Consider the following 72089-nt stretch of genomic DNA (forward strand, 5'->3'; position numbering starts at 1 on the left):
TAAATCAGCATGGAATGGGAAGGGACACTCCAAGGTGGACGACAAGAGTGTTACAACCATTCAAAACCTCCATTCAATTACATTTTATCTCATAATCAAGTAAGACAAGGCAGCTCAAGAGTCCTTCACTCCTTAGACAAAATTAAGTTTATGTTCAACTTAAATTAAGTCCAAATTCATCCTAAAGCTCTAGAATTTTTGTCCACTTAAAGAGAGAAGAGAAAACAATGCATTCATGAGCATTCATGACCATAAAGATGAGCATTTATTCTCTTTGTGTAAGACTCTTCATATGGTGCCTATGAACACTATAAATAGGCACATTCTCTTCATTTGTAACACACAACTTAATTTAAGAAACACTTTTGAGAGTTTCCTTTCATTCTAGTTCTTTTGAAGAACTTTATCGACTTCAAGATAGTCTTGTAGTCTTCATCCATCCCATTTGCTTATAGCGTTGGTTCCTAGCTCATCTATAACTAGTGGGTCACGTTCCACCTACTTCCACTTCGATTCCATCACTTTATATTGTTGATTCCTAACTCTATATAGTTAAAGGGTCATAATCCATCTTCTTTACAAATCTCCTTAGTCCACGCCAACACCCTTATTCTACACCTCATATCTTTCACTTTTATTTTACCACATCCACAACACTCTTCTACCAACTTCCAACCACTATATCAAATGTTCCTTCTTTCATTATCGTTCTTACATCTTTCAATTTACTTCATATTACGTTGCCTGTGCTATTTCAGAACTCAAGCAAAGCACTACCGAAATTCTTGCTAGAATAACGATCGAACTCACAACTGAGATTATATCACTTTGGCTAATTAAAAGTTTAGCTAGACATGATTGAAATCATACTTAGTATTTTTTAAAGAAAGTAAAAAAAAAAAAAATAAAAAGAAAGGAAAAAACTTTTAAAAAACCCAAGAGAATTTTATAAAAACCAAAAGAAAGAAGTGCATGTTCAAACTTTACCCTAAGGGTGCGTTTGGTTCACGGAATATAAGATTACCAGTGGGAATAAAAGATTACCTGTGGGAATAAAAGATTACCATGGAATATGATTACTGGGAATGTTGTATTTTGTTTTTGGTTGGTTTAACAGGAATGTAAGATTACCACGTTTGGTTAAAGGAATAAAAGATTATTGGAATATATATTTGACCAAATTGTCCTTATTATATATATTTTTTTTTAACAAGTTGGAAAATATTTATATATTTTCTTTAAAAATTTTAAATTCATAAAATTTATATAATTTGTTTTACAAAATTGAAAATATAAAAAGGTTTAATAAAAGGGTAAAATTTTATTTTAACCCCTGAACTTCATATAAAATTTTAATTATAGATTTTATTTTGTAAATCTAAAATAGTTTAAGGATAAATTTGTAATTTAACATTCGTAGAATTTTTATTATTAAATGACAGAATAAAGATATTTTTGAAGAAAAAAAATTTAAGGGCATTTTAGACCACAACGTCGGTAATCCAACAATACCTAAGGAAAGGGAGGTAATGATATTCCCGATAATATACCCCAAAAAATCCACTATTGGTAATGTAAGATTACCGGGAATAACATTTCTGACCAACCAAACGGGGGAATGTAGATTTCATTCCCATGGGAATCTCACATTCCCCCAACCAAACACTCCCTAAGGGGTATTTATAGCCTTGGAATTTCCTAAAAGTAACATGAAAATTCAAAATAAAAATATCCTAAAGATAATCAGAAGATAAATCTTAAAATGTTTTCAAATTCAAACTTAATTTCCTAAAACTTCTAAACTCTATCAGTCCACCTTCCAGAGAGTACAGACTGAACTTTCTAGAAACTGCTACTACTGCTGACGGGACATTCTAGAAATTGGCACGTGGGATCGCGTCGTGCCTTGGGTCATGCCCATATTCCAACCATGATTCCAAAAAATAAAAAAGTAACTAGCTCCTTTTAATGTTGTTTCTGAAGAATAAGCTCATGCACAAAAATGAATCAAAACAACTTAAATCAATAACATAAAATAAACAATAAATAATTATCAACAAAATATATACAAATTAAAACACTCATCAATTAGATAGATAAAACAAAAGTTTTCAAAGACGAACCCCAAAGATAAAATCATCTTCTCAGCAAATGACATTGGACCTGTTCGGTGTTCACACCAAATATAAACCGAATTCGTTATAAAATTAGCCTTATATAGCAGACTTTGGGCTGGAAACGTATTCTATCCCCATAGGATTTGCTTACTTCATTTTCATTTTATGAGTAAACTATGTTATCGATCATTAAACTACAAGATTAATTATCATTTGTAATTCTTAAAAGTTTAATGAATAAAATAATCATTTGAATATAAGTTAATGACTTTTGGTAATTTACCCATTAATTTTCTCTATTTATTTCATAAATTATATTTTTAATAGTTTGAGGTGCTTAGTAGGGGTGTGCAAATCCGGGTACCCGGATTTTCGGGTACCCGGAACTTCCGGGTCGACGATTTCTCGGCCCGTGTCCCGATTCGGATGTTACGGGTACCCGGTAATCGGGTACCCGGGAATCGGGTACCCGATACCCGGTTTTTAATTTTTTATTTTTAAATTATTAATTTAAAAAATATATACACAAATTTAAATATTCGAAACTTCGAATTACATACTCTAATATCCGAACATAAAATTTAAAAGTTCGAAATACAAAATATAATAATCCATAATATTAATAATTCATTATATTTTATATAATTATATATAAAAAATAAAAAAAAATAAAAACTAACCGGGTACCCGGTCCCGGGTACCCGGAAAAACTAGATTTTGTGACCCGGGCCCGACCCGGGAAATGTCGGGCCGGGTACCCGACCCAGCCGGGTAATTTTTTTAGAGAATTACCCGGTTTTTTTAGGTCGGCGGGTCGGGTCAACCGGATCGGGTAATTTTGCACACCCCTAGTGCTTAGTAGTATATGTTCAAAATTTTGTTAACTTATTAACAAAAAACATATCATGTAAATTAACTGCTCGAATTCATGACATGTTAGACACTAATAAGAACGCGACATATTATTTGATACTGAATAAGAGCGTGTCACGTCATTGAAATCTAATAATTATTAGGGTAAAATAAAACGAAATAATAGTTTAAGTGATAAAATAAGGGGGAAATGAGGTAAATTGAAAAAAAATTAAGGTGCAACATGAAAAATCAAATATACTTCCAAGGCTAAGTTAATAATACCGCATATATATATATAATTAAGCAAATAACACCCTATATCCCACTTCTTCTAGCTTTTGCAGCTAATCAACTCCTTTTGTCCCAAAAACATAAGCACCTGCCAATTAAAAAACAATCAGAAATTTTTGTATCTAATCAAATTACGTCAAAATAAAATATAGGAACTAAATTTCAAATTTGAATAAAATATAGGGACCAAAACCATAATTCCCCCATTCATAATCAACACGTCCATGACAAGGAAAAATATACTAGTTTACCTAGAGTAGGCATTAGCAAGCATAAAATTGCAGTCCCTGAAATCTTAAGCAACAATCCGGTCTTCATCATGTCAAAGATATCAATATGCCCTGTGTTGAATCCAACTATATTTGGTGGTGTCCCAGTCGGAAGCATAAAGGCCAATTGCGACCCAATAGCACCCGGAACCATAAGCATCAGCGGGTGCATATTCATGGTCCTTGCCATTTGACCCAATAACGGAACCATAAGAGTCGCCGCCGCATCATTCGACGTTATGAACTCGGTAATCACCGCACATATCAGACACACGGCGGGTGCGATAATGAGATACGGGACGTGTTCAAGGAAATACAGGGTTTTGGATAACATGTCGGCGAGTCCGCTAGATTGCACGCCATCGGCTAGAGCAAAACCGGCGCCTAGTAACAATATTATGTTCCATGGTAGTTTCTTGCATTCGTTCCAATCCATCAGTTTCTCTCCTTTTTGTTTCCCGTTTGGGATTATGAACAAAAGGGTAGCCACCATTACCTGCATGCATGGTTTGAAAAAAAATCATTCTCGTAGATATTCAAGTACCTAATTTATCTAATAATTAAACTTAAAAGGACCTAAATTACTAATAGACAAAAAAAATTAAGATTAAGCTTCTTTAAGTAAAACACTGAATTTCATTGGAAGAACTTTACCCTTGTTTAGGGGTTAATCTAACTCGAATTTGAACATAATCGACTTCCAAACATCGTAGTCTGGAACCAGAAGAAAGATTATTGGATCAAAATTGATTTCTAAAGTTATTACTTACACTGACAGTTCCATCGCCTGCACGGCCATGGAAGAGAGCTCCCCATCCTGGAATGTCCGCTGTTATGCTTCTGGTCATCCACAAAGCTATCATCAACTGCATTTTTCCTTTGTTTAATAATGATTTTAAAGACATCATCAACAGAGAAAACAAAAGTTTTCAAGGACCAACCCCAAAGACAGATAAAACCATCTTCTCGGCAAATGCCATTGGACCTGTTCAGTGTTCACACCAAATACAAAACTTGATCAAGATCAGCCTGAAAAAGTTATGGGTTAATTCCCACCAGATATCCTCTAACTACGGTTCAAATTCTAAATTGATCCCCAGCAGTAATTTATGTCATTTTTAGGGACGTCTGATGCAATTAAACAGAGGATGTGATAAAAAAGGAAAGCAGCTGAGCTTACCCAACATCTCCAATTCTGTGTTGAGGTGGGATTTGTCCATGCTGCCAGCAAGGGCCTTGGTAGACCCCTTAGACAAATACAGGAAACAAAGAATGGCCCACAAGGCAAAGAAAATCAACAGGGCCAAGGGGAAACCGAAAAGGAACCACGTATTGAAACCGATAGGTTGAGCTTCCGGGAACTCACTCTTCCATATGGCCACCAGTATCAGGTTAACACCTGTACCCGTGAGGGTGCTCATTCCTCCTATGGGGGCGGCATACGTGACGCCGAGAACCACGGCCTTGCAGAACTTGCCGGCGGCAAGGTCAGGGGTGGAGCTGGTGGCGGGGAGGCGCTGTAGGATCCCGGTGGCCACGGGCATCATCATGACCGCGCACGCCACGTTGTGCATCCACATGCTTACAAAGGCCGTTGTCGCGCAGATGCCGAGCAAGAGGAGTGGTGGGTTCACTGGCTCCCCACAGAACCGCAAAGTTATCTGCAAATGCCACCAAACATGGTTAAAAGTTAAAAGGATTACCATACTATAGGTATTGGAATCTGAAACTTTAACTTGGTAAAGTTTAAATTTTGGTCCTCGTACTATGCTTAAAATTAGAATTCAATCCTTTTATTTTTTATCTGTAATACATACACGCACACTCGTGTGTATACATATATAGTTGATGTGATGGATTTCGAAAGGGTGACATACATTCAAGGCCAATCTTCTATGAACGTTGTATCGTTCAACAGAAAGAGCAAGCATGAAGCTCCCGAGGAGCAGAGTGATGACATCGTCCATATAAGACCGCGCAATCCTATCGGCCGAAGCAATACCGAAGAGAGGAAACAGAAAGAGAGGTGCTATGGAGGTGATGGGCATCGGCACGGCCTCGGTTAGCCACCAAGAGAATACCCACGCCGTGACCGCCAACATGTTCCGGCTACTGACGGGGCCATCGAAGGTGACGCAGAGGCAGATGACAACACTCAGAAGGGGACCCAAAAGCACATAGAAAGTGTGGAGCGTGAGCATGGATTTGAGGGAAAAGTGTGATTGATGGATTCGGTCACTGATGGGTAAAAACGGGGTTTTGGGGTCATCGTATGCCATTTTTGCTTCAATGGAGAAGATTGCCAAGATGGGGTTAGCTCAACAGGTGGAAGGAAAAGGGAGGGAGGTTACGAGAAAGCTCGTTTTTATAATGAAACCCAAGGGATATGGGAAGTTTGAGGACGAGTTAGATTTTTAAACTCTTGGGAGATTAACTAATCAAGCTCAATTAGCTAGCTATGACATGAAATGAGGGTAAAATATACAAATGGTCATTGAATTATGCTCAAATAATTGTTTTGGTCATTCATTTTTCAAAAATTATAAAATGATTTATAAATATATTGAATATTTACAAATAGTCATTAAATTTTACTGAACAGTTATAAAATGATCATTAAATTTATTCAAATTTTATAATTATTATAATATCACAACGATCATTTTGTAATAGTTCGATAAATTTAATTATTATTGTTTTGTAACTATAGTGAAATATAAGCTTTAATCATTTTTATTTTCTATATAATGTTATTGGTAAGTATAAATCGATAATACTTTAAGCAGCTGTTATTAAAAATATTGTATTGATCTTTTAAAAGAAATTATTGGATTGCAATATTAAAATTTTATTGATTAGATATACCTAATTAGATTTTATGTGTCATTCTGTTAGTCATACGGTTGAATAACAATACAAAATTTTATATCATCACTTCAACGTCAACAATTAAGGATGTTGTCAAATTTTAAACAACTAATCACCGTCAAATTATGGTATGTCAAACTAAAGTATGAAATTGAGTATAGTAGAAGGATTAAAATACGAATTGGACCAAAAGATATATGATACATTATAGGGATTAGTGCCAGCTGGATAGGCCATTAGAAATAGAAGGCAACGTGTATATCATAAACTCTAGAAGTTACTTTAGGGTAATCACATTAAGGATTGTCATTTTGTTAGAATATAATATATTCTAATTTGATTTGATATATAATAATTATTTATATTTATGTTGAATTAGACAAAATTAAGTATGAATTTTTATTATAAAATTTAAATTATATAAAAAAAATTAAATTCAAGTTAAACCAGATAAAAATAGAGTTATAACACCCAAATCGAATTTAAATCCATCAAAAAAAAATAAAATCCAAACTTACTCATAATCATCTTAAACCATAATTTAGTTGGGATTGTAGATTAACTAATCTCCGGGCTTTCAATGAATGATCAATTATAATAATGTAGAATAGTTGAAATATGTCAAAAAAGTATATCATCAATGATAAAACATTTTGAGAGGTGTGCATGATGCATGCGCTGTGCTGTGAGTTTTTTCCATAAGCAAGAGGGATAAAACAAGTGGAAGTGCCGCCACTCAAGACAGATGTTAACACTTGTTGTCGTTTTGGTTTATTTAATATATACACATACATACATAATGGATTCCGTAAATATACTTCAACTTTATACACATTTTTAGAACTCTTTGTACGTTTAGTGTTATAACACTATCGTTATGATTTTAGATACATATGTGGTTGCAAATGATTTTATGGGTATCTTTGTTTTACGAAAAATAAATTTTGGAAAATAAATTCAGTAAAGTGAATTACATTTTTTAGAAAACATTTTCGGAAAATCATTCGACGGTGTTTGGATAATATTGTGTAATTCATTTTTTCATTGGTGAGTGGATTTTTTAAAATGTCTTTATTATAAACATCAAATACATATTATTTAATAACAAAATAATAATATTATTTTAAAATATTAAAATAATTTATTTAATATTATTTATGTCAATATTATTATTAAAATATTATATCTACAATTTTATAAATAAAATATTACTATTTTTATATTTTATTAAAATAAATTGTTATAAATTATATTATTATTTATTAAATTGAGAATATTATATTATTAATTATATTGATTATTTATTAAAATAATATTATTAAAATATGAAAATTATTATATTAAAATAATAATATTATATTTTAAAGAGTATACATTAAATATTCAACAATTTAATAATTTTATTTTTATAAAATTAATAAATAATATTAATTTTATTAATAATTTATCATTTATTATTAAAATAAAAGTATAATATTATATATTATAATAAAATAATTATAACAATAAAATGTTATATTATATTATTAAAATTATCAATAAATTATTAATTTAATAATTAATATTTTTATTAAAATGATATTAAAATAATATATTAATATTACATCTATAAAATAATAATGTTATGAGCGTTTATACTTTGAAGTGAAAAATTCATAAAATAATTTATAAAAAATTAGATGATAAGTTATTTTTTAAAAAATATAAAAAAAATTACTAGAAAAATTAATTACACTAATAGTCTGTTTTCCGCCGGCTAACAAACGGATCCTATATTACCATGAACAAATGCAATGCCATTCCATTCCATTGGACCGCCATAAATGTAAACCAATGGGAAACTTCCAAAAACCTTGGGGGAAGCATCCAATTCGTACCCGGTACAGGCTCTGCTGTGAAATACAACGAGCCCATGAAACTTCCTATGACAAGGGGATAAAGACGTGAGTGATGGTGATGGATCGAAGTCGGCCCCGCCTACTTCCTTGTAATTCAGCAGGCAGACAGCCAGACACTCATCAACCCACGGATGGATTTGGGAGTGAAATTGGTCTCCTTTAACCCTCAATGTCTAGTTTATTTATATTTTGAAAAAAGGCATAATTAAATAATAAACCCTTGAATTATTATCTTTATTGACTTGGTATTTAAACTATTTTTTATCAAACCAACCACCTAAATTATTATCCTAAGCCAACCCAACCCCAACACGTGAAAATGTCTAGCCCAATGCTGTGTGAATCCAGGCTCGCAGTTAATGACACTGAAATTGGACTCTTTATGTAAAGCACAAGTTACATTGCTTTATTTCACATTCGTTGAAGTAAAATAGGCTCGGAATTCCACCTATAACTTATAGATTGTTGAAAATTTAATATTAGCTTAAATAAGTTCACACCTAAATTAATTTGATGTCATTGCTTACATCAATTTAGTTAGGTGAAAATTAAATATTTTTCTCATGTTTTAATTTCTATGGTTTAGATTATTTAGTGCTTATTTTAATGAGTGGTTTAGATTGTTTCTTGTAACCTATAAATATCCTACTTATATTTGAGTTTTATCATCCAACAATCAAAGCTTTATTATAAGCATTTGAAAGATTTCTTAAGAGTTCTTCCCTTTTGTAATTTTGTGAGATTATTCTAAAGAGAGTTTTTTCTTCTTCTCAATCAATTAGAGTTTTTGCTCTTTTTGATTTAACAATTGGTATCCGAGCCACGTTTTAAGGTCTCTTAAAATTCCAAGTATGCTCTGTGGCTGCAGTTTTTAACTGATCTTCCACATTAGAAAAGATTTTTTTAGATTATTGTCGGGGTTATTACAAACCTTGTGAAGCTTCTTTGTATCTAGAGTAATTTAGTACTCTGCACGTTTGTTACTCAAACTTGTTCGGTATAGTCAAAGTCTTGCCGTTAAGATTGGTGATCTTCAAGTAGTTGGAGGAATCAAGAAACTCAACAACAAAAACTACAACACGTGGGCAACATGTATGGAGTCATACTTACAAGGTCAAGACCTTTGGGAGGTTGTCGGTGGTGAAGAAGTTACACAACCGGCGGAAAAAGATGCCAATGGCATCTTGCGAAAGTGGAAAATTAAAGCAGACAAAGCAATGTTTGCTTTAAAGACCACAATTGAAGAAGAAATGTTGGAGCACATCTGGGATGCGAAAACACCAAAGGAAGCATGGGACACTTTTGTTACACTCTTTTCGAAGAGGAACGATACAAAATTGCAACTTCTCAAGAATGAACTTCTATCAATGGCGCAACGCGACATGGCGGTTGCCCAATACTTTCACAAGGTGAAGTCGATATATCGTGAAATTTCAGAATTAGATATGACAGCTGCTATTGGGGAAGCCAGGATAAAAAGAATAATTGTTCATGGTTTGAGACCCGAATATCGAGGGTTTGTTGTCGCTATACATGGATGGCCGACACAACCATCGCTTGTTGAGTTTGAAAATTTGCTTGCAGGTTAAGAAGCCATGGCCAAGCAAATGGGAGGAGTCTCGCTGAAGGGTGAAGATGAAGCGCTCTACACCAGCAAAAGTAGAGGCACTTTTCAGCGGTATACTGGCATTGGATTTAAAAAGGATGGTGATAAGGTGAAAAATTACCAAGGAAAGGGAGGCCATCATTCAGGGGGAGCTTCAAAGAATTGCGGTAATAGTAGAAAGTTCGATGGAAAATGTTACAACTGCGGGAAGACGGGCCACATGGCAAAAGACTGTTGGACCAAGAAAAAGCCTGTTGAAAGTAATACTGCTACTTCCAGTTCGAAGGAGAATAGTGAAGATGGTTGGGATGCTAAAGTATTATTTGCTACGAAGGAAGAAGAACTAGCTCTCATGGTAACAACACTAGAACATATTGACTACAAGAATGATTGGATCGTAGATTCGGGCTGCTCAAATCATATGACGGGTGACAAACAGAAGTTACAAAACCTGTCTAAATACAATGGAGGTCGTGTGGTGGTGACAGCTGACAATTGAAGGTTAGGTCACGTTAGCTATTCCAAGCTAAGTGTGATGGTGAAGAAGTCGATGCTTAAGGGGCTTCCTCAACTAGACGTGAGAATAGACACGGTCTGTGCGGGATGCCAGTATGGTAAAGCACACCAATTACCATATGACGAGTCGAAGTTTAAAGCAAAACAACCGTTGGAGTTGGTTCACTCTGATGTGTTCGGACCAGTTAAGCAACAATAAATTAGCGGTATGCGGTACATGGTAACATTCATTGATGATTTCTCCATGAATGTGTGGGTTTTCTTTATGAAAGAAAAACCTGACACATTCTCAAAGTTTAAAGAGTTCAGAGACTCAGCTGAAGGAGAAGTGGGAGAGAAGATATGTTGCTTGCGCACAGACAACAGAGGAGAATATAGATCAAACGAGTTCTCTCATACCTAATGGAATGTCTAATACGCCATCAGTACACTTGTGCCAACACGCCACAACAGAATGGTGTAGCAGAAAGAAAAAACCGACATCTTGCAGAAATTTGTCGAAGTATGCTACATGCAAAGAACATACCTGGAAGGTTTTGGGCTGAAGCAATGAGGACTGCAGCCTTTGTGATCAACAAACTTCCTCAACCAAGGTTAGGATTTGTTTCACCCTTTGAGAAATTATGGAACATAAAACCTACAGTTAGTTACTTTCGAGTATTTGGCTGTGTATGTTATGTGTTTGTTCCTGATCATTTACAGAGCAAATTTGACAAGAAAGCTGTTAGATGTATCTTTGTGGGATATGACAGTCAGAGAAAGGGGTGGAAATGTTGTGATTCAATTAGTGGAAGATGTTACACGTCACGAAATGTGGTATTTGATGAGCATCTTCTTGGTGGTCCTCAGAGAATGAGGTGTTGCCAGATTCGATAGAATTTGGAGACAAGCTACAACAAAAGATGGGGGAGCATACTGTTCAACTCCAAACAAGTTCAGATGAATCAGAAGATCCAAATGGCGATGATGTTGAACAAAGAGTGACTCAGAATCCTTGGCAAACTGGAGTGTATCAACAACCAAACGAAGAAGGTGGGCCTAGTGAAACAGAAGAATCAATTCCACAATCTCAACTCTGAAGGTCCACAAGAATACGAAGGCCAAATCCCAAATATGACAATGCAGCCATAATTGAAGAAGTAACAGAGCCTGAGACGCTCGAAGAAGCATCGCAGAGTTCTGAGTGGATGACAGCTATGAAAGAAGAGATCGATGCACTTCAGAAAAACCAAACTTGGGATATTGTGCCAAAGATAAAAGATGTGAAACCCATATCTTGCAAATGGGTTAAAGCGTCGTCCAGATGGGTCAATCGAGAGGTACAAAGCGAGATTGGTAGCTCGTGGTTTCTCTCAACAGTATGGACTAGACTATGATGAAACATTTAGTCCAATGGCAAAACTTACAACCGTACGAGTCCTACTTGCACTTGCAGCCAACAAAGACTGGAACTTGTGGCAGATGGATGTGCAGAATGCTTTTCTACATGGAGACCTAGATCGAGAGATCTACATGACCCAACCAATGGGTTTTCAAAGTCAAGATCATCCTGAATATGTGTGTAAGCTGCGAAAAGCACTCTACGGATTGAAACAAACACCTAGGGTGTGGTATGGTAAGATTGCTGAATTTCTAACGAAAAGTGGTTATTCAGTAACACCTGCAAATTCTAGCTTGTTTATTAAAGCCAATGAAGGTAAGCTAGCTATCGTGCTAGTTTACGTGGATGACTTAATCATAACCGGTAATGATGAGGCAGAAATTCGTCAGACGAAGGAGAATTTATCAGTTCGTTTCCAAATGAAGGAACTTAGACAGCTTAAGCACTTCCTTGGTCTAGAGGTTGATCGCACACACGAAGGAATATTTCTGTGTCAACAGAAATATGCTAAAGATTTGTTGAAGAGGTTTAGAATGCTCGAATGCAAGTCAACTTCAACGCCAATGGAACTAAATGTCAAAATGTGTGCACATGAAGGAAAAGATTTGGAAGATGCAACAATGTATCGACAATTGGTAGGTAGTCTGATCTACTTAACCTTGACCCGACCTGACATTTCTTATGCAGTTGGTGTGATGAGTCGGTATATGCAAAATCCAAAGAAGCCTCATTTGGACGCAGTTCGACGAATACTGAGATATGTGAAGAGTACAATTGACTATGGTCTTTTGTACAATAAAGGTGAAGACTACAAGTTAGTTGGTTATTGTGATGCTGATTATGCAGGAGATCATGACACCAGGAGATCAACAACTGGGTATGTATTTAAGTTTGGATCCGGAACAATTTCTTGGTGTAGCAAGAGACAACCAACGGTATCATTGTCAACCACTGAAGCTGAGTATCGAGCAGCAGCAATGGCAGCTCAAGAAAGTACATGGTTGATACAGTTGATGAATAATCTACATCAACCAGTAGATTATGCAATTCCTTTGTACTGTGACAACCAATCGGCAATTCGGCTGGCAGAGAATCCTGTTTTTCATGCAAGAACTAAACATGTGGAAGTACATAACCAATTTGTTAGGGAAAAAGTTTTGCAAGAAGAGATTGAGATAAGGCAAATCAAGACAAATGAGCAAATTGTTGACTTGTTTACAAAAAGCTTGAGTGTTAGAAAGTTTGAACATTTCCGTCGTCAACATGGCGTGATTCAAAGAATAGAGGCTAACATTGAGGGGGAGTGTTGAAAATTCAATATTAACCTAAATAAGTTCACACCTAAATTAATTTGATATCATTGCTTACATCAATTTAGTTAGGTGAAAATTAAATATTTTTCTCATGTTTTAATTTCAATGGTTTAGATTATTTAGTGCTTATTTTAATGAATGGTTTAGATTGTTTCTTGTAACCTATAAATACCCTACTTGTATTTGAGTTTTATCATCCAACAATCAAAACTTAATTATAAGAATTTGAAAGCTTTCTTAAGAGTTCTTCCCTTTTGCAATTTTGTGAGATTATTCTAAAGAGAGTTTTTTCATCTTCTTAATCAATTAGAGTTTTTACTCTTTTTGATTCAACAAATGTAACAATTAGAATGTAAATAAGAGTTATTCAATTTTAAAACCAACTTGTGATGAGGCGAAAGAAATTAGAACCGATCGGGATAGCCAGCAGGCCGGCCAAAGATCCAACATAAAGTTACTAAGAGCAAAAAATTAGTAAAGTCACAAGTTTCTTCTTGCTTCTCGTAGAATTGGAACATAAACTAAAGCCTACCCTTGTTTCTATGTGTTTCCTCTTTTACACTTCGGTGAGCTCGTATGATGAAAACTTCGATCAAACCAGCCCCTTTGGAGAGTTGTTGATTATGCTCCTAATGTTTAGTCTTTTCAACACTGATTCAGCACGATGCTCGAATTTAGGGAGTGCCCATTCATGTTGGATTACGTCAAGGCCAACTTTCTCAGCACCCAGGCTCTGCCAAGAATGAAGAAAATCAAAGGATTAGGAGGCAATCTATGTTAAGAAATGCAAATATCCAACTCACAGATGAATCTTCGCTTGCAAAAGCTGAGAAACAAGCAAAGTTTGTTTCACTGGAAACTCCTCAAGATGCTTTACAAATTTAAATGATATATATCAACTAGCTAAAACAACAATGCCTTCTAAAAACAATAGTTGAGTTGATCTTTCATCAGACTAAAAGTTCCATGCAATTCTTATCATTTTGTAATTGATTTTGACCTGATAGCAAAGCAAAAAGGGAAAGGGAACACGACAAGTTGATGGTGAGGAAAAGCATCAACTGAAATCTACCCCAATTATTTTCAACGGGTAAATATCATGAAGCCAAAAGCACGGGAGGATTCTAAGTTATGAAGAAAAACTAGGCCCTTGGTGATAAAATGCCACAAAAAGAAAAAAAGACACAAATTTACAAAGAAATAATAAACTTAGATGCAAATATGATGAAGATCTATGAGTCTGGCAGCCCAAGTTGCATGGACATTGCAAGAACAAAAAGACTGTGGCAGCACAATAGCAATGGTGGTGCTGCAGGGGCAGTATTGGTCTATTTTTGTGGAAAATGAAAATCCATTTTCCCATTCTAAAACTTTTCTAATTGCCAAGCTATCGTTGCTGCCAACATAAAATCATAAACAAACAACCATTGACACATGCTGCTCAATGATCTCTGTTAAAGGGACAAAGAGCGAGTTGAGGAATATAAGACCAAGTGAAATTAAATTAAGCTTGCAAGACTTCTTCAGCCTGCAACACTCAATGGAGATCAAATACCTTCGATGGATCAAAGCCAAACCCACTCATCTGCATCATTCGCTGTGTATCATCCATTGCTGCTACTGACATAGCTAACATCTACTGTGCTAAGGTCAATTCCATTCTGCAACATTAAGAGTTAATGGGAAGGGTATTTTGGCTGCAAGATATGAACACGGAAAAATAGAAGAGGAAATTCAAAGTTATTAAAGGCTCAAGGCGCATCGAGGCGCAAAGTGTCCTGGAGACTTGAGGTGCGAGGCGTATGAAAGGCGCGGGATTCACGAAGGCGAGACGCATGATATCCAAAAAATTGTAATACATGTATATATTAATGCAATCAAACTAAAATATTATAGATACCCAATATTAAGCTTCAATAGAGTTCATTCTCAAACTCAAAATATCACCCTAACATCATAAAAGCTATCAACAAGCATAATCAAGTACTAAGTTTAACAAAAACATTCAACATGCATAAACAATCAAATAAAATCACTGATAATCATCATCAAACATCAAACTCATCCTCATCATCATTGTCAAGTGGTATGTCATCATCTTCCTCCTCATTCGTCTCACAATCCCCAATGTCTTCTTCTTCAATGTCACTCTCCTCTAGCATAACAACTTCATCATCTTCATCTACAAGGTGTAGTCTAGCTTTTTCCTTTCCTTTCAAGCTTCAACTCAAGATGATGACAATATTGTATTGCCTTTCCAAGGTTTGTTTGAAATTATTTCAATTTACATATTAATTCGCGATCAATATGTTAAATAATTATAAGTTAAAAAATTTTAAATTAATAAAAAATTATCATATTATTAATATATTAATAAAACAAAAAGATTGCATTTACATGTTAATAATATTTTGGTAACGTGAAAAATTAAGAAATCACAATAAAACAAATTATGCTGAGTAAAATAATAGTTATGGATTTTATCTTTTGTCAAACTTTGTGTAAATTTTTGATAGATATACACGTGTTTATAAATATCATTATTAATATAATTGTCTTCTTTCACTTTCACTTTCACTTCGCTTCCTCAGTATTTTTCTTTGTCTCTCTGTTTCCATCTCTTCCACCACCAAAATCCAATTGCAACATTCTCTCTCTCTCTTAGTCTCTGACTGGAGATTCTTTCGTTAAACCAAGTAAGCTTTCACTCTTCTGTTTCTCACTTTCCCACTGAATTTCATGCTCAGTGCAACTGGAGACCCGAAAAACGGTGTCGTTTTGACTGATCCTTTCTCGAGTTCCGATCTCCTGATCCCTTTCAAAGAAGGCAATACAATGCTACCATTTCATCATCTTCAGTCGATTGAGGGTTTTAGGGGGTCGGCCCATAGGAGAGAAGCCCTGCAATAATAATTACAAGGTTTTCAGCTCATCGCGCCTCAATTGTGCCTCGACTGAGCCTCACGCCTCAGCGCCTCGCTGCACTTAGGTGCGCCTAAGCTACGTGCCTCGCTTCAGTGTTGAAAAAGCCCCGTTCAGTGAGCCTCTGCGCTTTTGCGCCTCAGGCGCGCTTTTTACAACTATGAGAGGAATCGCATTACACTACAGTTTACTAATAGTGAAATAACATCAGCAAATAACAGTAACAAGATCAGTTAAAAGAATTTTGATTTCAATAAAACGAAAGATTGTGCCCATGATAAAGAGTGAAAAATAAAACAGATCCAATATAATAGAAAAGGGTATATTTTAGCAAATTCAGAACATCAGATGCATGATATCAATTTCATAAACACAAATGTAAATTCAATCATGATCGTCGAATTAAAGGAAAATACTCAGAAATTTTGGAAGTAAGACAGAAATAAGGATTCAGACCTGCAACAAAACCAGAGAAGAAAAAGTTGACCCAGGAGAAAGTGAGAGTCTGGCAGTAACAACAGTTTACACAAAAAAGTCAATTCCAGGACATAAGCAATCAAACCAAAGCATATGAACACAAAAGTTCTAAGAACCATAAAAATACCTGAGGTATAATCATACAGAGATTTTTCTTCATCATGTCCATAGCCATGCTAGGGTCAGAGAACATTTGTGCTTGTGCATTTTGAGTCTGGCCCTTGGGGTCAAACAGCAGTCCATTTTCATACAAAGTCAAATATGAATTTCATTAATTTTCTTCTTTTCTGTGACAAATATAAATGGATCATTTTAATAAATTTAACCCGACTTTTTTGTTGGAAATATGGCAGTGGGTGCAATTAGGGAGCTGGTGTTTTGTTGGATGTTCTTCTAGCTCCGTTTTGGTTGCTGCTGCTGGTTGAGTTCAGGTCGTGGGTTGTGTGAAACGGTCTGTTGCTTGTGTATGATCCTTTCGATTTTCTTTTTTCATTCCTGTCGTTAGTTTATGTTGGAACGGTTCTGAACTGGCCTGCGGTTCGTTGTTTGGCTAGAGTTCGGATTGTTTGTTGTTAAAGTATTGTTTGTTTTTAGATCCTTTCCACCTCAAGGTATTCTCTTTTTCCTCCATTTAGGATTAGGGAGGTTTTTTAATGAGGTCCTTGAGGTGGTGTACTTTGTACCCCTTTTATACAAAGTACCCTCTTTCAAAAAAAAATTGCAGTATTCTCTTTTTCCTCCATTTAGGATTAGGGAGGTTTTTTAATGAGGTCCTTGAGGTGGTGTATTTTGTACCCCTTTTATACAAAGTACCAGGTTTCAAAAAAAAATTGCAGTTTTCTTCTAAACAGAATCTAAACTGACCAAAGCTAGATTACAACATGTGATACTTTAATCTTCTCCCTTTCTGAGACAAACATATACATAAATGCACTATTTTCATCAATTTATCCTTAATATTAGCTCCAATTCGCAGCTTCTTGATTAATAGTAAATTTCTTCCTAAACGGAAACTAAACTGACATAAGCCTGATTACAACGTGCGATACTTCAATTTTCTCCTTTTCTGGGACAAATATATATATATATAACCAGACTTTTAACACTCAATTAAGCTTAAAATTAGCTGGAATTCACAACTTCTAGACTAATTGCAATTTGCTTATAAAAAGAAACTAAACTCACGGAAGCCTGATTACAATATCTGATTAATCACATAATCAGCTAACAGTTCAACAAAGCTTTAGAAAAGAAGAAATAAGCACAATTTGGGGGGGGGGAGAATTATAGAATAAATTATGATAACAGAAATTCCAAAGGAAGATGAAAAACAAACCTCGTTGCTGAAATAGACCCTACGGGAGCGAAAAGACTTCGGAGGGATGAAATTTGCAGCAGCTCGTAAATTCCGAGCCCTAACAAAGTAACAATTACTTGTCTGCAAAATAGAAACTCGAGAATAAGTGAATCCGAGACCTATTATTAAGCTTGTCGAAATAAAAATTAAAAACGTACAAGAAAAATAGAGGTAATCTGAGAGACTTGCCCTTCTTTGACGATCTTATGATCGGGGACTTGAAAAGAGCGCATGAGCTTGGAGACGAAATACCGGAGGATGCCGATGAGGACCATTACCACTGAAAGAGGTATCAGCACCCAATCTCTGATCGCCGTGTCGAGAACCAGATCTTCCGCCATCGTTGATCGAAAACAAAGATTTTGGCTTCTGTTTTATTTTTTCTATCTTTAATTTTGTTACCTGCGTAGTATTGCTTCTTCTTTGTCGTTTTGATTCCCTCGATGCCGCTGAACTTCTATTTACCGGCAGCAATCAGCTAGTTGAAGTTGTAAAATAAAGATCTAATTTTGAATTCGCTTAGCACAAAGTTTTCACTCAAATTATACACTTCTTTCACTTTACACCATAAATTATTATTTTTTAATTTACCCGTAAATTATCATTTTCATCTCAATTTACCCTAAAAATAAAAAAAAATGCTGATAATTTTTTGAGTGAAATGAACAAAATGATAGTTTACAGGGCAAATTGAAAAAAAAATCTCGTTTGATTCTAAAAAATATTTTTATTCTTATTTTTAGAGTTTATTTTCAGTTTTTTATAAATAAAAAATATGTTTTATTAATATAAATGAAATTTTCAATTCAAAAATGCAAATATCTAAAACAGTAGAGATGAACAAATAGTTATTCAATAATTATATTAAAATATTTTATTACATAAATTTAATATGTGAGTTATGCAAATATGAAACAATAAAGTTGATAAGAAATTTTATAACACAAAAAATATTTTAATTTATAATAAGAATATAATGTCAATGCATATTGAACATCAATTAAATTTAAAAAAATACACAAAAATATTATTGTAAATAGAGCACACAAAATGTCGTTAAAATATAAAAAATATTTAGTGGTATTCAAGTCCCTCAAACTTTTGGGGGGGAAAACTAGTGTAGTATTTAAACTTTTTTTTTTTTTACACACTACGACTCTTAAACTAAAAAAAAAATCAATATAACTCTTTGACTAACAGAATTAAATGTTGATCGTCACGATACTTACATGACATTTCACAAAGCTTACATGATAACTTATAATATTGATGTGATAGTTCATGATATTATTGTGGTAGTATATGATGGGCAATGATGCGGTAGATGAGTTTTTGGCTAAGTTCGAGGGCCTAATTGATTCTTTTTAAAAGTTTAATAAATTAATTAATTTTTTAGAAAAATTAAGAAATTAAGAAATTTAAAATATAAAATATAAAATATAAATAATTATCAATATATATAATACATTAATATAAAAATACTACAAAATTGAATTATTAAAAAATAGTTTAAGGACCAAATTAAGTGTAGAAAAAGTTCATGGACTATATTGATTCTTTAAATAAGTTTGAGGGTTTCGGATACTATTAAGTCAAGAAAATATTGCAAAAAGAAATTGAATCCGTATAAGTTAAGTTAAAAATTTAAATATTATATTTTCTTATTTATCAAATTTACAAAATAATTTTAATGAAAATATTAAAAATATCTTTATTATGTTTTCATATTTCCACTTTTTTTTTTTATTTTTCAGAAATCACTTTCTAATTTGATATGTTTTCATATTGGTTTGAAAATATTAAAAATATTTTTTATTGCTAAAAGAAATTGAATCCGTATAATTTTAATTTTAATGAAAATATTGAATTTTTTTTTTCAGAAATTATTTTAATAAAAATAATGTATATTTTCTAATATTAAACTGGCCCTAATTTATGGTGAAAATGAGAAAAAAGAGTATAATTTAGGACGAAAATCACGAATAAAGCCTTTTGAATCATAGAAGTTGAAAAATAAATCATAGACCTTAAAATTAAAAATTCGACAATTTATACATAAGAAATAAATAAAATTCATTTAAAAAAATTAAAACCAATAATTTGATGGAATGGTTTGCATTCTATTCGGTTCGATTTTGATTTTTGACTTTTTTTCTCCAGTTTTAAGGTTTCGTCTTAACTAATCTGGATCGATCCAAATTGCATATTTAATTTTGATGTGAGTCTTCCAATAGGGATTTTCTGCATCTAGACAGACTCAAGTTGCACACTTGATTTTGATGGGTGAGTCTCTCAGTAAAAATTTTCTGCATACAAAATGACTCAAACTTGAAGCATTACTTAAACGATATCAAACTGCAACAGTAACGAGTCTCATCAATTTTCGCAAGGAAGATTCTTAACTTTCAATTGATGTTAATCTCATTCTTTCCTTTTGTATATTATACAACTTTGTTTCTTTCCTCTTTTAGCTTCTCTCTCTATATATATAATTATAAAAACATCTAAAACTCCATTTCATTTTTCATGTTAGAGCTTTAATTTTGCATCCATTGATAAAAACCTTGAAGATGAGTTCAGCCTCATTTGCTGCCCATCTAACCCTATACCAGCACACACGAATTAACTCAAAACCATTTCTGCATAGACCTTCCCTCCATAATATTCATGGTGGAATAACTTGTATTTATAGCAATTTCCATTCATCATATTTGAAGCAGTCTTTGGTTCCGGTAACTTACCCTTCACGGCAGCAACGAGGCCTATCGACTCTAGTGCCATCGGTTGCCAAGCTTTCTGGTTCGGAAGAGGAGGATTCGCTAGGAGCCTTGGAAACGGTTCTCAAGCTTTACTCGGCGATCAAGAACCGAAACATACGTGAACTATCTGATATCATCGACGATGAATGTCAATGCATCTGCAATTTCTTCTCGTGTTTCCGACCTTTACAAGGGAAAGAGGTAACAAGCAAGCATTTGGTCCCCAGTCATTGTATTCATTTTGATAATGGAAGGTCTCAAACATGTTTATGATTGGTTGGTTCTTTCATGTTGGCAGCAAGTGACTGAATTCTTCACTTCTTTGATAAAGTATATGGGAAATCACATTGAATTTGTGGTGCAAACAACACTGAATGAAGGGATGGTTGTTGGCATCCATTGGAGATTAGGTTTGCCCTTCCTTCACAACATTAAATTTCAATAAATTATGGTCTTAACTTCTGACTCCAGGTACCACTGCATGTTAGATCGAGTCATAAGAAGTTCAATGTCCCTTAAGCAAGATCTCTGATATTATGTGTTGCAGAGTGGAATTAAGCTAATGTGCCACTGGGAAAAGGTTTCAGCTTCTATACTTGCCATGTCTACCGTGGAAAAGTGATGATAAGGTAATGAAAGCATCACCACATGCAACAAGAGATATAATTGTCATGCTTCATATTTATTTATGTTCTTTCATAAAGCCAATGATAATAATATCCGGCGATTACGACCAGGAATGTTGAGATGTTCATGGAACCACTCCTCCATGTGGAACCATTCAGGCTAGTAAGTGATCTACAAGTTTTCTTCAACACTTACACTAATGGAATCAACCTATCTTCTAATGCATTTGTGTGCAGAAAATAATCGGATACTTGACAAACATAATGGACAATATAAGCTCGGGGGTGTCATCCAAAGCCTGGAAAAAGAAGGTCATAAGTGCAGTTCTTGCTCTGTTGTTTATAGCTACCGTTCTGCTTTTCTCAATGTATTAGATAGCTTCTTTTTCTTCTCGTTCGATTACTCTGTTTAAGAAACAGCTATTGACAATGTAACCCTCCTATCTATATAGCTAGATGCAAATGTTTCTGATTCGGTTTAGTTTACGGTTAGCATCGGAAAGATGGGTCCGTTTTTTAGCAACATGAACAAGTACACCTACATCCAAGCTAATGGCTGGCAGCATAACCACAAAATCTATCATTGCCAATGCCATGGACCTATGCTACTAGATTTTCATTCTTTACCATGTGCAAGCAACTATTGTAAAGCTTCTAAAGTAGTCAATGCACAAAAAATAAATAGATAATGGATAAAAGGTCTTAACTATTTGTTCCACCACCATAGATAACATAGATGACCAAGCTCCCATGCTCCCTGCAAATAGCGAGATAGAACAATTAGCAGCGACAGTGCCTCGCTTAGAAACCTATTGACAGATAAATTCATGGAAGTTTTGCAGTTATAAGAACAAACTTATTCAGGCGTTTGTGCTAACCTGTCAACATGACCGGATCTCATGAATGTTTAAATAGATGATGATGTAGTAACAAATCACGTATCCCCATCACAGATATGCTTTCACATCCAAGAAGCTCGCGGAGCTTACCATCGCAGAGTACCACCATTGGATTTACAGGATCCTGAATCCATAGAAGAAAGATCACATTAACAGCACAAAAACCTGAGAACATGACAAAGCATTTTAAGTTGCCAACCCGCACCTCCAAATGATTGACCTTTATGTACTCCCATACACGGCTTTCTGCCTCGGTTGATAGCATCTCTCGTCCTCCAGCATCCAAAAACTTGGAAAGGGCTTCAGATATTATGACAGGGCTGGCACTTGGTTCAACACTTTCGGTTCTAGACTCGGAATCAGCTTGCAGTCGTTTAGTTTGGTTCGACTCCTCTGAAATGATTAGCAAGATTATAAATCGAATGATAAAGACATCAAATCCAACTCGTCAACAAATATATATAGCAGCATAATTCATCAAACACGTACTTGAAGGCTCAAATGCGGTAATATGTTTTGCTAGTAGCTTATTCATCTTGAACATGTCGGTGCAGTCTGTCTCAAACACCAAGCGCAATGCATCATCACAGATTATTTTTCTCTTGTTGCTTGGATCTTGGAGGCTGTTCTTCCTTATATATGCCCATAGCTGCTTCACAATCTAAATCCAGAAGAGAACAGATATTATTAAGCGGCAAAATCCATGCATGAAAAGTTTCTTTAGTGGGGAAAGGGGAACAAACTGCAATCACGGGTAATCAGGGAAACCAACCTCAGTCCTAGGCAAAGCTGGCTCACCAACAATCACTTGAAGCGCTGGCGAAACCCTACAAACTTTGTTCAGACCACCTGGTCCGCCTCTTCTTTTGGTTCCAACTGGAGCACTGCAATAATATTATAACACAGACAAATACTTGAATCATTGTTGAAACTGATAACTGTCATTTATGCTGATAAAACATCAAGGATCAACGCTCAGATTCCAATCATGAATTCACGTTGAACAAAATATTAGTAAAGCTGACAATAAAGCCAATAAGAACACGAATATACTTGCATAGGCAATGCATGCTTGCAGATTAACTTATGACTTGCTAAAGAAAATAAATACCTTTCACATTTTCAACCAAACCAGAATGGTATTTTGTGAAACTTTAAAATGAAATCTCTAGTTCTCTACAAGGGAAAATTACACAAAAATCCTAACTTTAAAAGTCTAAACACTCAGGCATGAAACCCCCAACTTCAGTTTGCACCAAACGTTCCCCCAAATGGATCTCATTTCTTACGTCTCCTCAAAATGCTTGCAAAAGTAGTAAAAAAAGGGACAAACCTTTCTTTAGGCACTTCTGTGGTGGCAACAGTGGCGGCATTTTGAGAGAAGACTTGGGCTTTCTCAACAACCGGCTGCGGCTGAACCTGCGGCGGCGGTTGATCAGCCGTAACTGGAGAATGCGAGTATGGCGTCTGGGGGTGTTGGCAGAAGCTGAGGTCATGGGAAGGGAAATGAGAATGATTTTGGAGGGCAAAATGGGGAGGGAATTGTTGGTGAGGGTAGTGTTGGAGGGTAAAATGGTCCCCGGAAGTTGTTTGAGTTTGGTGTGAGCTGAGAAGGGAGATGATATGGTCCCGGATGAAGCCAGCTTTGTGGGAGAGGTCGAGCCCAAGCTTGGCCTCCAGCTGCTGAACGACGTCGTTCAAGGTGGTGGCGCCGGTGGGATCCGGATACAGGAGAAGGGCCTCCACCCCTCTTGCTATCTCTTGGTCCGACCCCATACTCATGCTTGCTTCGTCCTTCGTATTCATAATATAAGCAATTGTTTTCTTAACTGGAAAAACGGACTCAGCAAAATCAAAACGTTCCTCTCTTATTTCCCTGTCCCTGTTCTCTCTCTCTCTCTCTCTCTCTCTCTCTCTCTCTCTCTCTCTCTCTCTATATTACATCCAAAAGAAGAAAAGGTCCCTCTTTCTTTCCTTGTGGTACTTCTTTGGTCAAATTTTGTTATGATTACTATATTATGATTAAGTTTTAACATTTAACCACTGCATTTTAATTTAATATAATTAAATCCTTTAATTTTGTAACGCCATTAATGAATTCAAATATTGAACATCATTAAATATTTAGACTAAAATATTAACATAATATTTTTTAAAAAATCATTCAAATTCATCATGTTGTCATGTACTCTTTGTTAGAAGTTAGATGATAAAATTAAAATCATTCATCATTAATAAATTATGCTAAATTAAAGTAGAAGGGCTAAATTTTAAATTTGAGTATTATAGAGGGATGAAAACAAATATGACCTAAATCTTTACTTGTGTGTTTGGATTGGAGTTGAATGAAAATGAAGCGTTGGATGAGACATTAGTGGTGGTGGGTCAACAACTGTAGTGGAACGTCGTTGAGGTGGTGGCAGACGAATATGGGTTTGACCCTAAAACTATACTCTCTCGAATAGCTTATGTTATGTTGCAATCACCTCATCAAGACATCATCATTATCCATGGCATAACTTTTAGGATAAACTACATATGACCATTATATTATGGATGAATTCAATTTTCATCATTAGTTTTCTTTATTTTATCAATCAGATCAATTTACTATTTAAATGTTGTCGATCAAACCACATATGGTTAACATATGACATAATAGTTTATGATGAAATTAAAAAAATTAATATAATTAAATATTTGATTTTCATCATGTATACATTATATCAATTCAATCTTAATTTTAATTTAATTTAATAAATATAATCCTACAATCAGATGTTGATATTGGTTCTATCCATACAAAAATATATTAGTCTTAAATGCTCTAAAAGAAACTTAATCGGGAGAAATTTGTTCCACCACCTCAAATCAAGTGTACACTAACTTAAAGGAGTTCTGGAAGTTGTATATTTATGTAGGAATAAATTTTAGTCATCTATTTTAACAATATCTAAAATGTAAAAGATATTAACTTATAAATAAAAGGTCAAACCACTATTTAATCACTTTTTTACTTTTTCTTTAATATGATAAGCATACATAACTCTTGTGTTTTTTGTTTTATTAGGATTCTTTTGTTTAATATTTCTGATTTGTTATAATTTGTTCCTTAAGAATAAGTGCAAGTTTGTTGTAACATATCAGCTTTTCCAACAGATTTCTAAGGCTGAACAATGTCACTCAAAATATTTCAAAACCCAATCTCTTTATAATATAGTTTAAATTTCAGTAATTTTTTTGGTTACCAATTTAGACCACTGTGCAGCAGTGGCTTAGACGTCTCTAGAGCTTAAGTTGTCGTCTCTGAGGATGGTTTGAACCTCGTCCGGAGGTGTGGTAGATGCAACAAACTAGGAGTTGTGCTTCTTCCCATGTGGGCCAAAGCGTTGGCTAATTTGTTCGCCTCACGATTGATGTTAGTAATCTAGACACACCAACTTTTGCTAAAGATATTGTCGATATGGCACGTTAGAGAATCATTGAGAGGATGGATGATGGAATTAATCCCTCGAACGAGCTCGCTATTGTATGATTCGACCATAATGTCTGAAACCTTTGCTCCATGCAATATTTAAGCCATCAAGGACCCCCCCCCCCCCCACAAATTTCGGCTTGATATATCGAGCATATTCCAATACTTCGAGAATAACCAGTAATCCAAGCTCCATTGTTGTCTCTAAGGACACCTCCACTTGTTGTTGCCATGGTTATGCGATCCACCGAGGCATTGGTATTCAACTTCACCAGGTTGCCAGCCGCGCATTGCCCAATTTGAGGTCGACTAGCTCCAACTTTGTTTTCCTTCCGGATGGCTTTTACCCAAGTCTATGCCGATTTTATCGTCTCCGGAACACACCAAATTTGCCCCTTGAAAATAAAATTGTTCCTTTGCTTCCACAATCTCCAAGCTAGAATGCCAAAGAGGTGATGCCACTGGTAGTCGACATGGTTCCATCATGCATTATGGTAAAGGTTAGCTCGGAGTCAATCAATCAAATCTATGGAAAAGAAACATATCTTATCAGAGCTTGGAACTAGCTGCTCCCAAGCATTCCTAGCTGTATGGCAGTCTCTAAGGACGTGTAAAATAGACTTCTCGCTTCTGTTACAAATCAGCACAAAGGGCCTGAACTCAAGCCTCTTCTTGCCCTCTCAACGTTATAAGACGGTAGTGTATGGTTAGCCAGAAGAAGTGTTTAACCCGCTGAGGTTCATCATACTTCCACACAATATTCCATACTTTATTGGGTCTTTCCACTGATCACTCTCAAGATAGTGAAAAGCTGAATTAACGGTGCATGCTCGGTTTATTCCCAGCACCAAAGAGGGAGGTCTTTGCCTAAGCCATCACTCGGGGGAGGAGTGGTCATCACCCATTGAAGGGACTAATCATCGAGGCACTCTTCAGAAGGTTAATATTCCAAGAGCCTTCATTTGTGATAAAGTCCCTTACGTATATGTGACAGCTAAACGTGTGAGGCTTAGTAAAGATTGCATGAAACGGTTCCTTGCTTAGGATCCACGCGTCCTCCCAAAATCAGGTACTGCGCCTATTACCTACATACCAATGAATATACATTCCAAATATGAGAAAGGGACTTCCATATAAAAGAATCATTCTTAGGTTCAAGGTGATGTGGAATACTCCCTTGTAATTTGCATTTGGATCGTAACACTTTAACCCAAAGGCCTTTCAGGTGCATGATAAGGTTAAATCCTAGCTTCACCAGGAACGCGTCATTTTAGGACCAGAGAGAGCAAATGCCGAGTTCCCCATGATCCATAGGTTTGCAGCAATTCTCCCAACTAACCAAAGCTATCTTCGAGTCCCCCCAAATAAATCTCCACGCAATGCTTTCAATTTGGTCTCACGCTCCTTATGGGATGGCAACAATCCGCATAAAATAGTTTGAAGTGGCCAAAAGAGTAGCTTTGGTGAGTGTGACATGACTCGTCATGGATAATTTGGTGGCCACTCAATTATTGAGTTTGTTTCGCACCTTATCGATAATAAACTAGAAGGTGTTCTTCGTCACTCTGCTATGGAACAAAAGCATCCCCAAATACTTCCCCAGATCTTTGGTGTGTTGAAAGCCTAACTCGTTGCATATACTAACCGCCCATCTCTTCTCCATATTGGCCAAAAAGAAAACTCTTGTTTTGTTGGAGTTGACCTTGTAATTGGAGAATCTACTAAAATGGTCGAAGATGGCTTTGAGAATCCGAACTTGATAGTCCAACACTCTACACAGAAGAATGAGATCATTAGCAAAAAAGAAGTGGGATAGAGGGACTTCAACGAGAGAGAATCATCGGTTCCCAAAAATTTATTTGAATTGCATACTGAATATTGTGAGTAAGCCTTTCCATACAAATAACAAAGAGGTAGGGCGAGAGAGGGCATCCTTGGCGAATGCCCCAGGAGGGTTTAAACTCCTCATTCAAAGAACCATTCTAGAGGATTTTAGTAGTAGCTAAGATCACCGCCTCCATAATGATCCGATGGATATTCTCGGGACACCCCCATATCCTTGAAAGAGTCCGAGAGAAAATTCCTTTTAACATGGTCATGTGCCTTTTCGAGGTCGGCTTTGATAGCCATCCAACAAGTCTTTCTTTTCTTCTTCTTCATAGAATGAATAATCTCATAACCCATGATAATATTATATGTGATGTTCTGCCCCATTATAAACCTCGCTTGATTAGGCGCAATTAATTTAGGAAGAATAATTTTGAATCTATTCGTAATAATCTTCATAACTAATTTGTAGAGCACATAATACAGACTGATTGGGCGAAAGTCGTTGAACGTATTAGGACTGTCCACCTTAGGAATAAGTGTAACGCCCCGAAATATGGGTTAGGAGTTTTGGGTTATTCATTTGGGCTTTTGGATAAATCTCCTGTAACATCCTCTATATCGGGTCAGTGATTAAATTGTGAAATTTTAAAAGTTATTGATCAAAGTAGATAAATTGAAAGTTGAAGGAATTGATTGAAATATTTGGGGTAGGATCAATTAGCAAAGCATGGGGAACTAAAGGGGCAAATGGGTCTTTTGGCAAGGAAATAAATTAAATGTTTTTTAAGGATATTTAAATCCACGTGGTAAGCTTATGAGAGAAACAAGGTTCTGGATCTTTCTTTCTTCTTCCTTCTCCTTCTCTGCCGTGAAGCCAAGCTAAAGATGAGTTTTTTTGTGATCAAATTCTTGATGAATTTAAGGTTTCTTATTGATCCTTAGTTGATAACTAAGCTTAAGGAAAGCTTAGATTATCTTAAAACCATAAGATGAGGAGTGTATGAAGAATTAAAGAAAGGAAGTAAAAAAGTGAAATTTTGGAATAGGGTTCTTAATAAGAATTAGAAGTGAAATTTGACTTGTCATTAAGCTAACTAAGAGGTATGAAGTGTTAGAATTCAAATTAGAACATGTTGGAATTTGGGTTAGATTCTTAAACTCTACATGGAGAATCAGATTTCTAAGTTTTGAAAGTATGAAATGAATAATTAGTAGTTTAAGTAAGAGTATGTAAGTTAAGGATATAAAAAGAGGGGTAATATAAAGTGTTAAGTAGACTAAGAAGAGATTTCCGTGCTAAAATGACAATTCTGGGCAATGTGCATCGATGCACATTCATTGTGCACTGATGCATCAATGATAAATCTCAGAAATTGTTTAAGGTGCATCGCTGCACATGGAGTGCATCGATGCATTAATTTAAAAAGAAAACATCGAATGCCATCGATGCATCGATGCATAAGGAGTGCATCGATGCACCCCATTAAATACAAACATCGAATAAGATTTATGCATCGATGCATGGTGTAATGCATCGATGCATACCTCCATTAAAAGATGAAAATGACTTTTCTTTTAGCCTAAGAATGATAGCTTAGAATATACTAACTAGTATACTGATAAGTATCAATGAATTACTATGTAGATACCGAGCCTAAACGAGTTCTGGAACCATCGACCAGTAGGATCAATCGAGGGAAAGACAAAGAAATCTAGGCGAGTGCATATGCATAGCATCAATATGTATTCTATTCAGTTCTAGACTTGTGATAAGTCTAGATTCAATATTATGATACTTGACATGAACTCATACCATATGCATTATGTGACCTGAAAATGCAAGAAAAGTTATATGAGTTATGTGATAAATATATGAAAATAATATGCCTATGCGATATAAATTATGTGAATGGTGAAAGCCCATGTTATGTAGATGAGAACTATAGGTATAGTTGGCATGCCAAGGGTAGAGGGTCTATGTGGTCCTTCGGGATATATATGTATTCTTTGGAACATGTGTGAGGTCTGTTGAGACACATACTTGATCTTTGGCATATGTATATGATTCTTAAGGAATGATATGTGGTCCTTCGGGACATATATGTATTCTTTGGAACAGGTGTGAGGTCTGTTGAGACACATACTTGATCTTTGGCATATGTATATGATTCTTAAGGAATGATATGTGGTCCTTCGGGACATATATGTATTCTTTGGAATAGGTGTGAGGTCTGTTGAGACACATACTTGATCTTTGGCATATGTATATGATTCTTAAGGAATGATATGTGGTCCTTCGGGACATATATGTATTCTTTGGAACAGGTGTGAGGTCTGTTGAGACACATACTTGATCTTTGGCATATATATATGATTCTTAAGGAATGATATGGGGTCCTTCGGGACATATATGTATTCTTTGGAACAGGTGTGAGGTCTGTTGAGACACATACTTGATCTTTGGCATATATATATGATTCTTAAGGAATGATATGTGGTCCTTAGGGAGAACTTTATATGGCACTTCGGTGCATTTCTATGCGGCACTACGGTGCAATTCTACGTGGCACTTCGGTGCATTTATACGAGCTGTGGTGACAACATAGTGCACAACCTCACCGTACTCACATACCTTAGGTTCTCAGTATGGTATCATGGGCAAACAATCTTATTAATATAAATTCATGAATGTCAAGATATTATGATGACAGGTGAAGAACATGATGATATAAATTGCATGGTTAAGTATTTGATTTTCATATTATTCCATTTAATTATAGCATCTCCAGTGCATTTCTTTGTTATCATTATTATTATATTGTCTCACTAAGTCGATGACTTAGCGTGTGAGTGTTTCACACGTAGGATCCGATAAAGTAGACGATCGAGGTTAAGCGGCTGGACAACCTTACTTCTGCAACTATCAGATCAGAAGCAACTTAATCAGTAGGTCATTTTGTTATGTAAATGGAGGTTGGCATGTAACTAAAGGGTTAAGTTGTGTATGCTCTGAGTATTTTGGTAAAGTGTATTAATATATTTATATAATCGTATTTTCTTAATATAAGTTCAAATGTTATGATTTTGGTAAGAAAAGTGTTTTAAAAAAAATAATAATAATGTGACACCTCGGACTAGTATCCGGGTCGGATACGGGTTGGGGGTGTTACATTTAATGGTATCAGAGCTATGGTTTAGCCGATTCTAGGCATAAACTAGAGTCTATAGAGTCTTTAAATGGAATACATGCCAACAAATAGTGAGAACTTCTGATCTGGTATAGTATAAGTATGCTGTTTTGCTAATAGAACAATGTGCTTATTCTTATTAGATGCCCGGACATAATAGCTCCCGAAGTGAAGCAGGAGAAGATAGGCATGCTGAAAGCAGTAATTCACCTACCCTGGCCAGACAAGGTGAAGAACATGCATCTCAAGGAGTGCCTGTGCAAGATCAAGATATGTTCTTCAGAACGTTAGACGTTATTCTAACGCGTCTTCAACCTCCTGCTCCACCAACTCAAAGGATGAATGTAGCAAAAGAGTTGAGAGGTTTAGGAGCTCCCGAATTTAAGGGAGAAACTGAAGAAGGTCCGGTTGCGGCAGATCTTTGGTTAAATGATTTAAAAATCATGTTGGATGGTATCCACTGTTCTGAAGTGGAGAAGTTAGATGGAGCTGTCTCGTTGTTGAGGGGTCAGGCGAGAATATGGTGGACGAACGTCACCATGAGGATGCCCAGTGACCAATTGACTTGGTCTTTATTCTTAGATGAATTTAAAAACAAGTACATTGGAGATCAATTTATTCGACAGATGAAGCAGGAGTTTTTGAATTTGAAACAGATGAACCGCTCTGTATATGAGTATGAATGTGAGTTCAACAAGTTGAGTAGGTTTGCATCCGAGCTTGTGCCTACTGAAAAAGAGGCTTGTGAATGGTTTGTGGAGGGTTTACGCCCTAGATTGAAATAGATGCTGATAGTATTGAATTTGTCCTCGTTCCAAGAGGTGATCAATCGTGCCAAGGCTCTTGAAAGAGCTCAGAATGAGAGATTCGGGGATTTTAGAGTTCAGACATCAAAAAGAACGAGCACTTCTAGCTCCGTACCCTCAAAAAGAGGAAGAGACTCCGGATTTCGATCTCAAGCTAGATCAGAATCAGTTGCATCGCCTGCTAGGGGAGCAAGTCAGCCAAGACCTAGACAGACACAGTCAGTGGGATCTGGTGTTGGGAGATCTACTCCGAGTCAAGCGAGACAGTGTCAGCAGTGTGGGAAAAATCATTCTGGGGCTTGTCGGATGGCTGCTGGAACTTGTTTTCGATGCGGAGATGTTGGACATTTTATTCGGGATTTTCCATTGAGGGTTGGTGAGCCTACACCACCTGAAAGAATTGGTTCTACCTCACAAAGAGCACGAGGAAGAGGCAGAGGAAGGAAACAGTCTGAATCCTCTACTCAACCTGAAGTTCAGTCAACCGCACGGGTGTACAATCTAAAGACAAGTGAAGACCGTGATGATCCGGATATTATAGCAGATACTTTTCAGCTGTACGATAAATTAGTATTGGTACTGATTGATCCGGGTTCTAATTATTCTTATATTACAAGTAAGTTAGTAAAGAAATTAAGGATTCCCTTAGAACCTACGAGTAATGAGATTATAGTAACAAATCCTTTAGGCCATAGTGCTCGGGTGAACAAAGTCTGTAAGGGGTGTCCCATAAAGATTTAGGGAATTGAATTCCCTGCTAATCTGATGGAATTACCCTTTGACGAGTTTGAAGTGATTCTGGGAATGGATTGGTTGTTCCGTTATTATGGAGATGTTGATTGCAGATCAAAAAAGGTAACCCTGAAAAGTCTAGGAAGAACAGAGATAAGTGTGAGTAGTGAAAAGTTTAACCCTTTAGTAAATGTAATATCGGTAATGTCAGCTAAGAAGCTGTTGCTACAAGGATGTCAAGGATTTCTTGCAAATGTGATAAATTTACGAGCTACAGAGAAAGGATTGAATGAGATTTTAATAGTTCGAGAATTCCCTGATGTTTTCCCGGCTGAGTTGCCAGGATTACCTCCAGATAAAGAGGTCGAATTTTAAATTGAAGTAATGCCAAGAACCGCTCAAATTGCAATGACACCTTATCGGATGGCTCCGAAAGAATTGCAGGAGTTAAAGAATCAATTGCACGAGTTGTTAAAAAGAGGATTTATTCGACCCAGTGTGTCACCTTGGGGAGCTCCGGTGTTATTTGTTAAAAAGAAGGATGGATCAATGCGTCTCTGCATTGACTATCGACAACTCAATAAAGTGACAATCAAGAATAAGTATCCTCTTCCACGCATCGACGATTTGTTTGATCAGTTAAAAGGAGCTTTGATATTCTCGAATATTAACTTACGTTTCGACTATCACCAATTGAAGATTCAAGAGAAAGACATTCCGAAGACAGCTTTTAGAACGAGATATGGTCATTATGAATTCATTGTAATGCCATTTGGAGTAACGAATGCACCTGCTGCTTTTATGGATCTCATGAACAGGATTTTTCAGCCCTTCTTGGACCAGATTGTTGTTGTCTTTATTGATGACATACTGGTGTACTCGAAATCTCGTGAAGAGTATAGTGCACATCTGAAGATCGTCCTGCAAATTTTAAGAGATAAGAAGTTGTATGCCAAATTGTCCAAATGTGAATTTTGGTTAAATGAAGTAATTTTCTTAGGGCATGTGATCTCTGCAGACGGGATTAGGGTGGACCCTCAAAAGATTAAAGCTATAATGGATTGGGAAGTTCCTAAGAATGTGTCTGAAGTTCAGAGTTTTCTTGGACTTGTCGGTTACTATCGAAGATTCGTTAAGAATTTTCCGATGATTGTGCTGCCTCTAACAAAGCTAATGAGAAAGAACGTACCGTTTAGTTGGACTCCTGAATGTCAAGGAAGTTTTGAAGTTTTAAAGGAAATTCTAATAGAAGCTCCTGTATTAGTTCAACCTGAAACTGGCAAGAAGTTCATAGTGTTCAGTGACGCGTCCTATAATGGATTAGGGTGTGTGTTAATGCAAGAAGGGAAAGTGGTAGCGTATGCATTGAGACAGTTGAAACCACATGAAAAGAATTACCCCACCCATGATTTAGAAATGGTTGTTGTAGTATTCGCTCTCAAGATTTGGCGTCATTATCTATATGGGGGGGCGTTGTTACTTATATACGGATCATAAGAGCCTGAAGTATCTGATGACTCAAAAAGAACTGAATTTGAGGCAACGTAGATGGGTAGAGTTCTTAAAAGATTATGATGTGATAATTGACTATCATCCCGGAAAAGCTAACGTGGTAGCAGATGCTTTGAGTAGAAAGACATTTGCAGCTTTATGAGCTATGGATGCAAGATTATCTTTAACGGGAGATGGTGGTCTTTGTGTAGAGTTAAAACTTAAACCAGCATGGTTGGATGAAATAGGAGAATTGCAAAGCCAAGATAAAATATGTTTGAAAAGAATAGAGCAAGCAAAGAATAAAGAGATTAAGGATTTTGAGGTGAAGTTTGATGGGAAATTGTATTATAAAGAAAGAATTGTGATACCAGACGATGAAGAGTTGAAGAAAGATTTATTGGCAGAGGCTCATTGCAGTACATTGACGATGCACCCGGGTGGAACCAAGATGTATATGGATTTGAAGGATCGATTTTGGTGGCCAGGGATGAAACGAAGCATTACTGATTTTGTGTCCAAGTGCTTAACATGTCAGCAAGTCAAAGCATATCATCAAGTTCCGTCAGGATTATTGCAACCGCTTTACGTTCCTCAATGGAAATGGGAAAATGTTACGATGGATTTTGTTTCGGGATTACCCTTGACTCCGAACAAAAGAGAATCAATCTGGGTAATTGTTGATCGATTAACTAAGTCAGCGCATTTCTTTCCGGTTAGAATGGATTTCTCTATGGAAAAGTATGCAAAGCTGTATATTACAGAAGTTATTAGATTGCATGGAGTGTCTGTTTCCATAGTCTCTGATCGAGACCCTCGATTCATTTCTAGATTCTGGAAAGCTTTTCATGGAGCGTTGGGAACTCGACTTAACTGTAGTACGGCCTTTCACCCTCAGACGGATGGGCAATCAGAGAGAACTATTCAAATATTAGAAGATATGTTGCGAGCATGTGTTATTGAGTTTAAAGGGTCGTGGGAGAAATATTTACCACTGGCGGAGTTCGCTTACAAAAATAGTTATCAATCCAGTATTAAAATGGTACCTTATGAGGCGTTATATGGGAGGAAATGTCGTACTCCATTAAATTGGTATGAACTCAAAGATAGAAGTGTTATTGGTCTGGATTTAATTCAAGATGTAGAAAAGAAAGTTTGAGAAATTCAGTATAACCTCAAAGTGGCCTATGATCGGCAAAAGTCCTATTCTGATCTTAAAAGAAAAGAGATTGAGTTCGAGGTTAGAGATAAAGTTTTCCTTAAAGTATCTCCCTGGAAGAAAGTATTACGTTTTGGTCGGAAAGGAAAGTTAAGTCCTAGATTCATTGGGCCATATGAAGTTGTTAAGAGGATAGGACCCATGGCATATCAGTTATCCTTGCCACCGGAAATGGAGAAGATCCATAACATCTTCCATATGTCCATGTTATGAAGATATAGGTCCGATCCCTTGCACATCATTGCACTAGAACAAGTAGAAGTCCAATCGGATCTGACATATGAAGAAGAACCAGTGAGAATATTGGCTTATGAAGTCAAACAGTTAAGAATTAAGACAGTTCCGTTGGTCAAGGTTCTTTGGATAAATCAAAAGGTAGAACAAGCCACGTGGGAACGTGAAGAAGATATGCGACTTCAATATCCCCATCTGTTCGTACAATGAAAATTCGAGGAAGAATTTTCTTAAGGGAGGGAGATTTGTAACATCCTCTATACCGCGTCAGTGATTAAATTATGAAATTTTAAAAGTTATTGATCAAAGTAGATAAATTGAAAGTTGAAGGAATTGATTGAAATATTTGGGGTAGGATCAATTAGCAAAGCATGAGGAACTAAAGGGGCAAATGGGTCTTTTGGTAAGGAAATAAGTTAAATGTTTTTTTAAGGATATTTAAATCCACGTGGTAAGCTTATGAGAGAAACAAGGTTCTGGATCTTTCTTTCTTCTTCCTTCTCCTTATCTGCCGTGAAGCCAAGCTAAAGGTGAGTTTTCTTGTGATCAAATTCTTGATGAATTTAAGGTTTCTTATTGATCCTTAGTTGATAACTAAGCTTAAGGAAAGCTTAGATTATCTTAAAACCATAAGATGAGGAGTGTATGAAGAATTAAAGAAAGGAAGTAAAAAAGTGAAATTTTGGAATAAGGTTCTTAATAAGAATTAGACGTGAAATTTGACTTGTCATTAAGCTAACTAAGAGGTATGAAGTGTTAGAATTCAAATTAGAACATGTTGGAATTTGGGTTAGATTCTTAAACTCTATATGGAGAATCGAGTTTCTAAGTTTTGAAAGTATGGAATGAATAATTAGTAGTTTAAGTAAGAGTATGTAAGTTAAGGATATAAAAAGAGGGGTAATATAAAGTGTTAAGTAGACTAAGAAGAGATTTCCGTGCTAAAATGACAATTCTGGGCAATGTGCATCGATGCACATTCATTATGCACCGATGCATCAATGATAAATCCCATAAATTGTTTAAGGTGCATCACTGCACATGGAGTGCATCGATGCATTAATTTAAAAAGAAAACATCGAATGCCATCGATGCATAAGGAGTGCATCGATGCATACCTCCATTAAAAGATGAAAATGACTTTTCTTTTAGCCTAAGAATGATAGCATAGAATATACTAACTAATATACTGATAAGTATCAATGAATTACTATGTAGATACCGAGCCTAAACGAGTTTTGAAACCATCGACCAGTAGGATCAATCGAGGGAAAGACAAAGAAATCTAGGTGAGTACATATGCATAGCATCAATATGTATTCTATTCAGTTCTAGACTTGTGATAAGTCTAGATTCAATATTATGATACTTTACATGAACTCATACCATATGCATTATGTGACCTGAAAATGCAAGAAAAGTTATATGAGTTATGTGATAAATATATGAAAATAATATGCCTATGCGATATAAATTATGTGAATGGTGAAAGCCCATGTTATGTAGATGAGAACTATAGGTATACTTGGCATGCCAAGGGTAGAGGGTCTATGTGGTCCTTCGGGATATATATGTATTCTTTGGAACAGGTGTGAGGTCTGTTGAGACACATACTTGATCTTTGGCATATGTATATGATTCTTAAGGAATGATATGTGGTCCTTCGGGACATATATGTATTCTTTGGAATAGGTGTGAGGTCTGTTGAGACACATACTTGATCTTTGGCATATGTATATGATTCTTAAGGAATGATATGTGGTCCTTCAGGACATATATGTATTCTTTGGAACAGGTGTGAGGTCTGTTGAGACACATACTTGATCTTTGGCATATGTATATGATTCTTAAGGAATTATATGTGGTCCTTCGGGACATATATGTATTCTTTGGAACAGGTGTGAGGTCTGTTGAGACACATACTTGATCTTTGGCATATGTATATGATTCTTAAGGAATGATATGGGGTCCTTCGGGACGTATATGTATTCTTTGGAATAGGTGTGAGGTCTGTTGAGACACATACTTGATCTTTGGCATATGTATATGACTCTTAAGGAATGATATGTGGTCTTAGGGACAACTTTATATGGCACTTCCGTGCATTTCTATGCGGCACTACGGTGCAATTCTACGTGGCACTTCGGTGCATTTATACGAGCTGTGGTGATAGCATAGTGCACAACCTCACCGTACTCACATACCTTAGGTTCTCAGTATGGTATCATGGGCAAACAATCTTATTAATATAAATTCATGAATGTCAAGATATTATGATGACAGGTGAAGAACATGATGATATAAATTTCATTGTTAAGTATTTGATTTCATATCATTCCATTTAATTATAGCATCTCCAGTGCATTTCTTTGTTATCATTATTATTATATTGTCTCACTAAGTTGATGACTTAGCGTGTGAGTGTTTCACACGTAGGATCTGATAAAGTAGACGATCGAGGTTAAGCGGCTGGACAACCTTACTCCTGCAACTATCAGATCAGAAGTAACTTAATCAGTAGGTCATTTTGTTATGTAAATGGAGGTTCGCATGTAACTAAACGGTTAAGTTGTGTATGCTCTAAGTATTTTGGTAAAGTGTATTAATATATGTATATAATCATATTTTCTTTATATAAGTTCAAATGTTATGATTTTGGTAAGAAAAGTGTTTTAAAATAATAATAATAATGTGACACCTCAGACTAGTATCCGGGTCGGATATGGGTTGGGGGTGTTACATCTCCCTTAGTATGTCAAGCTTTGGACCCAACTTGATTTAATTTGGGCTTTGGGTAAGCCCAACAAGCCTTAAAAGGGGTTTTTCTAAACTAAGCCATGTTATGGAAAGACTAGGAATGTAATTATCCCTTTTATTCAAACAAAGGTTGATCTCCATTTATTGGAGATGATATCACGTATGTTTTGTCCATCTCTTTTTCTTCACCAGCTTTGTCTAATTCCTCTCTTCTTCTTCATCCTCTCCTTTTCCAAGATAGGCTAAAGGTTAGAACTTTAAGAATTCAATCCCTCCATTAATTTTTTTCAAGATATGAAACTAATCCTACATCTCTCAATCTTCTAATTAAGCCATTTTTTGCAAGGTTTAAGGAAGTTGGCAAGAAACGAGTTTAAGAAGGGTTTAGAAAACTTATGGTTTTAAATCTTTTTAAAAGAAATGTGGATTTTAGGATTATTTGTAACACATCCCTAGGCTTTAAAATGAGTTAATAACTCATCTTCTTTGTTCTAAGTAGTACAAAAGAATGGGTGAGAGGTCTAAGGCAAAGGATAAGGAGAAACTCATTCTTAATGGAACTACAGACATTTTTCAGTCACCTAAGCACAAGGTAACATAATTCTAACTTGTCCATACCACATGTAGTTCATTGTATGTGGATTATGGTTTGTTTAGTTCATGAAGCATGCTAGAATAATTTCCAAGGCAAGATTCGTATTTATGTGTTGCAAACATGAAAATTAATACCATTTGACCTCTAAGACACTAAATAAGATGTTAACCATGTTTTTTAGTATCAAGGGAATTATTTGGTTATTTTTGGGTGTTTCTCAAGCTTAAGCAAGTCAGTTCCAGAAAAAGGATCAATCCCTCGACCAAAAGGATTGATCCCAAACTTTTTATTGTGCAAAGGATCGATCCCTCGAAAAAAGATCGATCCTTCGACCAAAAGGATCGATCCCAAACTTTCTATTGTGCAAAGAATCGATCCCTTTTTAAAATGATCAATCCCTCTAGGAAAAGGATCGATCTCTTCGTTGTTTTGCTCAATGGAAAAAGAGAAATTTGCATTCAATAATGGTCTAAAGTGTTGAGGAATGTTGTCTTGATCTAGCATGTTTGAAAGAGTTCAGTTTGGTCCATTAATTGATTTGATTAAATACTTAAACCCTTAATATGGATATCATCAATAATTAACAACTCGATTAACAACTTTATGAAATAAAGTGACATAAACTAGCCTTTGTTTGATACTCAGGAAACGACTAGGACACCCGAGTTACTCTAGCATTATGATGTTTGTCTATTATGTTATGTTATTGTTGAGTTAATCAATCGAAAAAATAACCAAGAGGGGGTGAATTGGTAATAAAAATTTTGGTGGAAGCTTTTGTAGAAGATAGAAAATAATTGCACAGCGATTTAGAGTGGTTCGACTTTCTCAACCAAAGTCTACGTCCACTACCTTAGCTATCCACACTAAGGATTTTCCAACAAATTCACTAATTTGTTCTTTCTTTTGAGGACAAAGAGTAACCTTACAACTCCCTCAAGAATTATACCCCAAATTCTCGAGAACAATCTCTTCCAAATAGAAATACACAAATTTCGCAAACTTACAGAAAAATCTCACAAGGCAAGATGTTTGCACAATTCTAGAACAAAGAAAGAACACTCAAGAGTAAATACAATTGAGCACAAATGGTGTTCTTGAAAGAAAAATGAATATTGAATGAAAAATAGGTTTGATGCTTTCTCTTTGATTCTCTAGCTTCTCTTCTTGATTGTTTTTATCAATGGCTCCTAAGCTTGTTTAAATACACCTTGAATCACTTCTGAATGTTGGGGATCATTGGTGAACTCAATAGAGCCATTATTGAGTAATTATCATTTTAAAATCTAGTTGGGAGAGTAGGTGCATTGCTACACTATGTAAAATTCAAATATTTCGACCATTATAAGACCTAGTGCATCGGTACACTTGGGTGCATCGGTACACTAATTACATTCGATATTTCAAAAGAGCCAAGAGTGTATCGATACATGGTCTGTGCATCGGTACATAAAATGCATTCGATGTTTCAATAAAATCAGGAGTGCATCGATGCATGGCTGTGCATCGATGCATGGCTGTGCATCGGTACACAAAATGCATTCAAATTAGGGTGTGCATCGATACATCAAATAGTGCATCGGTACATCCCTTTATAAAATTGATTTTTGACTCGTTTTGGTTCGAAATACTTTGTAAAAATTGTTTCAAAAATATTTTAAGTTTAAAACACAATTTTACACTTTAGTAAGGATTGAAATTGACATTTGAAAAACTTGGAGTAATATTTTTGATATTCGAATAATTTAATCGAATATATTTTAAAATGATTATAAAATCTTAAAATTCAATAACACTTAATTTGTTATATCAAAACATCAAAATGTTTTCAACAATCTCCCCCTTTTTGATATAACAAAACATTTAAATAATTTTAAGATTTTCTTTGAAAATCATCTTTGAAATCAATTTTGAAAATTACTCCCCCTTACTATATTCTCCCATTTTTTGTTAAATCAAAAAGACTCTAAAACACGTTTTTAAACAAGGTTTTGAAAATTTAGCCAATTGATATTTAGATAAAGCTTAAGCTTCTAAGGTCACAATCAAGAGAAAGATTAGCCATTATTTCTATAAATCAATATTCATAGATAATGCGTAATGGTAATTGGTCATAAATGATCTAAATGTAAATGATGCAAAAAACTAACATAAAAATTCAATTTAAGTTCAAAAGACTAAAAATCATTCAAACAAACCAAACATCCAAAATATATTCAAAACAAACAATCCAAACTAAATATTCAAAATCCAAACAAACAAAGCCAAATATTCAAAATGTTTAAACACAATGTTAGGATCCATTATGATTCATCCTGAGAAAACTAGCAAGCGAAGTTCAAGCATCCATGTGAGGATTGGGAGGAGATAGATGTGCCCATATATTAGCCACATCTCGTGAAAGCATATCGAGTCTATCGTCCATAGCATTGAATCGATTATCCATTGCTTCGCGGTTAGCTCGAATCTCTCATTGATTCTCCAATTGTTGAGTCCACATAGTAGTCAAGTGGGACTCTAATGATGTAAACCTCATATCCAATGTCTCTATGAATGAACTAAAGTATGGAGGCATCGAACTCTCTTTGTTGTGTCGGCTCTTCCTCGGGTACGTGATCGTCAATATCTTGCATAAGTTGTTGAAGCTCTGGATCATCATCCGCAGCTGGTGCTAGAGGAGCTCGTGAAGAGCTACCTCCCAGTGTTTTCTCGACTGATCGAACCCATTAACCCTTATCCTCCTTCCATCCCAATTTCTTTAATGATGTGAGATTTATTTGGTTCTGGAGAGGGATGGAAATATCAAGTGTGACCCTAAGCCCAAGTTTGATAAAAAAATTACTAATGAGACAACCGTAAACTAAAGTTTCAACATTTTTGGATGGGACAACGTTTACGGTATCTACTAATTCGCTGAAAATGATCAATGGCAAATTTATTTTCTTGTTATGTTGGATACAATGTATCCACCATAAATATAAGACTCTAAGGGAAGAGTACCTACCTCCGGATGGTCTAAACCACCAAGAGATCATTAAGTGAAGGAATCGCTCGTGATGAGTTCTTAAGGTACTTACACTATCATTAGCTTTATAGGGTGTAGCCACAATCTCTTTCTCGTTATCTAAACCGTTATTGTCTAGTCCAAAGGTGTTTGCGATAGCGTCGGAGTTAATATAAACAAATTGACCTAGAAGATAGGATCAAATTACTATAGTTGCAGATCGATGCTCGTTTTGGACACACATCACATTAAAATAGAAAATGCGGACTAATTGATGATACACAATCAGTTTAAGGTGAAAAATTTATCAAATTTCTAGGATTTAAGGGTAGGAAGATATTGAAAATTTATATCAACCATTGCTTGCATAGAGGGAATCCACTATTCCCGGATTTTATATGACTCAAAACAATTATGATACCTATGGTATAGATCTTGTCTACGACCAGACTTGTAACATCCCAAACTATGGGTTAGTGACCAAATTGTAAAGTTTCAAAATTTGGTGACTAAAGTAGAAGAATGGATTAGTTCAGTGATTTATTTGGAAGTATTTCCTAAAAGTTGTTAGTAATTATTAAAGGAACTAAAGGGTAAAATGGTCATTTGATCATTTAAGGAATTAAAAATGTGATAGTGGGGATATATATTTTTACATGTGGGAGTGTAGGAAACCAAAAACAATGTCTCCAGAATTATCTTCTCCTCCTTTCTTCTTTGTGCGTGAAGCTCCAGCTCAAAGGTGAGTTTCTTAATTAGTTGGTTATTTGTTGAATTAAAAGTTGGGTTATGATTCTTAGGTGATACTTAAGCTTAAGGAAAGCTTAAGTTATCTTAAGATCAAAAGATAAATGAGTTAGGGAAGATTAAAGATTTGGAGTTCTTGAGTGAATTTCCAGAATGGAGTTGATAAGTTGAACTTGAAACTATATTTGACTTGTCATCAGCTTAATTAAGAAGTATTAAGTGTTAGAATTAGATTTGAAACATGTGGAAATAGGGTATGATTCTTTAAATTCCTAAAGATGAGAGGATATTAAGGTTAAAGATGAGATAAATGAATATTAAATAGTTTAAGTATGTATATGTAAGTTAGGAATATGAAAGGGGTTGAAATATGAAGGATTTAATCCAAAAAGAATGAATTTTCGGATTCAAAAAGAGGATTCTGGGTAGAGTGTATCGATGCATATTCATAGTGCACCGCTGCATCAAGGTTAAAACCCAGAAATTGTTTAAAGGTGTATCGATGCACAGGTAGTGCATCGATGCACTCTTTTAATCTAAAAACATCGAATGCAATTGGTGCATCGATGCATAAGACATGCATCGATGCATCCCAGTAATAAACAAACATCGAATGTATTTTATGCACCGATGCACAGGTAGTATGTATTTATCAATGCATACCTTCATTAAAAGATGAAATGGGCTTTTCTTTTAGCCTAAGAAGTGACAATTTAGAAGATATCAATTAGTATACTGATATTTATCAATGTATTATTATGATGTAGATATAGAATAAAGCTTGTTCCGGAACAATCTAAGGATTAAGATTGATTCAAAGCAAACAAGGCTAAAGAGTGCACATTCTCTAGTATATGAGGTTCAAGGGAAAATAAGACTTGTGATAAGTCTATTTCCAATAGTGAAAAACATGAATTCATAGAAGTATGTATTTGTTATGATTTATATGTGTGCATGAGTATATGTGTTATTGATATGAATATGGTAAGTAAAAGGGATTAATGGTGATGATAAGAATAATAATAAGGATAATGAAATGATAGGTATATGTGAATATATATATATATTGATGTGTTTTGTATGTATTGTAAGATGATATGTTTATGTGATAACATGATAAGATGACAATGATTTATATGTCATATGAACACATGAGAAATGTTATGAGCCATATGAAAGAGAAAGTATATGTGATACATGAGGGTGAATCCTATGTTTATATGAATATGAAATCATATGAGAATTGACATGAACTACGTGATTACATGTATATGTGAATGAAACCATGAGCTTATATGAATATATGATATGGTTACATGAATATGTAAAATGATATAAAAGATAATGCCCATGTTATGTGTCATGAAAGCTAGGGGTATAGTTGGCATGCCAAGAGTCGAGGGTCTATGTGGTCTTTCGGGACATATATGTATTCTTTGGAACATGTGTGAAGTCTGGTGAGATACATACTTGATCCTTGGCATATGTATATGATTCTTAAGGAATGATATGTGGTCTTTCGGGACATATATGTATTCTTTGGAACATGTGTGAAGTCTGGTGAGACACATACTTGATCCCTAGTATATGTATATGATTCTTAAGGAATGATATGTGGTCCTTATGGACATTATTATATGGCACTACGGTGCAATTCTACGTGGCACTCCGGTACAATTATATGTGGCACTTCGGTGCAATTATATGAGCTGTGGTGACAACATTAGTGCACAACCTCTATGTACTCGCATATCTTTAGTTCTCACATGTGTATCATGGGCTATTAAATAGATAATATTAATAAAGTGATATGATAATATGTTTGTTTCCTTGTGGAATTTCATGTGTGATATTGATTGTACAAATGGTAACTTATAAGACCATATGATGAAAGGAATCAATGATATTATATATATATAGTTTACATGACATGATATGTATATGTGCAATTGGTTATGGTATATGTTATATGATATGGGCATAAGAGATCATAGGAATATGAGATAAGAGATATGAATGATAATGACATATATATATGCATATATTTGTTACATGTAAAAGTATGAGTGGTATGAAATGATAGTAGTAATTGTTTAGGTATGATTATTAGTTACCATTTACCTTATATGTTTATATGCGTCACTAAGTCTTTGACTTAGCGTGTAAGTGATTTACACGTAGGTTTCGAGAAGAGTAAAGAGCAATGTGGAGCAAGACAGGTCAGTTCTCCTTACTAAAGGTCATATCAGAAAAGATGTGAATAATATGTATTTTAGTATATAAAGTTCTAGTTGGCATGTTTTCAAAAGAATATATTGTTTAAGCTATTAATAGTTTTATAAATGTTTCGAATAGTTATATGTAAATAAATAAGTGAAATATACACGCTCTGATTGGTTTTGTAATAATGAAAATGTATTTTATGTAAATTAGTCATTTATATGTTATAAAAGTTTTAAATTACTCACTATTTTATACAAGTACATGTTTTAAAAGGTCAATGTGACACCTCGGATTCGTATCCGGGTCGGATACGGGTTGGGGTGTTACATTTAATGGTATCAGAGCTACGGTTTAGCCGATTCTAGGCATCAATCGAAGTAAAAAGTGTTTTAAAAAGTATACATGCCAACATAAAGTGAATAATTTCTGATCTGATAGTGTAAGGAGTGTATTGTCTTGCTAATAGAATTAAAATGTTATGTTATATTAGATGTATGATCATGAGAGCTTCCAAAGTGAAGCACAAGGTAATAGACTGAAGGTAATAGCATTCACCTGTCCTGGCCAGGCAAGGAGAAGAGCGAAAAACCTCAGGAAGTACATGTATAAACTTAGGGAATGTCTTCACCATGTTGAAGAATATTCTGATGAATTTTCAATTTATATTTTTTTTAACTCATAGAATGAATGTATCGAAATAGTTGTAATGTTAAGAGAACCCGAGTTCAAGGATGGATTTGAGGAAGGTTCTGTTGTTACAGACCTATGGTTAGATGATATGATAGAAGGTTTTTATTTCTCCAAAGATGAGAAATTAAATTGAGTAATTTAGTTAATACTTTGACAAGTTAGAGTATGGCAGATAAATGAAGCTCGAATATATGAGCTTGAAGCAAGGGAATTACCCATGCATGTGTATGAAAGTAAGTTTGATAAGTTAAGCAGATTTATTTTTGAATTTATTCTGATTAAGAAGGATAAAAATGATACATGTGATTCATTGTTTAAGACTTGTACCTTAAATTAAAAGAGTTTTACTGGTTTTGAAATTGTTCTTATTTCAAGAAATGGTTGATTGTGTTAAAGCTCTAGAGAGAGCTAAGAATAAAAGGATTGGGAAAAAAATTTCTCAGATGATTAAGAGAATTAGTGCTTCATAGAATTTTAGCACCATCAAAGAAAGGTAGAGATTCTGGTTCAACTTTAAACCAGACATGAATTAGTTGTATTCTCCGTCAGAGAATCAAATCAGACGAGAGTTCGACAGACTCCAACAGTAGGTTTGATCTTGAAAGATTAAACAAAGAGTTAATTGAGGATAAGTCAGGGTTAAAGACAACCCTTGTGAATTGGGTTAAAAGCTCTTTTAGAAGTTATGTAAATCGAAGCAGAAAAAGTATTTTAAATGGATTAGATGAGTATTGAAATCTGGTGATTTTTTTTTGAAACAAGTGGAGAAAACATAAATATAAGAATGGTAAAGAATAAGGTTTTGTGTAAGTAAAGTTGACTATCAAAGTAATGAAAATGTGATAAGGAGTGATAGTTAAGGATAAATATATGTGATATAAAAGAGCATGGGAGTATGAAGAACATGATATGGTTTAGTTATGTATAAGACAATGCGGATTATAAAAGGATAAATGGATAAAGACCAAGGAATGGATTAAGTGTTTTGCTGGAAATTAAATAATGTGAAGGATAAGAAGTATTTTAAATGTATCAAGTGAGGTAAATATTGTTTTTGTATTTAAGATGGAAAGAGTTAGCGTGTGCTAACAAGATTATGGGACAGAATGTATTGAAATTACAAGATTTCAAGATATGGTAGGTTATGATAACCAAATATGAAGTGAATCTGGATACAGTTGTATACTGTGATTATAGTAAAGTGATATAGTGAAGAAAGCGAGGATTCAAATGTTTGAGCAAAACTAAGGATTGATAAGAAGAGTTTAAGTATAGGTACATCAATTATCAGTTTATAAATAAAGGAAGTTAGAATGTTAAGCTTGAATAATGGAAGTGACATGGTGTATGAGATTGAATGTTTATTTGATTAGTTGAGTAAACTATTGTTGAAATAATTTCGACAGCAAAGAATGTATATGAATGGTTCGATGAAGGTTTATGTTTTAGATTGGAAGAATCGATGTTGACTAACAGAGTTATAAGATAGTAGTGTATTAAAGTTAAAGGATTAGAAGATGATTTTAGGGTAAGCTAATTATGTATGGTGTGGATTGAGATGTGGTTATGTATTTTAATCATTGAAATGAAAGGTAATAAAGGAGACAAGGCATAATACTGTATATGAATGAGAGTATGGGTTCAATAAGTGAATTACACTGGGTTGATTTTAACTGAAATGATGTTTATGATTAATTTGATTAGGGCTTACGCCCTAGATTGAAAAGTTGTTATTAATTAGCTGTAATGGAATGGATGTTAGAATTATCATATTTGAAGGAAACATAAAGTAAGTTAATCAAATGAGATACGAATCTGGATGTGGTTGTGTATTTTGATCATATAGATATGATATAGGCAAGGAGATAAATATTTATGTGTTTTAAAGAAAATTTTGAAGGAAGAAAATACAAGCAAGATACGATAAGAATGAGGTTCTGTATAAGTGAAGTTGATTAGTAAAGTTATAAAGATATAATAAAGATTGGTAATCAGATATAAGTTTAAGTGATAGAAATAGAGTATGTGAACATGAAAGAAAGATATGATTGGTGTATAAGAAGATTTTGATTTATGAAGAAAATGAAAGGATGAAGTTTAAAGAATTAGATGTGATAAAGATTATGTTGAGATATATGTTATAAGTTTAACTAAAAGTAAGAAAGGTATGTCAGGTAATATGAGAAACTGTTTAGTTATGCAAAGGGTATGTTTAATCAGTTATGATGAAGATTTAAGGTTATGTTTCTTGGTCAAGTGGATGTAGTCAGAGAAATGAATAAAGATTTATATGTATTAAGGAAGTTTTGGAGTCAGTCAAGTAAGGATGAAATAAAAGTTTGGTGATTCTTGAAAGACAATTGAAGATTGACAAGGAATTTTATTGATTTATGAGTTTGAGTAATAAGAATTAATGTTATTGTCTATATGATAAGTGACATGATAGGAGATACAAAGGAAAAAGGTAGTCGAATAATTGAAAAGATAAGAACCAAGTTATTAAAGATGATACAAAAGATTAAGTTCAGAAAGCAGTATGAGAACGTTAGAAGATATGTTCTTCTCAGGATGTGCAATGAAAATTCGAGGACGAATTTTTAAAAGGAGGGGAGATTTGTAACATCCCAAACTATGGGTTAGTGACCAAATTGTAAAGTTTCAGAATTTGGTGACTAAAATAGCAGAATGAATTAGTTCAGTGATTTATTTGGAAGTATTTCCTAAAAGTTATTAGTAATTATTAAAGGAACTAAAGGGTAAAATGGTCATTTGATCATTTAAGGAATTAAAAATGTGATAGTGGGGATATATATTTTTACACGTGGGAGTGTAGGAAACAAAAACAATGTCTCCAGAATTCTCTTCTCCTCCTTTCTTCTTTGTGCGTGAAGCTCCAGCTCAAAGGTGAGTTTCTTAATTAGTTGGTTATTTGTTGAATTAAAAGTTGGGTTATGATTCTTAGGTGATACTTAAGCTTAAGGAAAGCTTAAGTATCTTAAGATCAAAAGATATGAGTTAGGGAAGATTAAGATTTGGAGTTCTTGAGTGAATTTCCAGAATAGAGTTGATAAGTTGAACTTGAAACTAAATTTGACTTGTCATCAGCTTAATTAAGAAGTATTAAGTGTTCGAATTAGATTTGAAACATGTGGAAATAGGGTATGATTCTTGAAATTCCTAAAGAGGAGAGGATATTAAGGTTAAAGATGAGATAATGAATATTAATGAGTTTAAGTATGTATATGTAAGTTAGGAATATGAAGGGGTTGAAATATGAAGGATTTAATCCAAAAAGAATGAATTTCGGGTTCAAAAAGAGGATTCTGGGCAGAGTGCATCGATGCATATTCATAGTGCATCGATGCATCAAGGTTAAAACCCAGAAATTGTTTGAAGGTGTATCGATGCACAGGAAGTGCATCGATGCACTCTTTTAATCTAAAAACATCGAATGCAATTGGTGCATCGATGCATAAGGCATGCATCGATGCATAATGCATCCCAGTAATAAACAAACATCGAATGTATTTTATGCACCGATGCACATGTAGTGCATCGATGCACCGATAGGGAATGCATCGATACACTATGCAGTGCATCGATGCATACCTTCATTAAAAGATGAAATGGGCTTTTCTTTTAGCCTAAGAAGTGACAATTTAGAAGATATCAATTAGTATACTGATATGTATCAATGTATTATTATGATGTAGATATAGAATAAATCTTGTTCCGGAACAATCTAAGGATTAAGATTGATTCAAAGCAAACAAGGCTAAGGTGAGTGCACATTCTCTAGTATATGAGGTTCAAGGGAAAATAAGACTTGTGATAAGTCTATTTCTAATAGTGAAAAACATGAATTCATAGAAGTATGTATTTGTTATGATTTATATGTGTGCATGAGTATATGTGTTATTGATATGAATATGGTAAGTAAAAGGGATTAATGGTGATGATAAGACTAATAATAAGGATAATGAAATGATAGGTATATGTGAATATAGGTATTGATGTGTTTTTTATGTATTGTAAGATGATATGTTTATGTGATAACATGATAAGATGACAATGATTTACATGTCATATGAATACATGAGAAATGTTATGAGACATATGAAAGAGAAAGTATATGTGATACATGAGGGTGAATCCTATGTTTATATGAATATGAAATCATATGAGAATTGACATGAACTACGTGATTACATGTATATGTGAATGAAACCATGAGCTTATATGAATATATGATATGGTTACATGAATATGTAAAAGGATATAAAAGATAATGCTCATGTTATGTGTCATGATAGCTAGGGGTATAGTTGGCATGCCAAGAGTCGAGGGTCTATGTGGTCCTTCGGGACATATATGTATTCTTTAGAACATGTGTGAAGTCTGGTGAGACACATACTTGATCCTTGGCATATGTATATGATTCTTAATGATGATATGTGGTCTTTCGGGACATATATGTATTCTTTGGAACATGTGTGAAGTCTAGTGAGACACATACTTGATCCCTAGTATATGTATATGATTCTTAAGGAATGATATGTGGTCCTTATTGACATTATTATATGGCACTACGGTGCAATTCTACGTGGCACTCTGGTGCAATTATATGTGGCACTTCGGTGCAATTATATGAGATGTGGTGACAGTATTAGTGCACAACCTCTATGTACTCGCATATCTTTAGTTCTCACATGTGTATCATGGGCTATTAAATAGATAATATTAATAAAGTGATATGATAATATGTTTGTTTCCTTATGGAATTTCATGTGTGATATTGATTGTACAAATGGTAACTTATAAGACCATATGATGAAAGGAATCAATGATAGTATATATATATAGTTTACATGACATGATATGTATATGTGCAATTGGTTATGGTATATGTTATATGATATGGACATAAGAGATCATAGGAACATGAGATAAGAGATATGAATGATAATGATATATATATATGCATATATTTGTTACATGTAAAAGTATGAGTGGTATGAAATGATAGTAGTAATTGTTTAGGTATGATTATTAGTTACCGTTTACCTTATATGTTTATATACCTCACTAAGTCTTTGACTTAGCGTGTAAGTGATTTACATGTAGGTTTCGAGAAGAGTAAAGAGCAATGTGGAGCAAGATAGGTCAGTTCTCATTACTAAAGGTCATATCAGAAAAGATGTGAATAATATATATTTTAGTATATAAAGTTCTAGTTGGCATGTTTTCAAAAGAATATATTGTTTAAGCTATGAACAGTTTTATAAATGTTTCGAATAGTTATATGTAAATAAATAAGTAAAATATACACGCTCTGATTGGTTTTGTAATAATGAAAATGTCTTTTATGTAAATTAGTCATTTATATGTTATAAAAGTTTTAAATTACTCACTATTTTATAGAAGTACATGTTTTAAAAGGTCAATGTGACACCTCGGATTCGTATCCGGGTCGGATACGGGATGGGGTGTTACAAGACTCATTGAAACAGGAGTTTAGAATAGTCATATTCGAGTCGTTCGGGTTTGGATTTGGATTTGGTGGAGGAATAGGAGGTCGGTTTTGACTCGAACAACTAGAGGATGTCCTAGGGTGTTTAGACATGGTTAAAGGTTGGAATGGGTAAGATTACCTACAAATTTGAAACATATGTATGCAATAATATCAATTCCAAAAATCAAATGAGTCCTCAATATTTCAAGGTTCTCTAAAATAAATCCTAATGGGAAATTTTGAAAACTATGTTTGAAAATCAATATGGAGTTTTCAAAACAACATAATTAAATCAAAAACAACAATTTTAAAATAAAAACATTTTTTTTATTTCAAAATTTTTAAAAAATCTTGTGTTTTTGATGAAATTAGTTCTAGTTTCTTAGCATCATATACTCAATGCCCGATATTTAGTTCAACCTAGGACTAAACAAAACTAATCCTAAGTTCAAAAATCAATAAAACAGAGGTTTTTGAAATATTACCTTGAAAATTCAGATTTAGTGAGAATGTGATATTTTTGCACGAGTTTGATGATTGTAGCAAGTTTAGGAGTTGAAAATCAAGTAGATTCCGACTTGAAATCATTGAAAATGAGCAAAGATAGAGATTTTGCTGAGAAGAAGGAGCGTACGGCGTCGAGTGCTTGAGTTTGAGGGTTTTGATAGAATGAAGAAATTAGGGATTTTAAGCCAAAACCCGACGAGTGTATCGATGCACTGCATAGTGTATCGAGGCACATTCAAGGAATGCATCAGTGCACCTTCATAGTGTATCGATTCATATTCAAGGAATGCATTTGTACCCTTTCATAATTTATCGATGCATAGTGCACAAAAATGTTAAAATCCGTTTTTAAACACTCAAAATGCTAAATTAATTAACTCTAGTGGTATTGGCAACTCAAAGATCGAAAATTAACAATGTTCAATCAAATAAGGCTATCCTTAAATTTTATTTGAACATACAATTAATTTTCACTTAAGATCATAAACTCCCCCTAACTATTAACAAAGAATGCAATCAAAAATATTATTTTTACAAGCATTTTTCAATTTTAATTTAAAAGTGCTAAAATTATTTTAAACACTAAGTGAAGATAGGTTAGTCAAACCTAATTCTCTCCTAAGTGTCCAAAATTTTTCTTTATCTAAAGGTTTTGTAAAAATATTCGCTAATGGATGCAAAATATCAACATATTCTAGAACTATATCTCATTTTGTGACATGATCTCTAATGAAATGATGTCAATGTGCTTAGTTCTAGAGTGTTGGATGGGATTTTTAGTGAGACAAATAGTACTAGTAATGTCACACTTGATAGGTATAGTACTAACTTCAATTCCATAATCTAAAAGTTGTTGTTTCATCTATAAAACTTGTGCACAATAACTACCGGCTGAAATGTATTCCACTTTAGTGGTAGATAATAAAACATAATTTTGTTTCTTTGAAAACCATGAAATCAGCATATTTCCTAGGAATTGGCAAGTACCGGAGGTGTTTTTCCTATCTATTTTGCATCCTCCATAATCCGCATCAGAGAAGGCATGCAAGCTAAAACTAGAGTCTCTAGGATACCAAAGTCCTAAACTATGAGTGTCTTTAATGTATCTAAAGATTCTCTTAACGGCTAATAGATGTGATTCCTTTGGGCATGATTAAAAAATAGCACATAAACAAACACTAAACATAATGTATGGTCTACTTGCGGTTAGATAAAGCAGATAACCAATCATTGACCTATATAATTTAACATCCACACATTTACCTCATTCATCTTTGTCAAACTTTGTTGATGAGCTCATTGAAGTGGCATGAGGTTTCCCATTATCCAATCCAAATTTCTTGAGCATATCCTTGATGTACTTTGCTTGATTGATGAAGATGTCATCTTTTCTTTGCTTGATTTGGAGTCCCAAGAAAAATAAGATCTCCCCCATCATGCTCATCTTGAATTCACTTTGCATTAGCTTAGAAAATTCTTGGCAAAGAGCATCATTAGTAGAACCAAATATTATATCATCAACATAAATTTAAACTACTAATAAATCTTTAAATTTTCTCTTTAAAACAATGTAGTGTCAACATTCCCTTTTGAAAAATATTTTTTGATTAAAAAATGCACTTTTAACATCCATTTAATATAATTTAAATTCATTGAAAATGTAAATGCTAATAACATTCTAATTGCTTCCATCCTAGCTACGGAAGCATATGTTTCATCATAGTCTATGCCTTTTTCTTGAGTATAACCTTGAGCAACAAGTCTAGCCTTGTTCCTCACTATGTTACCACTTTCATCAAGCTGGTTTCTAAATACCCATCTAGTACCTACAGTAGATTTATTACTAGGCCTTTCAACTAATGTCCATACTTTACTTCTCTCAAATTGATTTAACTCTTGTTGCATAGCCATAATCCAATTTTCATCATCTAATGCTTCTTTGATATTCTTAGGCTCTATGCATGAAATAAATGCAACATAATTACATATATTTCTAAGAGAATATCAAGTTGTTATCCCTTTGGATGGATCACCTATAATCTCACCATCCTTGACATAGTTGTACTCTCTTGGGTAAGAGACTTCCCTTTATTCAATGGTTGGATTCTCGAGAACATCATGAGTTTCCTCGTCTTTCATTTCTTCCTATGATGATAATTTTCCAACGTCATGTCTAACGTCATGTGTATTTACAATACCTACATCGTTATTCACATAAGAATTCATCCTCGGAAGGGGATTATCATCGAAAACAATGTGTATAGACTCTTCTACCACTAAAGTTCTTTTATTAAATACTTGATAAGCTTTAGAATCTAAGGAATAACCCAGAAAAATTTCTTCATCACTTTTAGCATCAAATTTGCCAAGATTTTCTTTACTGTTGTTTAAAACAAAACATTTACATCCAAATTGATGAAAAAACCTAATGTTAGGCTTTTTATTTTTGAAAAGTTCATATGAAGTTTTCTTCAAAATAGGCCTAATAATTACACGATTAATAACATAATAAGTGATATTTGTGGCTTCCACCCAAAAATATTTTGGCAAATTATTTTCACAAAGCATGGTTCTAGCCATTTCTTCTAAAGTTCTGTTTTTTTCTCTCAACAACTCCATTTTGTTGAGGGGTTCTAGGTGCTGAAAAATTATGGCTAATACCATTTGAATTACAAAAATCAGTAAATCCAAGATTTTCAAATTCAGTACCATGATCACTCCTAACACTAGTTATGGAGTAACCTTTTTCGTTTTGGATTACTTTTGAAAATGTGATGAATTTTTTTAATGCTTCATCTTTAGTACTTAAAAAAAACTCAAGTATATTTAGAATAATCATCTACCAATACAAAACAATATTATTTTCCACCCAAGCTAACAGTCCTAATTGGCCCAAAAAGATCTATATGGATCAATTGTAATATTCTACTAGTTGATACATCATTAATGGACTTAAAGGAAGCTATTCTATGTTTTTCCTTTAGCACATGCATCACAGATTTTATCATTATCAAATTTTAGCTTTGGCAGTCCTCTAACAAATCTCCTTGAATTAGTCATTGTAAAACACTCATGCTAGTATGTCATAGTCTCCTATGCCATAACCAACTATCATGTTCATCCTTAGCAACTAGGCACAAGTTAGTCATATTTATTGTATCTAAACGCACTAAGTAAATGTCCCTATTTTATGACCAACAAGCATAATCAAAATAGATACAATGCCAATCAATTTCGCAACCATTTCAAATAAAACATTGTATCTTTTGTCAAATTCATTAATCAAAAGATTATGCTTTTAACCCATTCACATATAAAACATTATGCAATATCGATTATTGAGATTAAGTATATATGAATAAAGTTTTGAAAAATTTTATGCATTAATATCAATTGTTAGAAAGATATCATTAAAATTTGAATTCAATATATAAACATTAAGAAATTTAAGGTCAAAAATTTACCAAAACCAAAGTATTTGAAAAATTGATATCAATTTGTTAAAAGATATCATTTATATTTAAAAATAATTTTGACAAAAAATTATTATGATGAACTAAAGTTATGAGAAATTTCTGAAAAATTTAGATTGTTCATCATAAAGAATTTTTCAACATACATGAGATAAAACATAATTATTTAAGATTTAAAACCTCATGCATGCATAAACTAAATGAGCAACCAAATAAAATAATAACATTAAGTTTAGAGGTTACTCATTCCTTTTTCATATGTGGCTAGAGCATCTTGAATATCATCACTTTCATAATCATTGCTCTCACACACCTACAAGAGACATTTAAGTATATTTTGGTATCCAAATTGCTTTGGATCCTTGATCGTTAGTTTCAATGCCCCTTGTTCTTTTTGAACCCATACTTGTCTAATTTTAAAAGGTTTTCCTTTCTTTAAAGGACAAGTATGTTCCTTCTGACCATGATAATGACAATGTGAGCATATTGTCATTATTGAACTAGATGAATTATTTAAAATGATTTCTTTTTCTTTTGTTAAGCATTCAAGCTTAACTTTCAAATAGAAATTTTCTTTTTCATTTTTGAAAGTTCTAAATCCTTCTTCAATATTTCATTTTGATTTTCAAAATCCATTTTAGTTTCTAGAAGACATTTGCTTAATTTGAAAATTTCTTTTTCAAAGTTTTCAGATTTCATTTTTGAAAGCTTTAACTCCTTTTTCAACATTTCATTTTGATTTTCCAAGTATGTTTTAGCTTTCGAAAGAATATCATGTTTAGTTATAAATTTAGAAATTAATTTCTTATATTTGGAGTTCATGGTCTCAAGCTCCGAAAATAATTCATCATATGCATCTTGTAACTCATTAAAAGAACGTAAATTTAACTTATTTGAGTTTGAAGATACATTGGGATCTTCTAGAGCTAATAGAGACATCACTGTTATTTGCTCTTCTTTCTCATCTCTATAAATTTCCTCAAGCTTACCCACATCTACTTGGCGTTTGAACAAGAAGAAACTCATTTATAAACTTCTGGATCAATTGTACAACATAACATATGCATAGCCTTTGTGTTTTGTTGAGATTTCTTTCGTTCTTGATCACTCCACTTCTTTTTCTTCTTAGTAGGAGAGGAATATCCTTTCTTGATTATCATCCAAGCTTCCATATCATCTTCTTGGATAAATATCATCATGAACCTCTTCCAACGACGATAATTTGTTCCATTGAAGTAAGGAGGTACGTCAATTGGTCTGGATTCTTCCATGGAGAATGAACCGGAAGTGGACGCCATCTTTATTGATTTAACTCTTCCCGAATCGACTCAAGAGGTGGTTAAACCTTCAAATGAGTGAGGCTATGATACCAATTGTTGAGTTAATTGATCGATGAAATAGCTAAGAGGGGGTGAATTGATAATAAAAATTTTGGTGGAAGCTTTTGCACAAGATAAAAAATAATTGCACAATGATTTAGAGTTGTTCGACTTTCTCAACCAAAGTCTACGTCCACTACCTTAGCTATCCACACTAAGGATTTTCCAACAAATTCATTAATTTGTTCTTTCTTTTGAGGATAAAGAGTAACCTTACAACTCCCTCAAGAATTATACCCCAAATTCTTGAGAACACTCTCTTCCAAAGAGAAATACACAAATTTTGCAAACTTACAGAAAAACTCACAAGGCAAGATGTTTGCAGAATTCTAGAACAAATAAAGAACAATCAAGAGTAAATACAATTTAGCACAAATGGTGTTCTTGAAAGAAAAATGAATATTGAATGAAAAATAGGCTTGAAATGCTCAAACTTGAGGTTTGATGCTTTCTCTTTGATTCTCTAGCTTCTCTTCTTGATTGTTGTTGATCAATGACTCCTAAGCTTGTTTAAATACACCTGGAATCACTTCTGAATGTTGGGGATCATTGGTGAAGTTAATAGAGCCATTATTTAGTAATTATCATTTAAAAATCTGGTTGGGAGCGTAGGTGCATCGGTACACTCTAAAGGTGCATCGGTACACTTTGTAAAATTCAAATATTTCGACCGTTATAAGACGTAGTGCATCGGTACACTTGGGGTACATCGGTACACTAATTACATTCGATGTTTTAAAATAGTCAGGAGTGCATCGATGCATGGTCTGTGCATCAGTACATAAAATGCATTTGATGTTTCAATATAAATCAGAAGTGCATCGATGTATGGTTGTGCATCGGTACACAAAATGCATTCGAATTAGGGTGTGCATCGATACATCAAATAGTGCATCGGTACATCCCTTTATAAAATTGATTTTTGGCTCGGTTTTGGTTTGAAATACTTTGTAAAAATTGTTTCATAAATATTTTAAGTTTAAAACACAATTTTACACTTTAGTAACGATTGAAATTGACCTTTGAAAAACTTGGAGTAATATTTTTTATATTCGAATAATTTAATCGAATATATTCGAAAATGATTATAAAATCTTAAAATTCAATAACACCTAATTTGTTATATCGAAACATCAAAATGTTTTCAACAGTTATGTTATGTTAATATCTGGATATCTTTTGTTTGGGTACACATCTGTTGCGCATAAATTTTGGGTCATACCGGTACAAATTCTGATGTACGTAAATTCTAAAATTGTATCTTATGCTCGATTATATACGAGATGTGAGTTTCCAATGCATATGAATTTTAGACCTCCCCCGACCTCTCGAGGATCTAAGGTAGAATAAGGGCTTTAAGTTCTGATGCCCATAAATTTTGGTTCTTACCCTGAAGCTATCACGTTCTACATAGGCTAGCGTGTTGTCCGAGATGCACACAAATTCCTCCGACCACATTACTTGTCCTATCTCATGTTTGATATATACTATGCAAGTTTATGAATCTGCATACCAACATGTTCATGTAATGAATGAATATTGTATCGTTTAGTTACTTTTTGTGGCATTGAGCTTGTGAGCTCAGTATATGGAATGTGTTTCCGTGCATAGGTTAGTAAAGGGGATCGTTGAGGAGGCTATCACATTCATACATTCTAGACCAAAAGATTAGCAGAGTATGGCTTGAATTAATTTTAGAGGGCTTGAATTAATTTTAGAGGGCATGCATTAAGTATGGACCTTGTATAATCATTTCATAATTCTATTTTGGATTTTTAAACTCTATGGTTATGTAGTACGTATTTTGGAGGATTCTTGTATTTTGTATACGTTGGATTTGATTTCCGTTGCAAGTATGATTTATTATGATGTTAACAATTATTTTTAAAGAAATTTTCGGGTTAACCATTTCGATGGTTCTGTGTAGCATCATAATTCATGGATCTTCGGGTCAAACTGGATTAGGGTGTTAATTTTAGTATTATCAAAACGTCTAGGATTAGTTGTTCTTAGGAATCGCATGAACCAATACGAGTTACAGATGTCACATTAGAAATTTAAAAGATTTCTTTAATTGAACTGAGTAAAATTTTATTTCATTCAAACATCTCAAGTTTCATAACTTGAACAATTATTATAAAATAATTATTCAGAGAAAAATCATAATATAATATTTTTGGTTACCAATTCAAAACCAGTTTCAAGAAGTGATAGATAGTTCTGTTCTATTTTCATAAAATAAATAAGATTTTCTAACTCGTTTGATTAAAACCAAAATTAGTTTTTGATAACCACAGATTAATATAATAATATTTATTCATACTATTAATTATATTTAATACTAACTATATAAAGAAATTACAGACATTTCATTCTCATATACATGCCATCTAGAACTTTTAGAACACAGTAAGATGACATCATTGTTAATTGTAAACATTTCCTTGGTGATTGATGCTAAGTTGAGCTCCATACTCATTTTTCCTACGCGTGAAAATCATCACACGCTAAGTATACACTTAGTGAGGCAACCATAGAAACATTAAAGGCAATGTAACACATAAATTTCAACAATAATAATATTCATTGCATTATGATCACTCTACCTGAATTTCCAATCATGCTACTAATATGAACATAATATGAATCACATATAAATTTCTTACCAATATATTTTCCATTTATTCCATAAGCTCGACAGCTTATTCACCTGTTTATCTTTGTTAACCAATAAACCATAGCCCAAAGTATAATTGTATGAGGACCCCGGTATAGGAGTCAAATATTGCACCGTAGTGCTATGGTCGAGCCTTGCTCACCTAATAATACACCGTAGTGCTGAGGTCGGGTCGTGCCCACCTTATACATCGTAGTGTTTTGTACTGTGTGTCTTCATTAGACACTCTGAGGCCTACATTGTGTGCCTTCGCTAGACACTCTAGTTCTACCTAATATGTAGATGCTAGACTCTATGGCATGCCATTAATACCACTGAACCTCAATAACATACTTGGGCATATAGTCTATTTTTATTTGATCTATCCATGGCAAAGTATATCAATACCATTTAACCTTTGGGCACTTCATACCCGAAATAACATTTATGATAAACATCATACGTATTCATGATTACATCATGTGTAATGAACATTGATCAATGCATTCTATATTCACATTTGACATATCTAGAATATATCAATTATATGATAATTGCTATAAATATCATGACAATATAATTAAGGTAGACTTATCGTAAGTCCTACCCAATGATGTGTAAACATCCATGTATAATATTATGCATGCATTTCACTCACTTTGAGACTTTATATGCAAGTTAAAATATAAGTCTCACTAAGCTTTAACTTGATCATTTGCTTCTAATTAGGTTAAATCCTAAAATTTTTCATAATTTCATATCCTGGCAGTTTGCACTACCTTTAAAGAAATATTATTTTGTATTAATATACACCTTTAGAAATTATTCCATTTGTACCAATGGAAACTAGAGTCAAATAATAATCTATCCATATAAGTCACTCTTTTTAGTTCAATTTGTGGTGATTTTTCAAAGTTGACCGACATAATCTATTTTGAATAGAATCTTCTGCCCCATTTTCTTACCTATCCTCAGTTAAAAATTCATATATTTTTTATATACCTCGAAATCAGTTTCAGTTTATTTTAAACAAAACTAGACTTATATAATAATCCAAAGGTATAAAAATAATTCTCTAATAATTTTTGTAGAATTTATGGTGATTTTTCTAAACTTACTTTCCAAAACTAAATTCTAAGCAGATTTCAACAATTTGCATTTTCAACTTGTTCACTAATTCTATTAACTCACCAAATACACATATATGCATGCATAAAAAATAACATAACAATTTAGGAGTCACTCCTTTCCATAATAACTCTGTCACTGGCTCATCGCAAGCCAATGTTTGTTCGATAACATAAGTACAAATTAAATTTGCACTCACCTGGTGTCCTTAGCTTGCAAACTTCCCTTAGGATTTCACATTCCATTCTTAAGCTTTTCCTTAGATTTGATATTGCTTGATCTTAATTTCAAGCACACTAACTTGCTCACAGGGAGCACGAAATGTTGGCTGAAAGCTAAGTTTTCATGAAATTTCTAATGAATTTCATGTTAATTTAACCTTTATTTAAGCTTAAATGAATAAAATATTCATTTAATGAGAAATGTTCTTTTTTCCATTAATGAAACTTGATATTTACAATAATACCAAGCCACATAACCTTATCATCTTTCCAAAGTCAAGATGAACAAAATATTTTCCCTTTTTCAATTTTACCAAGCAACTTTCCAAAAATTGCAATTTTACCATTTAAATCCAACGGTCCAAATTAAACATGGAAATAAATTCTCAAATCCAATGTTGCATATTATTTTCTATCATTTTAAAATGTGAAAAAAATATTTCTAAGATTAATTTATCATCCTTCAAATTTTCCTTAAATTTTTATTCAATCCGATTTACCGAATTTTTACCAGACTTTCCAATTTTTAACACAATTTCTAGATAAAGAATATGATTTCAATAAAACCCCACTCTCAAGAATAAACTATCCATTTATGGAATAAAAATTCTTTTTTTGGGAAAATGACTACTTAGGTCCTTGAACTTTTCCTAGTTTTCTACTTTAACTACCAAACTTTCAAAATTTACATTTTAGTTACTAACTAAAATTTTGGGTATTAAAAATGGTACTTTTAATTTTGGAATGGCGATAGTGACATCTCTTTTCCCTTTAACTGTAGAGATCTGATATGGTTGATGAGGACGTCCCTAGTTACGAGGGTCAGGAGGAGAGTCGTGCCTCTTTAGTGGGAGGTTTTGGTGACGAGTTTGCTCCCGATTATGTGCAGGGGATACCTAAGATGTGGTAGTCAATGAGGTGACCTTTTAATATAATCTGACCTCGACCCTTAAGCGGATCGTCTGAGCTATTTTGAACATGTCCGTTATGTCACCTCCCCCACCTGTACCCCCATTTCAGCCAACCGCAGTGCCTCAGGAGTCCTTGGTCGAGAGACTTCATCGTTATAGGACGATCAAATTTTATTAATCTAGAGACGATGACTTCATATTTTCATAACAATGACTTCGAGAGATGGTCCCTACTCTTCATCAGTTGTACCTCACTCTTGATGGCAATTTGGAGTGCGTCACCGTCCTTTTGAAGGGTGACACAATTGACTGGTGGGAGACTGAGGAGCTATCAATGGAGCTAGAGAGACCCACTTGGGAGTACTTCTTGTTCGAGTTTCGTAAGAAATATATCGGAGAGGCTTATATTGATGATTTGCGTGACCATATTTTACACCTGACCCAGGAGGACAAGACGATACTCGAGTATGAGAAGGAGTTTCTCCGGCTGAGCAAGTATGCACTTGAGCTTATTTCGATTGAGGTTTACCACTGTAAGAGGTTTAGGGATTGCCTCCATTTGGATATTCAGACTCAGTTAGCAGTCAATCCCCCTCGTGTATTTACGGATCTATCTCGCCAGGCAAAGGCAATAGAGAGGATTCTGAACAAAAAAGCTCAGGCAGCGAACGACTCAGTGGATTAGAGTAAGAGGGCTTTAGAGGCATCTAGACAATATCAGTCAACATTAAAGAGGGCTCGATACCCCCAGAGTTTAGAGAGATTGTCGTCAAGACAGTCTAGAGGAATATCTTAGAGTTCGTATCGTAGAGGTAGATCTGACTCCCGTAGGAGACCTTTGTCATCAACGGGTGGTTCAAGTGCTGGTAGATCCGAGAGGGCACCGTCTTACCCAATATGTCTAACTTATGGGTGTTATCGAACGAAAAGAGGTTGTTTCAGGTTTAGATCTTTTGACCACTATGTCAGGGATTGTCCCCGAGCGTAGAGTGTAACCACTATATTTTCGCAGAGATCCATACTTTCTATTTAGCGAGGTCGAGGGTACTCGAGGGGTGGCAAAGATAGTTCAGTGCAGTTTGGTATCCGACTTCGTTTAAGAGCCCAGAGTAGCCTCACGCCAGTATGCGATCAAAGCATAGGATGAGAGTAAGCCATATATGTGATTTTAGGTATATTCACAGTTTTTTCTATTCCTATTACCACTATGATAAATCTAGGTTCTACCTATACCTATATTTTCTATGACATATTCTGATAAAGGAATATCCCAATCGAGAATTTAAGGATAGGGTTTAGGGTGTCTAGTCCCCTAGGATTAGATGTTTTAGTTGACAAGGTTCACATTCCTTGCCCCCCTTAGAGTTCCAAGGTGAAGTGTTCTTAGCCGATTTGATGGAGTTTCCATTTCATGAATTTGATGTAATTTTAAGCATGTATTGTTTTACCGAGCATGACACGAGTTTGAGGTGCAAGGCGAGACGGCTTAAACTTTGCAAAGACGATGGGACCAAGGTAGTGATGACCAGTGGAAGTTCAGGTTGCACTACTAAAGTTTTTTGGTAATCAAGGCTCAGAGATTGTTAAATCAGGGGTGTGAAGCCTTCTTAGCTCATGTGGTGGATACGCAAGTTACTATCTCGACGATTGAAGACATCTACATTGTTTGGGAATTATTCAAAGTATTTTTGGAGGATTTTCCAGGGTTACCGGCTGACCGCGAAGTCGAGTTCAGCATAGAGATTACGCCAGGTTCAGCTCCGATGTCTATTGCACCATATCGCATGACCCCAATAAAGTTGAAAGAATTAAATAATCACCTTCAAGAATTGTTGGATAGGGGTTTCTTCAGACCAAGTATTTTAACTTGTGGAGCATCGATCATATTTATCAAAAAGAATAATTGATCTATAAGGTTGTGTATTGATTACCGATAATTGAATAAGTTTACGATCAAGAACAGTTACCTACTTCCTTGAATCGATGATTTATTCGACCAACTTAAGGGTTATTATGCATTCTTCAATATTGATTTAAGGTCTAGATATTATCAGTTGAAAGTCAAGGATGTTGATATTGCCAAGACCTCTTTCAAGACGAGGTATGGCCACTATGAGTTTCTCGTGATGCAGTTCAAACTCGCCAATGCCTCGACAACATTCATGGATTTGATGAATCAGATTTTCTACCCTTATTTGGATCAGTTTGTAGTGGTTTTCATCGACAACATCCCTGTGTACTCTCGATATGAAGATGAGCATGACCAACATCTTCGTATCGTTCTACAGACACTTTGGGAACGTCAGTTGTATGCTAAGTTTAGGAAGTATAAATTTGGTTAACCGAAGTGGCATTTTTAGGTCATGTAGTGAAAGCTGATGGTATCCAGGTAAATTCCCAAAAGATTAAGACGGTGTTAAACTGGGAACCACCTAATAATGTTACCGAGGTGTGTAGCTTTTTAAGTCTTGTATGATATTATCGTCGTTTCATCAAGGGATTTTCCATGATTTCAACATCGATGACCAGGTTACTTTATAAAGGTGTTTCGTTTGTATGGAACAAAAAGTGTCAAAAGAGTTTTGACCATCTAAAAGAAATCCTCACGCAAGCCCCTGTTCTGACACAACCAGAGTCTGAAAAAGACCTCACCATATTTAGTGATGTGTCACTAAATGGTTTGAGATGTATTCTGATGCAAGAAGGAAAAGTTGTGGCTTATGCGTCTCGTCAGTTGAAGCCACACAAATGAAATTATCTTACGCACAATTTGGAGCTTATCAAATTCTTTTCTGCATTGAAGATTTAGAGACACTACTTATTTGGGGAAAAGTGTCAAATCTTCACGGATCACAAGAGTCTTAAGTATTTGCTCACTTTAAAAGATTTGAACTTGAGACAACGAATGTGGGTAGAGCTCTTGAAGGACTACGACTGTGTAATCGATTATCACCCGGGTAAAGCAAATGCTGTGGTAGACGCCTTGAGCAGAAAGACTGTAGTAGAGCTGATAGCTTTATTAGCACGTCTAAGTTTGTCAAATTTGAGTTGTCTACTAGTCAAGTTAAGAGTTGAACCCGAGCTAGTAGGTGAATTTAAGAGGTCGTAAGGTTCAGACGATCGATTGAAGACTCGAGTAGAGCAAGTCCTCCGAGATGAGGCTTTAAGCTCTGCTATGGACACATATTGTACTTTTGAGGATATTTATGCGTTTCATCTGATAGAAAACTTTGTGACAAGATCCTTCATGAGGCGTATTTTATTCCTCTTATTGTTCATCTAGGAAGCAACAAAATGTACCAAGAGCTCAGACCATGCTATTAGTGGTCGGGCATGAAAAGGAAAATGTCTAAATTTGTTGCCAAGTGTCTAGTGTGCCAACAAGTTAAGGTGAAGTATCAGGTTCCCTTTAGATTACTGCAGTCTATTCAGATTTCGTAGTGGAAATGAGAGAGAGTGAAGATGAACTTTGTAATCAGTCTACTGATGATGAGGTTTCAGCACGATGCCATGTGGGTTATAGTAGACCGATTTACCAAATCTGCTCATTTTCTTTCAGTTTATATGGACTTCATGTTAGAGAGATTATCATAGTTGTATGTTTGTGAGATCGTCATATTGCATGGAGTCTTATTTTGATCATATCTGATAGAGATCCACGTTTTACCTCTCGATTTTGAAAGACCTTGCATGAGGCTTTAGGTACTCAACTGCACTATAGTACCGCCTTTTATCCATAAACAGATAGACAATCCGAGTGTGTCATTCAAATTGTAGAAGATATGCTCTGATGCACCGTATTGGATCTGGAGTGTAGTTGGGAAGATCACTTACCTTTGGTAGAGTTCGCCTACAACAACAATTATCAAGAAAATATTTAGATTGCTCTGTATAAGGCTCTATATGGGCACAAGTGCATAACTTCTTTGTGTTGCACAGAGCTCAATGAGGGAAGGATAGTAGGCCTCGATTTGATCTGAGAAATCGAAGAAAAAATTCAGGTTATCCAAAGTCGTCTAAAGGAGGCTTTCAATAGGCTAAGATCATATGACGATTTGAAGCACAAAGATATTGAGTTCAAGGAGGGAGATAAAGTGTTTCTCAAAGTCTCCCTATAGAAAAAGTACTTCAGTTTGAACACATGGGGTAAATTGACTCCACGATTCATTGGATCGTATGAATTTTTAGAGAGAGTTGGACCAATGGCTTATCATTTGGGGTTACTTCTCGAGTTAAAATACATTCACAATGTGTTCCTCATCTCCACGCTTCGAAGATACCGATCTGATTTGTCCCATATTTTTATCCTTGAACAAGTTGAAGTGAGACAAGATCTGACTTATTTTGGTAAAGGTTTTGTGGAGAAACCATGGCGTTGAATAAGTGACTTGGGAGCCCGAAGAGGATTTGCGAATTCAGTATCCACACCTCTTCTATTTAGGTAAAATTTGAGGATGAAATTTCTTCTTAGAAGGGGAGAGTTGTAACACTCCGAAATACAGGTTAGGAGTTCGGGTTATTCGTTTGGGCTTTTTCATAAATTTCCCTTAGTATGTTAAGCTTTGGACCCAACTTGATTTGATTTGGGCTTTGGGTGAGCCCAACAAGCTTTAAAAGGGGGTTTTTGAACTAAGCTAAGTTATAGAACCCATATCCATTTATTCAAACAAATGTTGATCTCCATTTATTGAAGATGATATCATGTTTTTTGTCCATATCTTTTTCTTCACCATCTTTGTCTTATTCCCCTCTTCTTCTTTATCCTCTCTTTTCCCAAGATAGACTAAAGGTTAGAACTTTAAGAATTCAAGCCCACCATTAAGTTTTTCAAGGTAAGAACCCATCTTACATATCTCAAGCTTCTAATTAAACCCTATTTTGTAAGGTTCAGGGAAGTTGGCAAGCAACAAATTTAAAAAAGGTTTAGGAAACTTGGGTTTTAAATCTTTTTGAAAGAGGTGTGGATTGTATGATTGTTTCTAACACCTCCATGAGCTTTAAAATGAGTTAATAACTCATCTTATTTGTTCTACGTAGTACAAGAGAAAAGTGAGAGCTCTATGGAAAAGGGTAAGGAGAAACTCATTCTTGGTGGAACTAAGGACGTTTTTCAATCACCTAAGCATAAGGTAACATGATTCTGACTTATCCATACCACATGTAGTTCATTGTATATGCATTATGGTTTGTTTAGTTCATGAAGCATGCTAAAGAAATTTCCATGGCAAGATTCGTATTTATGTGTTACAAGCATAAAAATTAATACATTTTGACCTCTAAGACACTAAATAAGATGTTAAACATGCTTGCTAGTATTAGGGGAATTTTTTTTGTTGTTTTTTGGGTGTTTTCGAGCTTAAGCAAGTCATTATTAGAAAAAGATCGATCCATCGACAAAAAGAATCGATCCTAAACTTTCTGTTATGCAAATGATTGATCCCTTTCCAAAATGATCGATTCCTTGGGTAAAAGGATCGATCCCAAAATTTCTATTTTGCAAAGGATCGATCCATTTTCAAAATGGTCAATCCTTCTAGGAAAATGATCGATCCCTCAAAAGAAATGATCGATCCCTTTGCTTTTTTGCTCGATGGAAAATAGCGAAACACATTCATTAATGGTCTGAAGTGTTGAGATATGTTATCTTGACCTCAGCATGTTTGAATGAGTTCAGTTTGGTTCATTAATTGATTTGCTTAAATACTTAAACCCTTAATCTAGATATCATCGATAATGAACAACTCGACTAATAATGTTATGAAATAAATTGACATAAAACTAGCATTTGTTTAATGCTTGGGAAATGGCTAGGACACCTGAGTTACTCTGGCATTATAATGTTTGTATGTTATGTTATGTTAATTTGATATCCGTATATCTTTTGTTTGGGTACACATGTGATGCACATAAATTCTGGGTCGTATCGATACGAATTTCGATGCACGTAAATTTTGGAATTGTACCTTATGTTCAATTAGGTACAGACTGCGAGCTTCCAATGCATGTAAATTTCGGACCTCCCCTAACCTCTCGAGGATCCAAGGTAGACTAAGTTTTGATGCACGTAAATTTTGGTTCTTACCCCAAAGTTATTACGTTCTACATAGGCTAATATGTTATCCTAGATGCATGTAAATTCCTCCGACCACATTGGTTGGCCTATCTCATGTTTGATATGTACTTATACAAGTTTATGACTTTGCATACCAGTATGTTCATGTAATGAATGCATGTAGTATCGTGTAGTCATTTTTGTGGCACTGAGCTTGTGAGCTCAACGTATGGAATGTGTTTCCTGTGTGCAGGTTAGTAGAGGGGATCGCTGAAGAGGCTATCTTATTCGTACATTCCAGACCATAAGATTAGTAGAGTATGACTTGATTTTAATTTAAAAGGTATGTATTCATTATGGACCTTGTATAATCATGTCATAACTCTATTTTGGATTTTTAAACTCTATGGTTATGTTGTACGTATTTTGGAGGACTCTTACACTTTATAAATGTTGAATTTGATTTTCGTTGCAAGTATGATTTATTATGATGTTAACAATTGTTTTCAAAGAAATTTTCGATTTGACCATTTTGATGGTTCTATGAGGAATCGTAATTTATAGATCTTCGAGTCAAACTGGATTAGGGTGTTACAATAAGGACCATGAGAGTCTTATTTAAGTCATAGACAATGGGTTACAGCTAAAAATGCCTTTGACCCAGGAGAAAACTGAGGAACCCAGATTATTCCACTGGTTCTGAATAAAATATTAGTGTAAACCATTATTACCTGGAGATTTAAGAGGATGCATGTCAAACATAGCAATCTTAATTTCCTCACTAGTGACTGTCGCCTTCAACATGTTGTAGTCTAACTCAGATATCTAAGGAAAAACTCCTTTGATATGGTAATGATTGGGATTGACATCATCATCACAATAAAAAGAGTCGAAGAAAGACTTGGCCTCAGTACAAAGAATAACCTCATTATAACTCCACTTACAAATGGAGATTTTCAGAGATTGAATACGATTACCCTTCCTACGATTAATTGCTTGAATATGATAGTATTTCGTGTTGCGATCACCTTCTATAAGCCAGGTAGAGAGCAATTTCTGCTACCAAAGGATTTTTTTATGGTTAAGAAGTTCCTCAAGATGGGGTTTAAACTTCAAGCTCCTTATATATGAGCTGGGAAGCATGGGGATGGCATAGTAGTTTTGTTTCAAGTACCTGATACGTCCTTGACACGGGAATGATTGAGAGACGTACCAGGGACGTACCACGGTGGTAGGGTACGGTTGAACGGTATCAGAGACATTTCACTGAAAATTGGGGACGTTTTGTTTTTTTGTTATTTTCATTAAAAAACTCACAACAAAACCTAATGCCCTCTTTATTTTTTTATAGCCTCCCGATTCAAGTTCTGATTTCTTTTTCTAAACGAAGTCCAATCAAAATGGTCGAGAATTAGGAGTCGATCCTCATCTCCGAGTAGACGGCAACAACATCGTTTGAATAGTCCCTCAATCTGCAACTGTCGAAGCTGGTCTTCTAACTCATATGCAATTACAAGTCCATTTCAGCTGCTGAAGTATATTAAAACTTGCATTTTCTGGGTTTTTTTTTTATTTTTTTTACATTTGTGTGTGTATTGGGCTTCCATGGAAACTAATATTGTTTTGGTTTTCTATATGTTTGCTTCATCCATAGTTTTTCTTAACTAGTTTGATCATTTTCATTGTGAAAGTTTTAATTTTTTTTATCTATGCATCATAAGATTCATTGTGAAGCTTCATCCAAATGTACTACTTTCGGTGACTAGTGATAGAATATGATTTACTTTCAAACTTTGCCATTTGTTTTGGCAATATCATGCTAATATGATTTGCTTATGCTTTAATATTCATTAATATTAGTTTGTATGTAACTTATATTCATATCTCTTTTCGCCTTTTTTATACTTCTGGTTTTAGTTTTATTTATTTATTTATTTCAATTAACCGTGTTTAGGTTGTTGGAATATATAAACTTTAAAGTTGATTTGATGAAAGTATGGACACGACTAATATAACAACAAATTGGTCATTTTACTAATAAAATAAATCTTGTTAAAAAAAAAGAAGAAGCAAAATGAACTATAGAAAAATAAAATCAAAGTCAGTAAAGAACCTTAGGTTTATTTCACATGTTGCATTATGTTTATTTGATATCTTCGTTCATTGGTTTAGGAGCTAGGCTTTATTAAAACCGTGTAAATGTTAATCAACATGCTTTGTTTTCAATTACATTCAATTGATGCATGATATTTAAACGTAGTTGTTTTTTTAATGTACACAGAACAATTTAGTTTAAATATGACATCTCAAAGTGGTACCAATATTGGAAATAATAGTGGGAGTGGATCAATTTCATCATCCCACAATGAGAATTTATCTCCATTGTGGAATTATGTGACAAAGATAAGAAAACGGGGAACTGTTGGAGGAACTTGGAATTTTTGATGTAACATTTATGGTGAAACTCGTAATGGAAGCTATACTAGGATAAAGGCACACTTGCTTCAAATATTAGGTGAAGGAGTTGCAATTTCCAAAAAAAGTAACTAAAATCATAAGCTTGAAATGGTAAGCTTGTTAGAAGAGTGGGAGAAGAAAAAGAAACAAGGAGCAACTAGAGAAGTTTCTTTGCCCAGTCAATCTCAAGTGTTCGACATGAATGCTAGAGCCCAATTAGATGAAGAAATTGCAAGAATGTTCTATACCAATGGTACACCCTTTAATCTTGCAAGAAATCCTCATTATCATAGGGCTTTTAATTTTGTCGCAACTCGCAATATATCTGGTTATGTTCCCCTTGGTTATAATAAATTGATAACCACACTGCTCCAACAAGAAAATATAATGTTGAGAAGTTCTTGCAACCGATTAAAGTAACATGACAAGAAAAAAGGTTGACTATTGTGTGTGATGGTTGGAGTGATCCAACAAGAAATCCTTTTATTAATTTCATAGTTACTTTTGAAAATTAGCCTATGTTTCTTAAAACAATGAATTGTTTTGGGGAAGTCAAAGATAAGTTTTGCATTATCAATTTGATGAAAGAAGTGATTGATGAGGTAGGTCATCAAAATGTGGTGCAGATTATTATTGACAATGCAGCTAACTGCAATAGGGCAGGAGATATTATTGAGAGCATGTATCCTTATATTTATTGGACACCATGTGTTGTCCATACACTTAATCTTTCCTTGAAGAACATTTGTTCGGCAAAGAATATCAATGGAAATGAGGAAACATATGACTTGTACCATTGGATTACTGAAATTCACGGGGATATCGTACAAATCAAGAATTTCATCATGAACCACAACATGAGATTGATAATCTTCCAAAGATTTAGTCCTCTTAAGTTGGTTTCAGTTATCGATACTATTTTTCTTTGATCATTGTGATTCTTAAGAGGTTTAAGCTCATCAAGCAAGGACTTCAAGCAATGGTCATAAGTGATGAACGAAATTCTTATCGAGAGGATGACATGGGGAAAACAAACTTCATGAAGGAAAAACTTGTGAGTGATGATTGGTGGGATAAAATAGCTTACATCATTGATTTCACAAAGCCCATCTTAAGATGCTTAAAGTGTGTGACACTGATAATCCATGTCTTCATTTTTCCTGTCTTCATTTGGTATATGAGATGTGGGATTCCATGATTGAGAAAGTGAAGTATGAAATTTACAAGAAGGAAAAACGTACTCTTTCCGACTTCAGTCCTTTTTATCAAGTTGTTTATGCAATTTTTATAGCTCGTTGGATAAAAGTTATACTCCTCTTCATTGTCTAGCTCATTCACTAAATCCAAGGTACATAGTTTTGTTAGTTTTGAATTTTATATACTTAATTCCTAGTTCGTTGATATATGTGTAATTTTCTTTTTAATATGTTGAAGGTTTTATAGTGATGGTTGGCTAACTGAGGATCCTAGCAGAGTTGCTCCTCATAGATGGTGAAATATCTCGAGAAAGAAAGAAGTGATTTCATAGGTTATTTCCAAACGATGATGATTATGATAAAGTCTGGGATGAATATGCTTGTTTCTCACTTAAGAATGTGCCTTTTGAAGATTTGATTTCTCTTAAAAAGATGTATTCTTTGGATCCGAAAAGTTGGTGGGCTAACTTTGGTCTGAAACTCCATTGCTCCAATCATTGGCTTTCAAAGTGCTTGGACAACCTACTTCATCCTCTTCTTGTGAAAGAAATTGGAGTACTTATTCTTTTATCCACTCACTTATGATGAATAAGTTGAATCCGAGACGCGCCGAAGATTTAGTTTACATTCACTACAATCTTCGCCTTTTATCAAGGAATTCTAGTCAATACAAGGATGAGAAGAACAAGATGTGGGATGTTGGTGGAAAAGCTTTTGATTCATTGAGAGATGTTGGAGATTTAGAGTTTGTTGAACTTTCGCTTGATGAGCCAGATTTAGAGAACGAGTTAATCTTGGAAGATATTAACGTTGTTTGATTTGTTAGCTTGATGATCTTTGGATGTTGGATGTTAACTTTATATTATTTCCATTTCCCGTCCCCATCCCCGTCCCTATATCCGTCCCCGTATCCGTATCAGTGCAATGTTTGATATGAGATTAACATTCTCAGGAATATCAATCTTCTTATGGATATTGGTAAGCCACTTCTTAAGCTCCTTCTTCTTTTGAAAATGTTGTCATAGACTTCCTTATTCCACACGGACAAAGTATTAGTTATAAAATTAATAGAATAGATGATGTTACTGTTATGATCCCAGTTCCGTGAGATAAAGACGTTGAAGTCGAGATGTTTGACCCAGCTAGCAAGAAAACGGAATGGTCTTTGAGCTGTCGAACGGGATGTCTTGATTGTATGCATGAGGGTCGGTTGATGGTCCAACTTAAGTCGAGGAAGGTGATAAATAACCAATTTAGGATGAAGGTCTAGCCGCTTGTTGTTGGCGATCATGCGATCAAGACTTTCGAAAACCCCGCCTCTCATCCAAGTATAAGGTCCCTTAAAGTTAACCTCGGATAGCTCATTTTGTTCCATAAAATTCTGAAACAAACTACATCCAAAACCTCGCCTAGTGCCTCATCTCTTCTCGTGAGTCTTTAAGATTGCATTGA

The 72089-nt window shown here is 34.5% G+C and overlaps 4 protein-coding genes and 1 long non-coding RNA gene across 6 annotated transcripts; 1 reads left to right on the top strand and 4 right to left on the bottom strand.

Annotated features, from left to right (window-relative positions):
- Window positions 1-3287: 3287 nt before the first annotated feature.
- Window positions 3288-5870, bottom strand: LOC120170607 (tonoplast dicarboxylate transporter-like). The gene is made up of 6 exons (XM_039178548.1): window positions 5410-5870; window positions 4713-5193; window positions 4474-4517; window positions 4303-4398; window positions 3515-4028; window positions 3288-3351 (listed from the first exon to the last, which is right to left on the bottom strand). Exons 1-6 carry the CDS (start codon window positions 5809-5811, stop codon window positions 3317-3319), a joined length of 1572 nt encoding a protein of 523 aa, XP_039034479.1. The 5' UTR covers window positions 5812-5870; the 3' UTR covers window positions 3288-3316.
- A 7671-nt stretch (window positions 5871-13541) lies between these two features.
- Window positions 13542-17205, bottom strand: LOC120170653. Its single transcript, XR_005520802.1, has 4 exons — window positions 16641-17205; window positions 16493-16541; window positions 14670-14775; window positions 13542-13847 (listed from the first exon to the last, which is right to left on the bottom strand). It is a non-coding gene; the product is annotated as an uncharacterized LOC120170653 (long non-coding RNA).
- Window positions 17206-17228: 23 nt separating this feature from the next.
- Window positions 17229-18366, bottom strand: LOC120170652 (ER membrane protein complex subunit 3-like). The gene is made up of 2 exons (XM_039178571.1): window positions 18060-18366; window positions 17229-17951 (listed from the first exon to the last, which is right to left on the bottom strand). Exons 1-2 carry the CDS (start codon window positions 18209-18211, stop codon window positions 17810-17812), a joined length of 294 nt encoding a protein of 97 aa, XP_039034502.1. The 5' UTR covers window positions 18212-18366; the 3' UTR covers window positions 17229-17809.
- A 2074-nt stretch (window positions 18367-20440) lies between these two features.
- On the top strand, window positions 20441-21074 carry LOC120170700. Its single transcript, XM_039178600.1, has 2 exons — window positions 20441-20830; window positions 20928-21074. The coding sequence occupies exons 1-2, from the start codon at window positions 20441-20443 to the stop codon at window positions 21072-21074; spliced, it is 537 nt and encodes a 178-aa protein (XP_039034531.1).
- A 218-nt stretch (window positions 21075-21292) lies between these two features.
- LOC120170633 lies at window positions 21293-24053 on the bottom strand. Of its 2 annotated transcripts, XR_005520801.1 has the most exons (7): window positions 23488-24053; window positions 22927-23038; window positions 22644-22815; window positions 22360-22547; window positions 22134-22278; window positions 21963-22012; window positions 21293-21554 (listed from the first exon to the last, which is right to left on the bottom strand). XR_005520801.1 is itself a non-coding variant. In XM_039178560.1 (6 exons), exons 1-5 carry the CDS (start codon window positions 23958-23960, stop codon window positions 22153-22155), a joined length of 1071 nt encoding a protein of 356 aa, XP_039034491.1. In that variant the 5' UTR covers window positions 23961-24053; the 3' UTR covers window positions 21293-22012; window positions 22134-22152. The 2 variants fall into 2 exon arrangements, 1 of the variants encoding a protein (XP_039034491.1); XM_039178560.1 differs by having other exon boundaries at window positions 21293-22012.
- Window positions 24054-72089: the final 48036 nt, after the last annotated feature.

This window comes from Hibiscus syriacus, unplaced genomic scaffold (genome assembly GCF_006381635.1).
Source record: "Hibiscus syriacus cultivar Baekdansim isolate YM2019G1 unplaced genomic scaffold, ASM638163v2 tig00111783_pilon, whole genome shotgun sequence".
NCBI lineage: Eukaryota > Viridiplantae > Streptophyta > Magnoliopsida > Malvales > Malvaceae > Hibiscus > Hibiscus syriacus.

What these genes read in the sequence shown, in the direction of transcription:
- LOC120170607 (XM_039178548.1), bottom strand. Translation starts at nt 5,811, where the DNA reads ATGGCATACGATGACCCCAAAACCCCGTTTTTACCCATCAGTGACCGA. An exon ending in CACAGAATTGGAGATGTTGG is followed by an intron (nt 4,518 to 4,712) that starts GTAAGCTCAGCT and finishes AACACTGAACAG; the next exon opens with GTCCAATGGCATTTGCCGAG. An exon ending in CTTGCTAATGCCTACTCTAG is followed by an intron (nt 3,352 to 3,514) that starts GTAAACTAGTAT and finishes TTTAATTGGCAG; the next exon opens with GTGCTTATGTTTTTGGGACA.
- LOC120170652 (XM_039178571.1), bottom strand. Translation starts at nt 18,211, where the DNA reads ATGGCGGAAGATCTGGTTCTCGACACGGCGATCAGAGATTGGGTGCTG. An exon ending in CATAAGATCGTCAAAGAAGG is followed by an intron (nt 17,952 to 18,059) that starts GCAAGTCTCTCA and finishes TCTATTTTGCAG; the next exon opens with ACAAGTAATTGTTACTTTGT.
- LOC120170700 (XM_039178600.1), top strand. Translation starts at nt 20,441, where the DNA reads ATGAGTTCAGCCTCATTTGCTGCCCATCTAACCCTATACCAGCACACA. An exon ending in GACCTTTACAAGGGAAAGAG is followed by an intron (nt 20,831 to 20,927) that starts GTAACAAGCAAG and finishes TCATGTTGGCAG; the next exon opens with CAAGTGACTGAATTCTTCAC.
- LOC120170633 (XM_039178560.1), bottom strand. Translation starts at nt 23,960, where the DNA reads ATGAATACGAAGGACGAAGCAAGCATGAGTATGGGGTCGGACCAAGAG. An exon ending in CAGCTTTGCCTAGGACTGAG is followed by an intron (nt 22,816 to 22,926) that starts GTTGGTTTCCCT and finishes TTCTGGATTTAG; the next exon opens with ATTGTGAAGCAGCTATGGGC. An exon ending in TACCGCATTTGAGCCTTCAA is followed by an intron (nt 22,548 to 22,643) that starts GTACGTGTTTGA and finishes TAATCATTTCAG; the next exon opens with AGGAGTCGAACCAAACTAAA.